Source organism: Rissa tridactyla, chromosome 9, assembly GCF_028500815.1.
Source record: "Rissa tridactyla isolate bRisTri1 chromosome 9, bRisTri1.patW.cur.20221130, whole genome shotgun sequence".
In the NCBI taxonomy this organism is placed as follows: Eukaryota; Metazoa; Chordata; class Aves; order Charadriiformes; family Laridae; genus Rissa; species Rissa tridactyla.
The window spans coordinates 9,862,052-9,932,056 of NC_071474.1; the positions used below are offsets into that span (position 1 = coordinate 9,862,052).

At 44.4% G+C, this 70,005-nt stretch overlaps 2 protein-coding genes across 7 annotated transcripts; both read left to right on the forward strand.

The window, feature by feature from the left end:
• Window positions 1-591: 591 nt before the first annotated feature.
• Window positions 592-38,908, forward strand: ZFAND6 (zinc finger AN1-type containing 6). 6 transcript variants are annotated; one of them, XM_054213414.1, is made up of 8 exons: window positions 592-726; window positions 3,709-3,801; window positions 10,958-11,053; window positions 26,403-26,572; window positions 27,801-27,912; window positions 30,054-30,154; window positions 37,242-37,355; window positions 37,962-38,908. In XM_054213414.1, the coding sequence occupies exons 4-8, from the start codon at window positions 26,422-26,424 to the stop codon at window positions 38,108-38,110; spliced, it is 627 nt and encodes a 208-aa protein (XP_054069389.1). In that variant the 5' UTR covers window positions 592-726; window positions 3,709-3,801; window positions 10,958-11,053; window positions 26,403-26,421; the 3' UTR covers window positions 38,111-38,908. The 6 variants fall into 6 exon arrangements, with proteins under 6 accessions (XP_054069389.1, XP_054069391.1, XP_054069388.1 ...); XM_054213416.1 differs by lacking the exon at window positions 10,958-11,053 and adding an exon at window positions 24,168-24,296; XM_054213413.1 differs by lacking the exon at window positions 10,958-11,053.
• A 3,476-nt stretch (window positions 38,909-42,384) lies between these two features.
• On the forward strand, window positions 42,385-59,910 carry FAH (fumarylacetoacetate hydrolase). Its single transcript, XM_054213412.1, has 14 exons — window positions 42,385-42,559; window positions 45,041-45,151; window positions 45,758-45,879; window positions 46,984-47,033; window positions 48,504-48,594; window positions 49,135-49,232; window positions 49,476-49,528; window positions 50,943-51,042; window positions 51,740-51,870; window positions 52,648-52,723; window positions 53,314-53,360; window positions 54,350-54,451; window positions 55,448-55,565; window positions 59,702-59,910. Exons 1-14 carry the CDS (start codon window positions 42,479-42,481, stop codon window positions 59,779-59,781), a joined length of 1,260 nt encoding a protein of 419 aa, XP_054069387.1. The 5' UTR covers window positions 42,385-42,478; the 3' UTR covers window positions 59,782-59,910.
• The last annotated feature ends 10,095 nt before the right edge of the window (window positions 59,911-70,005 follow it).

The window sequence follows — 70,005 nt, forward strand, 5'->3', positions numbered from 1 at the left end:
GGAAGTAAAGCAGGTGACCAGCAAGGGGGCGATGAGCAGACCTCCACTGAGCCCACCCAAGCGAAACCCACTCTGACAGAAAACCTTTCCCTTCACACATTTAAAACACGCCCCCCCCCCCCCCCCCCCCCGGGCAGATGGGAAGGCAGTGGGCAGCTACACTGTATTTTTACAGCAAAATTAATTTATGTGGGGAGGGAGATGTGTGGACGACGACGTGCCGAGAGACCGCGCGGGTGTGAAGGGGCCACCTCCTCACTGTCTGTCCCCCAACGGCCACGGCGGACCGCGGCCCCCAGCTTGAAGGGGGCAGCCCCCTCTCAGCGCCGCCCAGGCCTCCCGCCCCACCTCAGGGCTCGCCCCCTCAGCCTGCCTCGGTGCTGGCGGACGCTGCCCGCTCGCTTCCCGGCCGCTGCCTAGCTCCCGCCCCTCCGCTTGCCTCAGGTCACTCGTAAAGGGGAATAAACACGAGACGGGCCGCGGTCCCTTTAAATAGCATATTGTGGTTCACGTCGCCGCCGTCTCCTTGTAATAATTAGTCGTGGGCCATAGCACCGCCTCCTCTTGCTAGCGGCCGCCCTTCCCCGGCTCCGCCAATCAGCGCCCGCCCGCGTCATTCTGAGGGCAACGAAACACGGAGAAAGGGAAAAAAAAGTTTGGTGAGGAGCGAGCGGGGCCAGGCGGGGCCGGGCGGGCGGCGGCGGGACGCGGCGGGCCCAGAGGCAGGTGAGGGGAGCGCGGCCGGGCCGGGGGACGGCGGGCGGTTGAGTGGGGGCCGGCGGCCTCTCTCCGCCGCGGGGCAGGTGGGGCGGTGGCCGCCCGCTCGCCCCCGGGGAGCGGCGGGGGCGCTGAGGGGAGGGTTCCCCACCGCACCGCTCCCCCTGAGCCCCGCAGCCGGCGGGCCTGGGGCTGCGGGGTGGCGGCGGGGCCGGGCCGGGCCCAGGGCCGCGGGGCTCTTTTTCTGCCTTTTTTGGTCGTTCCTTCCTCCTTCCTCTCCGCCCCCCCCCCCCCCCCCCCCCCCCCGCGCCGGGCAGCTCCTGGCTGCGTGCGCAGGAGCCATCCCAGGGCAGAGGTGTTTGTACTCGTGTCCTTGGGTGGAAGGGGAGAGGCAGCCTCTGCCGGCCCGCGGCGCGCCGCCAGCCCGGCCCCCCCCCCCCCTCCCCCGCCGCCCTTCCCTTCCCCTTCCCCTCGCCCTCCCCGGCTCCAGAGTTATTTTAGTTTGGCTGGGAGAGGCGGGGGACAGGGCCGGCGAGGTCCCAGCCAGCTGCTGCGGGGGTCGGACTTGGAGGAGCGGCGGTGCCCGGGCAGGGGGAGGGAAGGAGGGAGGGCTTCCCCGCCGGCTCCGGGCCGGGGCCTTCGCCCGGGCCGGGGCCGGCGGTGGCGGCGGCAGTCGGTGTGTGTCTCTGCTCCTCGGGTAAGTGGAGGGCAGCGGTTTGGGCTGGTTTGGGAGACGGAGCGTTCAGGAAGCAACATGCAGTTTGTGCTGTGGCAGCCTTCCCATGAAACCAAGGGTTCCAGCCCGCATAGGCTGTCATCCCCTTGCGTTTTATTCTGCGAAAAGTTCTTTGTGGTGGTGTTCTTCTGTTCACCGAGGAACCCTGCGAAATTTAACCAAACGTACCTCCGTCTAGCCTCTGCAAACAGCCTGGAGTGATAGATAAGGGCTGCAAGCATCCCCTCGTGTTTCCACAGGATGTTAGGATGGGGCAATCTTAAAAAATAAAAAGCACTAAGTATCTTACTGCCAGTAACAATGGCAACAACGACGAAATACAGAAGCGTCCACCAAATGTGCTGATGTAATGTGGATGCATTCAGCAAAACCGATGGCAGTTACTTCTCCCCCTGCGTGGACTGACTTAAAGTGCACCGTTGTGTTCTGAAGTCCATTCCCTGGATGTTTGTCCAGACTTGTCCTGTAATGTCATTGCATAAGAGTTACGGGGAGTAAAGAGCGTGCCGAGTTTCTTTCATTCTTCTAAGGATCTGTGCTCACATCTTAACTCTGCCAAACTGTCTGTGTACACTGAAGAGAGAAGGCTGCAGCTTGGTAAGCTGCCCTATGAACTTTATGGGGGGAAAAAAAAATAAAGAAGAAACTGTTCTCTTCCTCCTCCTGCTTCCAAGTAAATGATTTTGTTTGTCTGATGTCATCTTAAATAATTTCTTGCACAGAGTGCTAATCCTCTTCTGAACTGGTGATGGTGGTAACACAACAATTGAGGAAGCAAATATGTCAATTCCTTCCTTAGTCTCTTTCCTGTCTCTCCTTTAACTTTTATGGCTTTGCTTTTTGAATTCTGCCTGATTTGTTTATCTAGTGCTGAAGTACCTACACTTGCTTTTTATATTAATTATCACCTAACCTAGGTCAAGGGGACAGGCTCTTTTCTGATCTGTCATATATTTGCTCAGGCCAAAAGACCAGTGTGTTATTTTTGTGGAGGATTTTTGTTCCTTTTGATACTGAATATCAAGGTCTATGACATATCACTGGCATAATTCCTTGGGTTTACTAGTTTCCAGTTAGAGGAGAAGAAATTTTTCACTACTGAAGAAACTGTCTTCTGTATGTATTTCATAGGATACCTCTTAAAATACTTTTTGTCTTGCAAAACTATGAATCATGTTAAAATAACAACAGTTTAAAATAAATTTTCTTCTTGACTAATCATGAATTTATGGCAAAAATGAACAACATTGTATGTTACATAATATACTTGTAAGAGTGTGATCTAAGAATGTAAGTTTGCATTTCAACTTCTTACTTTATGGTCTGGGATGGCACATTGGAAACCTTATACAAATAGCTTGAAAAGAGATAGTGGCAAGTTATCGGAAGGAGAGTAGCATTAACGCAAACTACTGAAAAGTTGCCATGGTAACTGATAAAGGTAATCCCTGTTTCTGTGAAAGTGTGTCCTTTTGTAACAGCTATATTAATGAGTCTGATTTCTGAGAGAATTGTAAGTATACAAACTTCTGGCTCCATTTTCTTGGCAGCTAATAGCCATGCAGCAATCATATTATTTTTATTTTTTTTTAATACTGACTGGGCTATGACTTGCATTCAAGATACTTGATTTAAGCTATAAAGAGTATTATAAATTACATATAAATGAACTTGGAGCATGCTGAATTCAGTGCAAGCTAGCGTACTTTTTTTCTTTCACTCGAGATATCGGATGTCAAGGAAAAGTCTTTTTAAATGTTTGGATCCTTTCTCAAGGACTCTGACTGAAGCGAGTGATGTGGCCATCTATCACTGGAGTCCTCAGTGGTACAGTTGTACAAGATATGATTCCATGTCCTGGTTTAAAAAACAACAACAACAAAATAAAACAACAAAAAACCCCTCAAAAACAACAAAAAAAGTCAAAGCCAAACAAACATGGCAACTGCTGAGGGTGACTGGGACCTGTTAAGGATGTGCAGCTTCATAGGCCAGGAGATAAGAGGGGAAGAGGGAGGGAAAAAAAAAAAAGACTGTTAATGGCTTGTTCTCTGTGTAGAAAGAAGCAGTTGGGATTTAACATGTGGATTAACTTAGTTCCCTGAGTACCCAAGCTTTGGGTGGTCTGAGGTAGCTGCTGAAACTTCCAGGGGAATGTGTTTGTCTGGTGCATCTGTACTGCTGTCCAGACAACTAACCAGTCTGCTCTGATGAAGACCCAGTATTTATCACATGCACCTTTTTGTTGTTTCCAGATTTGATCATTGCAGTGCAGCAGTACATCTTGGATTGAAAACAGCAAGAGAAATCACAAAGTTCTTCAAGATTACTGAAATCTCATCAGTCTGGTATGTTGCGCTCTCTAGACTCCTGGAATAGCAAGTTGAATTCTTTGTATGTGAGGGCCTTGTTAGTTATTCTTGAGGATACTGAAGTTTCTAGGACTTTGGCTTTTCATCAGCAGCTTCATTCTTGGGAAGTAATATGCTACTAAGAACTATGCAACTATGTATTGCTGGAGTTGTGTAGAAGATCGTTTTTCGTAGTGGAGTTTTTAGCAGGACAGTGAACCTGCACTCCAGAACCTTCAGTCAACATGTATTCTGAACTTGTTTTCATCTTGCCTGTCCTGCCTGGAAATTCCAGGTACTTTTACAGGCTTCTAAAACTAAAGTCAGGTTGGAAAGGAGCCATTGCTAATTGACTTTCTAGAGACTGCACATGGATGTATTGAAGAACATATAAGAATACAAAAAGGAATGTTTCTTCCATTGCACAGAGAATTTTTTATTTTTCTTACATAGACATGGATCTCATGAACTTTATGTTGTTTAGGTTTGATTAAAAAATTATTACTAATGTCTCAAAATAATTTCTGAAATGCCAGAGTTCTGAAATTCCTAAATTCTTAAATTGATATATTTGCAAAAATATCTTACACGGCAAGGTTACGAGAACTGTTGTTTAGAAACAGAATTGCAGCCTCTGAGGGTGAGAAAGGAATGGGAAGCTGAATATTGCTTTTAAAGCTGTCTTTAATAATAAAAAAAGCTAAAAGACAGAGCGACAATTGTTTAAAAATAATAAATAAGAAGTTCAGTACATGCTGTAGTGCTGACAAAATTGACAACCAGAGGGTAAAGTCCTTTTCCACAATGCAAGTTCAGAACGTGTACGTAGCAGTTCAGTTGCTTTGCTACTTATTAACGTGTACAGAATCCAAGAGGTATAATGTATTCAAGACTCTGAAAAACAGGTGCAAAATTGTGAAGAAAGCTCTTGTGATTCACACTGATCTTCTGGGAACTGGGCAGCAAGTAACCATCTCTTCATCTAATCCCCAAACAGCCATCACATGTAGCTTTTGATCGCTACTATTCTGGTCTCTGTTTGAACTGGTGACTTAAAGATGAAAGGCTCTGGTCTTGATCTCTTGAGCTGTCAAGTCCTCCGAACTTGCTGTCTTCTGTGTGTGTAAGATTACGGAACAAATGGCCTTTTAGCTGTTCCATGATTACAATAGTCAAATGAGAGTCAGGTGCTTTCTCTTGTTACTGTCCTCCGTGCGAAGTTCAGTGGCAGCAAACTGAATCTTTTTTATGCTGCTGTCAAAGCTTCCCCATTTAATGTACTTGCACTGCAGTCTGCTATTTTCGTTTTTCCTGCATTGCTACAGTTATTGTAAGAGTAGCAAAGATATAACTTGAGCCTAGACCTTAAAATAGTGCCTCTGCGTCTTCTCTACAATGTGTGTGTGTTTACAGGGAAAATAAGTGGCTTATGTGCAGAAACGGAGGTTATAAATTAGGCTTTTGAACATTTAGTTTCACTAGGTCTCCTTCAGCATGGGGTAATAACTTGAATTGCAGGGTTTTTTATGTCTGAATTACCAACATCTAGATACAGATGTGTGTACCCATGATGTCTAGTCCAGTGAGGTAGGGTCAAATGTGAACCTAGCTTCAATACCCTGCTTCACAGATACTTTTTTTTTTTATCTTCTGTGAGGATGGCAAATTATTCTTGGGGCATTCTTAGTAAGATAATTTTATGTTTTGTGGTCTTTTTTGGTGTGTGGTGGTTGGTTGTTTTTTTGGAACGGGATGAGGTAAGCAGATCTAGGAGGTCACAGTGCTGGATGGAGGAGAATCTGCTTTGCTGTTGCCCTTATGCTCTGGGTAGGCCGTGCTCTTGCTTATCAGAAGCTGGCCAAACTTCTGCCAGATCAGTGACTCAGGGGCAGATGGAAGGGTCTGATGAGCACCGGAGCTGGGCTCAGGGAGCAGGCCAGACTGTGTGACTGGGAGGGGAAAGGTGGGGAGAAAAAGGGATGAAACTTCTCCCTTGCAGAGATAAGGAGCTGCTGCTGCCTGTATAACCGAAGTGTAAGCTGAAGCGTGGGATGTTTGATGATAAACATTATTTTTCATCACTGTTGCAGTTGCGAGGTGGCTAGACTTCATGTCCTGTTCTAGCACTAGGCACTTCGGTTGATAAGAGTTGTGAGTTCTGCTGTTGTTTTTATGGGCCTAAAGTTAACGTGCTCTAAAGTGAAGCTTTCCAAGATTGGTTACTGAGATACTTAGAGGGCACTTTACTGGTATGTTTTATTTGCATGAACTATGTTCTCGGTTTTGATTGTTTAGATAACATTTGGTAAAAAAAAAAAAAAGTGTCATGTAAGTATGGCCTCACAGTTATCCTCGGGGGACTCGGTTGACTTCCAGCAGTACTGATGCTTGCAGGGCACTGAATTCGGGTGCAAGGGTTAAGGTCTGGTTCTTTCAGCTTGTATTTTAGGTTCTGTAGGGGAAGTTATGTAAATCTTGTTAATTCTGTTCCTTTAGTGTTTCATACTTACTAACTTAAAACTGTAAGAATTGCTGCTTTTCAGTCCTATTTGGATTTGTGGTGCGATAAATTGCTTTAAAATACAAGGTAACACAAAATGTGCTATTTGACTGTTTTAGGGGAATTAAATGTCCTTCCTGAAGGTGTTTGGTTTTTGTGCGTTTTTTGGTGTATGTATTGTAGCTCAAAGGAATACTTAGCTGTAAATACTTTCCTGATGTTGGGTGGTATTTGCAGTAAAGCAGTATGCTAAACTGTCTTTGACTTAATTAATCTGCATTAGGAAAGTAAAAACAGATACCTGTTTTGTGGCGTAGGGGAAGGCGGGCTGCTCCAGCGCTGGCCAGAGGAAAGGTGGTAAGGACCAGAAACAAGGAGTTTTTCCTCTTTTTTTCTTTTTTTTTCCCTGCACAGTAAAAAACCCAACCCAAATGTGCTTATGCTGACAAGTGCTATATCTTTCTCTAGATTAATATTTTTAATTATTTTACATTAAACACACGAAGGATGTTTTCTATAAGGCAGCCTTCCTAAACAGATGAGTCTTGCGTTGCTACGATGATACTTTGTGGGTGCAGGAGGGAACCCTGGCTGTGTCCCGGGGCTTTGCGTGTTCGGAATGGAGCAAGGTTTTTCTCAAATGAGGTGTCATATCTGCAGTTGTGAAATAGTTATTAAGCCTTGTTTTGTTTTTACTCCTCTTGCGTGCTCCAGGCTTGGATACCAGGCTTCTGTCACTCGATAGATGGGGTAGGGAACTGCATCAGCGTTTGCACAGAGGAAAAAGAAAGGCTTTTAATCTAAACAGCAGGTGAAGGGGAAGCTGGGCTTGTGGGAAATGCAGTCGATGGTCAGAAGGTGAAGTCTCTTGCAACTGTGTTCGGTCGGCCGAAGCCTGAATCAGCCCGAAAAGTTTCTGGCCGCAGCCATGGCACCCTGCGCGGCGGAGCGGGTGGCTTCCTGCCGAGCTGCTCTCCTGCTGACTCACGCTTTAGGCGGGCAGAAGAGTCTCTGGAACTGGCAACCCGGTGGGTTTTCAGCCGGGGCTACTGATTTCTACAGCGTGCCCGGCTCCCCAGGCTGGCCCCAGCCGCTCCTCGGGAGCACAACGAGCCGCCCCTCCGTAGCTGCGGCGGGGGAAGCGTTCCCAGCCCGCCGGCTGCTCTCCGCCCGGCTCCCCAGCGCTGCGCTGGGCAGGCTGGGTGCCTCTGCCCCCGGGACCGGTGATCCCGGGGCTGTCGCCGGAGCTCCCTCGGGGCGACGCGTCGCCGGGGGTGGGTAGTTTGTCACAGCCGGCAGCGGGGTCCTGTCCCTTTAAGAACCAGCTTGCCCAGGGTGTTCTAACCCGCCCAGCCTAACCTGCTAGCAAGGAAAAAGTTCTTTAAATAATGGATACGCCGCTCCGCCAATCGGAGAGCGGAGCCTGGCTGGCGGGGCGGGGCTCCCTCGCCTGGGCCAATAGGGGCGGGGAAGGCGGGGCTGAGCGTCCAGGCTAGGTTGCGCCGAAGTACAGCTCCAAGTGAAGTTAATCTGGGGTGAAGCAAACAGAAAATTGTGGAGATTTTTGTTGGTAGGAATTTTCCGGTTCTAATCGCGTGGTGTGGCGTTATTTCGCCCTCCGGGGCAGCGGAGTTCATGTGCGTGGGGCTTTTTTTTCTCATTGTTTCGCTTTCTAATGATGGCAGAATATTAACATTTATGCAGGGAAGCAGAACAAAAGGGCTCTTTAGACAGGAAATAAGGTGTTGAGAGGCTCAAACTTGACCGAGTTTCTTTTGTCATCTGTTGGCTTGCACCGGGTTATTCTATTTTATTTTTATTTTTTTATTTTTTATTGGCGTGGAAGGATTGAGTCGTTCCACCTTATCTTACAGAGAAATGTTAATTCTAAAATAGCGAGGATAATGCTGCTGGTTTGGAGTTACACAATGTTACAGGAAGAGAGCTCGTTTTTAACTCTAACTTCTCTGATTCTGATGAGATTTGGGCTAACGAATTATGACAGCTGCCGTGGGATTATTCAGTGATAGCATTTGCTCTAAGTCATTTGTCTTAAATTGCCTTTTGTTGTATCACTGAAGACTGCTGTGCTGTTGTCTGTATATTTGTTCTTGACGAGATGAATGTCTTGCAGGTCTTTAGCATTTAGAACAAAGATATGTAAAAATTATGGAAAGCATTACCATTTTTCTCTTCTTTTTTAATTAGTTTTGCAGAGTATCTGTGTCTGTCAGAGCTCTGATTACAAACACAGGCAGGAAAATTATGTGTTATTGCCCTGTGTTGCAGCTACTACCCTTCCAGCCCCCTCTTCCCCCCCCCCCCCCCCCCCCCCCCCCCCCCAAAAAAAATGGTGGTGGTGGTGATTTTTTTCTTTAGAATTGGTCAGAATCTCTTTTGAATCCAGTATTGCCTGAGGATAGCAGGTGTTTTCTTTGGGGGAAGATTATTTCCAGTTTCTGTGCCAGGTTTATCATATATGGTCTTTTTAGTGACACTTTCTGCATCTGAAAGGTCTTCAGGAACAGGAAAAGTATGATTTGCCATGGGTGGCATGGGATAGGGTGAGAGGGAGGAGAGCAGGAAGTGTTGAGTCAGGAAGCAGGGGGTTTCTAATGCGAATGAAGACTTTCTTTTAATGGTCATCCTTTCTGTATCTTTGACAAACGTGTTAGATGAGGCCATGTACAGAATAATGCTTTCAGGAATTTTTTTACTTCCCTAAATATTTCTTGGTTTTTTTAATAAAAGCACTTGTGTCTATATACAGCTGCTCCTGGGAACTGGAAAGAAATACTCATGGCCCTAATACTTGTTGAGTCTAAGGAGTTTGATAGGTTTTGTGTGATTAGTCAAGATGATAGAAGAATGGTTGTGTGAAAACTGAGAAACAGTCTTCCAAGTGGTGTTGGAAACCAATTGCTTAGATCTTTACTGAATGTAAACAAGTGTGATTATTAAAGTATACCCCGTTCTTTCAGTTTTGCGTTGAGCCATTTTGTTTTCTCCCAAAATGCTGGGTACAGATTACTTCTATGTATGTCAGAGTGTCTTGACATGCTGGCGTCTTGCCATGCTCCAGTGGCTTATAGGTCTGAATTACTAATTCACTCTTGCTATCTATTTTTATCTATTTATAGCATTTTTTTTAGTGTTCTAGATTATATTTAAACCCTGGAAATGCTACTGTAAAATGAGCAGTGACTATGTATGGCCTTTTAGCAGAGAGGTGGGCTGGATGTTATGTATCAGGGGAGATATTTAAGACTGGGATGTATAAGTGTTTAAATACCTGGATTTTGATTCATTTCCTAATTTACAAGTGATGCTAGGCCTAGACTGAGTGGCTAGGTCAGATGCCTTAGATTAGGGCAAGAAGAGTAGTACAGTCTACTGTAATTTCTATAAACTTGTATTATGAGTATGTGTATTAGACTTGCTTAAACAAAAGGAAGCAAACTTAACTATTTGCGTGCTGTTAAATACTATGTTTAGCCAGTAGCTGGTTTTGCTTAAAACAGGAAAAAAGCTGAATACATGAGACAACTTGGTTCATATTGCTTGATTGACTGAGTAGCCGTTCTTCTTGGGTCCCCTCTACCCCCCACAACTTAGTTGGGAAAGATGTATTATCTGGGACGAATTTTCCTGATTTATTCAACACAGAAGTGAAATGCTCAACTCTCTTACCACATGTATACAATTCTAATGCAGGCTGTTTGTAGAAAGCAAATCTGCCCTAAAGGATAAACATACCACTTTGCTGGCACAGCTGTACAACTTCTGTATTCAGGCTACAGCAAATGTTTCTTGCCTGCATTCAAAGCCGTCGCTGGCAGGACCCGTGTTGTCCCTGCATGACGATTGGTTGTTCCAGCACTTCTTGTTCATAAAACCTTCTCCTGCACATGCTCCATCTGCAGATCTTAAACACTGTGAATGTGTTGTGTGCTGTGGGATTTATGCATCTGCTTCTTGTGCCAGGATGTAATATACATCTCTGATGTGAATAAGATATTCTTAAGTGATTGTAAACCTGTGTACAAAATGCAGGACCAAATTTGATCTCCCCTGTTTATGAGGCGAAGGGGATCTGTGCTCTCTGGTCCACCGACTGCTGGTGGTAATTCCCAGTGTCGTGAAGTGGGTGGCCCACCATGCGCTGGGATAGCAACCCTGTGCTCTGGTTCTGTTTAGTACTACTTGGAGAAGGCTGCAGGCCTCCCATGGGATGATCTCTGTCAAACATGCCCAGAGCCTTAGGGAGGGCAGACATCTATCCTACAAACGGCTTTGTGGGCTTCAGATCCCTCCTTGTTGAGTGCCCTCTGCTCTGTGCCGGGACCTCTTGCTGCTCCTCCAGCAGAGTGGGTCATGTGAGCGCTGGATGCGAAATCAACTAGGCTGGCTTAAATTATTTTAAATTAGGGTCTCGAGCCAACCCAAGTGGCTCTTTCCCCTCCTCTTCCTCCCCCTATTTCCCAAGTGGTTTAGTGATCATTTCTGCTAATTGCTGTGTGCCCAAGGCAGAAGGGAGTTGGGGAGAGGAATAATGTCATCTTACAGAATTTCAGCTATATCCGAAAAGGGACATCTGCCTATAGTTTTAGATGTGGGGTTATGCCTGTTAACTAGTTTGTTTGTGGTTTCTAGGAAAGAGGCGGTGAAGGGGTGAGCTCTGGAGCCGTTGATCGTGTCAGCCCTGCTGCTGAGGGGAGGCTGGTACTGAGGGACATCCCTCTCCTGCAGGTACAAGGGCTCCTCACAGAGATAGTTGGCCTCCCATGGTGTGGAGCTCGGTCTGGGTGGGGCAGATGATCTGGCCAGTGATGTTTACGCTGTAATAAGGTTTTGTGAAAATAAGCAGTTAATTACACGACCTACAAAGGAATAAAAATAGCTTGGATCTGTTCTTGCTTCAAAATCCATTTAAGAGAGGCATGAAACGTTTGGGATTTTTAAATCTGCCTTCTTTTTTTTTTTACCTTTAGAAATATCAAGAACATTAAGTCCTTCTTCCCTGTTCTTGTTGGATGTCTCAGATGTGTCATAAGCTTCTCAGCCCTTAATTGAAGGGGTGGGGTGATATATTTTTAACAGATCCCTTCTTCCAACTGTGTTTATAGGGCTTTTGAGCTAAATAGAGATTAGCAAAAACAAAGCTTTGACAGTGTAAAAACCACTTCTCCTTGGTCAAGTTGTATTTTCTTGCTCATTCTCCAGTTGTTGACAGAGACGTGAGTTTTTTTTTTTCATTTGAAAAGTAACTTTTTGGTTATTAAATTATGCATTAAGAGATAAACCGAGTTAAATCCTAACTTGATCCATCTTCTGCTCCATTTAGATCAACTGAAGACAATCTTTTGAGTATTACTTAGACAAATGTACTATCGCATTTGAGTATTTCCTAAAAATAGCTCCTTCTTAAGCAGCAGTTTTACTAAACACACAGCTCTTCCTTTAACTGAATGGTTCAGCAGTCTTGCAGAAGCCGAAACTGTCTCCACGCTGAAGACCACCCCGGCTCAGCCATTCTGCCCTGTCAGGATGTATTTGTATCACAGGACTCTGACCTTCAGGATACGGTATTTGTCAGTCTGAAACATAATAATCCTGTATCTGGAGAACTAAACTATAAACAGTGTGGCTGACTTGGCAGGCCCTGGCAACCACCTGAACAGTTTAACTAGCCCAGGGTTTAAGACAACACTGCACTGGTGTGGCCTGTGATTCATGATGCTAATGCATTTTTATCTATGTGAAGGATTAGGGAAACAAATATAAACTTAATAATCAAATTGGAATGGGAACTTAATAGCAGTAATTCTTAGGACAGAAGTGAGGTGCTTTCAGCTTGTTTAAATGCTTTGCACTGGATGTGAGTTGCAGTTTTTGGTTTTGTTTTTTTTTTTATAAAAGGACTGAAGTTTTCACCATTAGCTTGAACAAGGCAGGAAGCTAAACAGTTTTTGTGTGTGTGCCTTTGAATAAAATTGGGCTGATGAAAGCAGAATATCGCATGGGGAAGGCAGATATTTTCCACTTAAGGTTTTAAATTATATTTGGAGCTGAGAGGCAAGAGAGAGAACCACTGATTCTGCAGGCAAAAATGTAGAATTTCTGTACCTAAATTGGACATATTCATGCCTTTTTATACAAAAGGCGCTCTTTGAGTTAGATTGTCAGAAGAAAGTATTTTAACGAGTTGTTGATCATACTGTTTTTGAGATGGGGTGGCAGGGGAGATATGAGACTGCAAAGAAGGATAAAATTGTTTCTCTACTACCCCCTGTATGAATTTAAGAAGTTTTTCTAAAATCATATGTAGAATCAAGGCCTTAATTGAATGTAAAGTTATGTAGCAGAATGTTTTGGGTTTTTTTGTGCAACAGAATGACCTTGCATTGGAATCTGCACCATTATAAGGTAGGGGCAAAAGAAGTGGTTGTGTTTTGAGTGTTAAACTGAAACATTTGGACATTGTTCTTCCTGCCTGGCTCCTTCAGAATCAGGTAGGAAGCTTACAAGGTAGCTTTTGTTGCTGATGCAGGAGAGTTTTCTAAGTGAACTTCACCAGAGTTCTGACGTTGGGATTATGCTATCGTGCTGCTCTGATGTACTGTTGGATATTGGTGTTAAGTCCTTGAATAAAGTGATTTTGTAGGTATTAATTAGTTATCAAACAAATTGTAACTTGAAAGTAGCTATTGTAGTGTTTTACGATATCAAAAACATTTGATTACTAACTTGAAAAAAGAAAAAAAAAAGTAGTCGGGGCAATATGTAAGGATTTACCTGGATCATTTTTTAGCGAAGAGACTTTAGAATTGCTCAATAGGATTGTTTTGAATATCAGCCTATTTTCATGGGGTTTGTTTAAAGTATCCTGGGAGAGGAGGAAGGCGGCATTAGTAACTCTAGGTCAGGGTAAGTGTATTATTAGTTACCTAACAAACAAATTGTCAGCTGAGTGTGACAAACCATGCAGGGGCTGAGACTAGTGCCGAGATCAAGGAGGATTTGTTGTGGACTGGCTGTCAGCTGTGTATGAATTTTTTGCCTTCCTAATAAGTCTAGTCAAACTTGACTTAGTGCTTTGATTGTGATTTAAAACTGTACGCATAGTGGTGGAGTAACTGACTGGCTTTCAAAAAATTTTTGGAAAACAACAACAAAAAAACCTAATTTCACACTCTGGCCACTTAGTTGATTGTGTTGCCCTCCTGCTTTTCGCTAACTTGGTGTCTGTGAAACTTTTGACTGTTAACTGTGGTCTCTCCTGTTGCAAGAATTAGCTTGTTATTCTGCAAAGTCATAATGTGACTGTGACCTGTGGTCTTAAGTTTATACCTAGTCATTCTGTATATAAATAAATCCCTGATTAGTTGCTACCTACTTATCCTTCTATCTTCTACCTCAGATCCCCCCTGCACAATCAGAATGCTTTAAATATCAGTCTGTTGTGTTGAGGAATACCTCTGTCCTTGACGCGGCTCTGACACCTTAATTTCTCAGACTGTCAAGGCCTGAGATGAAGAATTTATTGAAACTTCTTTGTATGGCCTCTTAGCTCTATCTGGTGAACTTGCACAGGGTGGCGTATACAGTGTAGAATGTGTGTTGCTGGGTTTACTTAAGCAGCATCTAGTTAGTTGTTAAAATGGGAAAGTCTCCTTGTGAAACCCAGGGTTATGGGTTAAAATTAATGATTTTTTAATGTAAGGGACACAAATATTATTCAACAGTACTGTAGGGTTTTTTTGTCTTCACAAAAGGGGTGCGAGACAAGAGATTTCTGGGAGGGAGGGTTAGGGCACTGGGCTTTTGTTTTTCAAGCTGTAGCAAGGACGTGGTACTTGTGGAATTAGCCTAGCATAATGCAGCAGCTGAAGCTGCGGTGCCTGTGAATCCATCTTTAGGCCAAGCTGAAGGGCATTGGTCTTGCTGATCTCCCTCTTGTTTCTGACCTTATACCATATTAAAATGGAATATATTGTGCTCTTTTTCCATTGTTTCCTGATAGAAGCCCTGTTGGCCAGTGTTTGTGAACGGAAGAGAAGACCATTGTGATAGAAAGCCACACCTTGCTGACAATTGAGGCTCAATATCTTGTGAGCAGATTTTGTTCCCTCTTCATCCATTCTAAAGTGTGATACAGGCTTTAATATGCCAAGCAAAATAACTGAAGAGAGATCTGGCTTGGGTTTTCTATGTTAGTTTGCTTCTCCTTTATATCATGAATTTTCTTTTCTCTAGAAAGTGCTGTTACTCTGTCATGTGTCGATTTGTACTATGGCAAGAGGATAAAAAGAGGAGTCAGATGTACTTAAAGAGTTATTGTTAAAAATGCAATTTTCTGTTTGTGTGGCTTGAGGAAAAAGGGGGAATCCCATGGCACTAAACAGCTTGGCCCTTTTGGATACAAGTCCCTCCCTTAAAGCCATTTATGGCTGTATTTTTCTATGTAGAATTGTAGAAAGAACTCTGTACAAAGGTACCATCGTAATAAATGGGGAGACGGTGGCATCCAGCCATGCTATTTTTAGGCTATTGTGCTCTTAACTTGCTGATCTAAGTGTTCTGGACAGTAAGTGGGGGAGACATTGTACTAGAAATGCGTGCTGGCATGGCTGGATCTTGTCTGAAAACAGAATGAATAGCCAACTTAGTTATCAGAAAGGCAGTTTACAGGGTTGTACCTGGGGTATTAGGTAAAAAGGATGTCCTGGTGATTAAAGCACAATGTTTGCAATGCAGCCTTATACTCGAAAACTGTCAGCCCTGGCTTTCTCGTCTGCTGAGACACTGAAATACGTGCAGTCTGTTCTGTATGGGCTTAGGAAAGAAATATAAAAAACCCTACTTTCTGTTCCATGATGGCAGTGGGAAAAATGCCAGTTGTCCTCAATCAAGTTTCTTCGAGTAGTTTTTAAGCTTTTCCTAAACAGTGTAATGACCTCTCCATCTGAGCAAGTGGTGTAGTTTTGGAAACCTTCAGAAAGGAAGGTGCCTTACACTGTCTGAATTTCTGATCATTCCTTAGCCCCTTATCTATTAATCTGACAGTATCTCGGGTAGTTAAGGCTGACACAAGGCAACTCATACTTAATTTGCACTCTGACCTCTTGGTGATGTGTGCAGCTTGCATTTTTCCTGTGACTGAGGCTTAGAGTTCAGTTCTGATACTGACTGGGTAGTTCCACTTTGTTGTTGCAGAGCACTGTTGACCTTGACTGTTTTGGCATAGAGCTGCACCATAAACCAGATACAGGAACCAATTCAGGCTTCTGAAGAATGAAGTCTTCAAAGTAGATCAGTTCCTCGCCCAGCAACACTATGGCAGAAGTGTCTACAGCCCCAAATTATATGTATCATGAAAAGGTTGCACTGGTTGCATATAAATATATATGGGGTACATGTCTATTTGTTTCACGTGGACGTTTACACTGCCTGAGACATTGCAAAGTGTTAGGTGACAGTTAAGAGGAAACTAAGGAAAGATGCAAAACTTCATATTGTGACTGGTGAGTTGGTATATTCATATCTTCAGTGAAAGTTGACAGTATACTAAGTGATGGATAAATATCAGTTGCTCATGCTGGCTGCTGATCAGCTGTATAATATTTTCCTATGCTTTATACTGGGTGATAGATTTTAATATTTAGACATCCAGTAACTTGTTTGAGAACATGTAAGCTGTCTTCCTCAGTGACTGAAATAATAATTAAGGAAAAAAAAAAAAGCCAACAAAAAACCCTAGGGTTAAAACAAAGTAGCACCTTTGAGTCCCTTGGCTAAATTTAAGTGCATTGCAAAAGATGAGGAATGCAGCTTTGCCACAGGGAACATCATACTTATACCTCTTCTCCCCAAAACGTGTCCCCAAATACCCTCTTTGTTTGGTCAGGCTTTAGCTTTAGGTTGAGTTCCCCATCAAACCACAGTAAGGGTATTGTATAATTTTGAACACTTAAATTAGACATAGTGCATAATTCTAAATAGAGCAACACATCATACATGATAATCACAATGTTCTTGGAAGTTAAGTTGAATTCAAGATGCCCTAGCCAGAAATGATGACGATGGTTTTATTTATTAACAGCTAGGAACCCTGATATTAGAGCAGGACCTCCCTTAGCATTAGGCCTATGTAGAACTGTAGCATTATAAGCCAATTAAAATTCTACATAGTGCTGTTTACAAAAACAAATTATAATGTGTTTTGTGCTTACTGTCAGTTCTCAGCAACAGGTGTTTTGTTAACAAGAAGCTGTCTATTTTGGGAACTCGTGTTAAAGCAGCTTTTATCTCTTCTGGATTTGATATGCTTAAAATAAGTGAAACTTATGCTGTATTGAGAGAAGATTACTTATTCACTGAAGCTCAAAAGAAGCGATTACTGAATCTATATCTATTCTTTCGGTAATTATATGGGTAATCTTGTAAGTGTTTGAATCCTTACAGATTATTTTTATCGGTTTGTAAAGCCAAACCTTTTTTTAAAATATAGCATCAAAGATAGTTTCTGGAGTTGCCATCCTCCTGCATCCCTTAAATGTTGGTCTGGGAATGTAGAGAATTTTAGAATAGCCTGATTCTAATTTTACACAACCTCTGACTTCTGAAATGGCCAACCAATATATGATGCCAAAGAAAGCAGTATGTAGCCTCGTCTTGTCTGTTTCAGAGTAGCTTTCTTGTATTTTTATAGAGCATTTTAAAAGAAGACATTTCTAATATGACAGTTTTCAAGTAAGCCCTAAATTTATAGGTCTGTGTAGAAATCTGGAGAGCAACTTGAGGATTCCTGCAGTCGTTGGCTTAGGCACCTTAATGCCAAAGTACAGCTATGGGATAGCACAAACTCTTGAGGAAAGAAAAGGGCTCCTCAAGTAGTATTTGCAACGAATGCGCCTCTACACTGGTTCAGCTACACATGATGGAAACTGTGGTTTGTGTTAGTTGACGTAGCAGACTGCTGACAAGTAATTACTGAGATGGTTTGATTTTTTTTCTAATGGGTGTAACGCCTGAATCTTTATTCCTCTTGAGCAGAGACGCCAGAGCAAGCACGACCTAAAAGTGTACTCTTTTATTAGTAGTTGCATGTTCTATCACAAGTGTAACTTCGTGTAAGGTTTCTGTGGCAGCTTTGTTATAGAGACAGCCACCTTCCAAAAATGGACCTGCTGAGCCTGCCTGCCTCTTAAATCTTGGTTGATCTGGGTAGGCTAAACCAAGTAAGTACAACCTCACATTTTGGGAGCAAAATGCTTTGGCCTCTCCTCTGGCTTGTGTATGGACATGCAGTGCTCTGGGTAGGATGGTATGCCCAGTGGGGCGGCTGGCCAGTGTCCTCTCTGGGTTCCTCAGTTACGCCTCTTGGACTTCTCTCACCACGACTCTCACAGAGACACCAGGACAAAAACAGCTTCCAGAAACACTTGATGTGCTCTTTTCTCATGTTCACTTATCTTGGTCTATAATTCACTCAGAAATTGTCTTTGCTTTGTACAGGCACAACTGTAGTCACTATGTTGCCCTCTCTGCTTTTAATGTTTAACTAGTTATCTTTGTTGAAGGTCCGTGTTGTGTCTTGCTGTAAATAAGTGTGTCCAGCTCCAAGGGTTATTTGCTGTTTTTTCTCTTGAACCCAAGAAGTGACTTTTGTGGTGTGTGTGGGTTGTTCTTTTTTTTTCATTGCATTCAGGTTGACCTCTCCAAAAGTGCAACTTTGTCAGCTTAGATTTCCTGATGCTCATCACTGAAGAGACAGAAACTTAGAACACGCTAGTAGTGCTGCTTCTGAAAGTATCTACGTACTTCTTTGGGCTGGAGTTTCCTGGATTAACTGGGTTTGCCTACAAATGTATTGTGCTACTGGGCAATAAGAAATAAATAAGAGGTTATTAAATTTTAAGTCAGAGGAAAAAATGGTGTTCCTTTGAATTTCACAAAACTTGGATATGGTCATATACAAGGGCCTAATTCTAGTGGTGCTGCAGTGTTGGTCTTGAACAACTAAGAAGTCCTTAAGCACATACTAAGAAGTATGTGCTTAAATGTACTAAAGATTATAATCCTCGGTATCTTGAGTTGTATTTTGCTGCTTTAGACTCAAATTGAAATACAGGATAAATAGGAGGAAGATTCTTGGAGACTTTATACAGAGAGCTGCATTTAGTAGCGCTATGGGAGCATTTTGGGTGCTGCAGCAGTTACCAGGTGCTCCAGCATAAAGTAGTGGTCATTCCCCCCCAAAACCCCACGATCAGGTAGTGAAAGCCAGTAGCTCTCTGTGGCAGCTTTCTGGAATTCCAACACTTTCATGAAACTCCTTTTCTATATACTCTGCCTCTTTGAAATCCCAGGTAAACAAAATATGATTGCTCCTCCTAGTTAATAAATTGTACCTGTAACATTACTTACTTTTTTTTTTTAGGATTAATCTTCAGTAGAGTAGTGAACTTCATGGAATTGCTCCTTTATTTGGTATAGTGACTATACTTAAAGTTTGGAAATTAAATAAGAAAAACTTGCTTATACTTCCGGTTTTTGTTTGTAGACTTTAAGTGGTCGCTGCAAGTGATTTGATGCATTGATGAGGTGAATGAGAGTTTCTGAGGTACCGTGTTTTACAGCAGTTAATCTTTGATTCTAGTAATCCGGACTTGGCAAAGGTTGAGCGTGGCCACAAGTAGCAATTACAGTTTCAAAGTAACATCTATTAATAGCGTATGCAGACAAGCATAGAAAGATGAATCCTTATTATCAGTGATCTTCTTGATACCAGTATAGAATCTGTGTGTCTTTGTTCTTGCCTAGTAAGAGTGAAGAGGTTGTAGTGAAATGTTCCCTTGTTCCTCGTGTAACCTTGAGTACGAGAGCAGACAGCTGTAGTTAGCGGTGTACACTGGGGGCTTTGTCAATACCAAGTGTTTCTGGGCTGTATAATGATGTAACATTGCTAGTATCATATTCTGGCTCAGATTAGTTGGGAAAGTTGCTGATGTCCCTTCCTAAGACCTGAGCTCTCTCTTTTTTGTCCATCTGCCACTTCTGAGATTGCGCTTTCTCTCATACTTGTGGCTCTCTTTTCCCCTCAGTGGGATTCTTTCACGGTCTTTGTCCCATCTTAAATCAGGGATTTACACTGTACAGGGCATGTAGCTTTCTTGAGGGTCCAAACTTTATTTGTATTTTAATTCTTGTACTGAAGGACTTAAACTTGCTGACTACTTAGAATTAGAAGTGAAGAAAAGAATTCTGTAACTCTTTCCATCTTTTTGTAAAGTTTCTGCCGGGAGTGTCTAATACAAGTTCTTGATTTTTAACCTAAAATAAGTCTACCCATGAAACAAAAATAAAAAGCTGTTTAACAGGAATAGGCTGGAACATAAGTAGATATTGGACGACTTGTCAAGTGAGTTGAGAGAACATCTTATGTAAGTCTTTGGTCACTAGTTTGCATATTTTGTTTTCGATATTAAGTCATCATATAAATTCTGCTTCAGTAGTTCAAATTGCAACTTAAAACTGTATTTAGGTGTGAGCAGGAAGAAAACTGGAGGCCTACTGGAAGGAATGGAAAGCTTTTAGAATGCATGGATTCTCTTGGTGCTGGGGAACTTGGGTAACTCCTGTGTTTTGAAAAATGCAGCAGCTGTGTGTTCTGCTGCTACAGGAACAAAGAGGTCACTGCCCTTACAGATCTGCTTGCAGTTGGTCCTTAACCATATTCACTCTTTTTAACTCAAAGCATTCTGATGAAACTGGGTCAGAGTGTAACTACACATGTAGCTCTGTTGGCAAATCTGAACCAGCTGCAGTGCGTTAGCCGGGGTGAGCTGCAGATGAAATGACATGTCTGACTGCAACCAGCAAGCCGGGCTGAACTGTAATGGCTGAGGCCCCTATTCAGGTCTGCCAGTTCTTCTTGGCTCCGCAGCAAGTTGCTGGGACATGGTAATGCCTTAAAGCAGCTACAAATGACTGCTCAGTGAATGTAAATTGGGGCCTTTTGGGAGAGAGCAACAAAGTAAAAAGGAAACAGGACCGTTTTGTAACTTGCTGTTAATTTATGAGTCTAGTGCTTTATACCCCGAGTAGTGTCCCGCTTCCAGCAGGACACCTGGGCAGCTGTGCCTCTGCAAATTTCTGCTATGAAGTGCTATCCTCGAAGACAGCCAGTGCTTTGGTAACTTCTGCAGCAAGATTCAGCAGAGCTCTGCTTTTAGGCCTTTATTTGCCATTCATTTTGATAAGGCTGCAGAGGAATGTATTTCCTATTGTTTTTTGTACCAACACGCCTTTTCATACATCTGATACAAGCAGTATCAGATATCCATAGCAGTACATGCTCTGAAATGAAGTGTATTTTTGTCTCCACAACTCGTATCTTGCTTTTATTTGTGCCTGGCATGAAGCATTATATTTTTAAGGAGCACAAATTATCATTTTTCGCAGTTGCTTCCTTGCTTCATTAGCACAAAGGAAAAATGACCATCAGTACTGGTGCAACTTAAATCAGTGCTGAACTGCTTCATTATAAAGGTGATTATGATGGAGGAGGGAATGTTTTAATCACTTGTTAAAAATTGGATTCATCCTTTGAGGTGTCAGCTGAAATCTGACAGTGGGCTGATCTTTGACAGCGAAGAGGGTGCCTTACACTAAATGCGCTGCTTTCTCTTTGAGAAGCATTTTCAAAGCTGGCATCAGTGTGGCTCAAACTGTCTCTGGTGTGGTACTGCAACTGAAGCAGAATGCTGTTTGGGTGGTCTCTTCTGTTTCAACGTTAGCATTTGGGAGGGAGACTTCTCGTACCAGTCATGAATTTTAGGAGTGTTTGCGGAAGACAGGGCCGTACTTCAGCTGGGGGAGCAGATGTGAGGATCTGCTCGTTTTCCCTACCGCAACTTGAAGTATGAGGACAACTGGAATTCAAGAGACCTTTTTCTTTGGGGAAGACAGATGAAGAGAAGGCTGACTTCTGTGCAGGATTTTTTTTTTTTTTTTTTTTTTACTTTTTGAGGGGGGGAGAAGAGATTATTCCTAAACCTTGTGTGTTTAATCCTGCTAAATGCTGCTCTCCCTGATCTTACTGATTAACATTTGAAGCCTATAAAGCTAGGGTATCAGTTATTTGAAACTAGTAGCATATAAACATTTTAATTAAAAGGAAAAGGGGGGGGGGCGGGGAGACCAGTATTGTGGTGCCCGCTCTGCGGGGAAAGGATATAAACAAGTATTTTGTGACTTGCTTTGCAGAGTATTGCAAGAGGGGGCTCTTTTTCCAGAGAACCTGATGTCCAAAAGACTTACCCTGCTTTAGTGTTTCCACAGCTTCAGCTCTACATACGTTTTGCGATCAGGAATGTCCTTTATATGATTTCTTGTGGTTGTTGCTTGGTACAGAGAGTAACTTACTCCCTGATGATGTGCGTTGGTGAGGGGGGAATGGTAGGACCTGTAGCTTCAGCAGAAAGCAGGCCCTACAGATGCATACAGTACATCAAGGTGCCGAGAATAGCAGGAATAGCAGGAATCTAGCCCTAGATTTATGGCAAAAGAAGGACTTAGCCTGCAGAGCTGTGTGCCACCATGCTTCTAGTGACAGTAAGTATTTTTAAATTGAGAAGAAAATTATCAGAGGTCATTTCAGCTTAAGCTCAGCAATTTTTATCTAACAAAAAAGAGGCCATTTATTCCATAATCTTTAACAAAGATGTTCTGGGGTTGCATTGAGGGGGGGTTGTTTAAGGCCCTTGCCCTTCCCTCTGGTACACTTCCTTCTCATTAGTGCTTGTACAACTGGTTATACAACTACACTGTAAAGCAAAGCAGGGAGCATGCTTAAAATATTGTAAAGAGTTTGGTTGTTTTCTTTCTTTAAGATGAACCAATTCTGCATTCAGAGTAACAGCATGACCCTATGGCTGTTGTGCAAGCAAAGGTCGGGGGGAACGGGCAGAGCCCAGAGGTATTTCCAGCAGCTTTACAAGCTCCACGTTTGTTTTGTGACGCCTCAAACCGAGTGGAACATATGTGTAGTGATGTTGATCCCAAGACCTTGCTGTCATTTTGGCTATGAAGTTGCTTCAAGTTTTGTACTGAGACCAAGCTAGGAGACCAGTTTTGAAACTATGGATTGGGTCTGCAGTTGGGATGTGTTTTACTGTAGGCTGGATGCTCAGCACGGGCTGGCTGCTCCTAAAAAGGGTCATCCTATTTTTACCCTTGTCGCTTCCTTTGCACTGTATGTCAGTTCTCTAGAGATGATCTTTTGTCAGATCATCAAGTTCTCTAGTCCACCAGAATAAATACTCCTGCTTTTTCCATCAGATGGATGAGCTGCTATGACTCGAGGGAAGTGGTGGGGGTGTGCAGCAGGGGCCGGGGCTGCGGGAGCCGGCTCACCCCTTTCACAGCACTTCTAGGGGTGCAGTTCCAGTGACAGCCCACCATTACGGCCTTATGTGACAGTTGGGCTTGGCGATACTATGGATCTTCCTGCATGAGGAATTATGGACAGTTTTGAAACAAAAATCATCTGAAACTGAGCCAAGAACCAGGGTGAAGGGAGGTCTTCCCTCCCCCCAAAACATCTGTTCAATGATCTCTTGCTGTTCATGTTTGCGGAGATGGGGACGGAGTCGGGCTGCTCTGCTTGCGGCTGTTCGGCTCCTGCTGTGCCCGGGTGGTGAGGAAAAGTCCCCAAGGCACAATACTGTGTCATCTTGGCCTTTGCCCTCCTGCAGTAGTGGATGTGAACGGGGGAGGCATGTCTGAAGTACGGTGGCAGGAACCTCCAGTGTTTGGATCTCTATTCCCTTGTATTTTCAATGCCTGTTTTTGGCTAGTGGTTCTCCTAATGCTTTAAGCCTGCTCTGCTGCTGAAACAAGTGGTTCCACACGTGTCTTCAGATAGACCCTCTCGTGCCCAAACAGCACATGTGACAAACACAAGCTCAGAAACCAATCTGTGTAACAATTAGTTAAAACTAATTGGCAAAAGATGGGGTGCTTGGTTTTCTAAGTTTGATCGCTTCCTTGATTCACCTCGGTGCGCATGAGCACTGAGGGAGAGGGAGTGAGAAGCTGGGGAGCAAGAGCTTATTATACTGGTTTGACATTCTGTGGCTTTAGGGTTCAGATAGATCAGTTCAACCATCTCAGCACCTTACAGGCTGCTAAAGTGTGTTGTCCCTCCTGGTCACATGTCATCCCTCGCATCAGTTCCAGAGTTTTCCCCACCCCTTCTGCGTGGTGCTTTCTTCTTTTTAGTTTTTGTGTATGAACTGATTGAGCTCACCAAACTGTCAGAACACTTTCTATGGTGGTGATGGACCTCTCTTCCTTTTTTTTTTTTTTCTTTTTAATTTTCTTCCCTTCCTCCCCGCCCCAGCTCAGGAGCTCCTTGGGTCGATGAGGGTCCAGCTGAGCACGAGCTGGTGTGGGGGAGTGTATGCAATTGCCCCCTTCTGAATGCAGCAAGCTCTTGTATTGGTTCGACTTCTTTCTCGTTTGACTTCATAACATTGCATCAGTTTGATCCTATCTCTTCTATTTTATTTCCCAAATATTAGCAACCAATGAAGGATCTTCCGCTTCCTGTGGCTTTTATTAAAACTCTTCAGAAGAATCCCTGGCACTTCCCCTTAGAGATTTAAGTGTTCTGGAACCTCATGCCAGTGGCTTGTGCTTTGGCTGGTGGCAGGATCCACTGGTTAATGAACTCGGGAACTGGCTTAGCTGGAAGTCAGTCCAGCTTTTCTTGTTTTTCTTCTGGCCATCTTTGTGCACCTTTCACAATTTGTTTATTGAATTGGAGCTGACTTATTTTTTTTCATGTCTGTGTTAGAAATTGTTATGCTGTGATTGCGTTAGCACCTGATCCCTTCAGCAACGGTTGTGTTGGGGAAGAAGAAAGTAGCAGTAGCTGGTTATTGAGTCCCTGTGTGCTGCTTGAAGCTAACCGTTGAACAGAAAGGTAATCATGGTAGATTTTGAAAGTTAGTGTGGCAGGGTTCTTCTAATGCGCTGCTGTCTAAAATTAAAAGGATTAATACTTGTATTGTGACATTGAATCTTTATTAGACCTTGAAATATTCTCTCCAAAGTGTTTTTTTTAATTAGTCTTTCAATCTTAAACATTCTGTGCCAAAAGTGACTTGCGTAAAGTTTCATCTTTAAATTGGTTTGAGTTACCAAAGCACAGAAAACTCGTGTTCATTTACATTCTCCTGAAATGGCTTCACTGAGCGTTGGGCCCAGCAGAAGAATTGAATTCCCACATGCGCTCCTTGCAGTTTCATTCTAAAGGGTGTCTGGAGAAAGGCAGGAATGAAAGTGCTCTTTCAGCTATAAGTACAGTACTTCAGCAAAATCAAATTTAGCTGTCGTTTGAGGTCAATGGGGGCTTTGTATGTCGAAAGCAAATGCTTCTTTATTGGGGTGGGGGAGAGCAGTCAAACAGCTGAAATAAGCTTAGTTGCAGGTTGAAGCTGAATAAGATACTATCAAAGATTTTTACTTCTTTTTTTTTTTGTCTTCCTGCCTGTCCATCTTCCTGGTCTTATATCTTGAATACTTTCTCATCCTTGAGTAGAGTACCTTATTGCTCTGAACAGACGACTTGGCTGCTGTTTGTGTGTTGCTGTTAGTTTTGCAACCCAGGGGTTTGCTTTTGAAGTATCAATTTCATATGCTTTGGGGAAATAAAAACAAAATGCGATGGATGTGGGTGTGAGAGGAGATGAGGATATTTGTCTAAAAACAAAATAATGGGAAACTTGTTTGTATTTGGCTTCAACTACATCTTATGTAAAGGCAAATCTTTTACCCTGGTGTCCTTCTTACTGTGGTTTAATCTAGTTTTATAACTTGGCAATTGGTGAAGTATTCAAATACCTTGAAACCCCTTCCCCTCTGAGTTTTGTTTTCTTTCCTTTTGAAATATGTACTGATGTTACTTGAAAGATTGATTTATTTTTTTTCAGTAATATTCCTTATCACTGATTTGACTTAAAATTATCCATGCTTCAGCCTCATCTTTAATGAGGAAGTGTAAAATGGTAGACCTAAGTTGATCTTGAATAAAATAATTGATCATAGAATCATAGAATTGTTAGGGTTGGGATACCTTGAGATACTTAGTTTCTTAATGAGAAGTTGTTTTTTTTTCTTTCAAAACTGATACAGAAAAGGAGAACAATATACTTATGGAGGGGGGCAAAAAATGGAAAATTAACTTAACCTTGCCGAGTGACAGATCTCAATAACTGATTTACAAGAGGGACCATTTGAGAATAGTTAGGAGGTTCGGAACACTGTTGAAAATGATCATTTGTTGTAATTTTCTTGTATTAAGAAGGCTTCAGATCTTTACAAGGCAGGGACAAAAATTACAAATTGTACAGAGTTTATGAAAACAAAACCTAAGTTGCCTTGAAATTTATGTCCTATTTCTCACTTTTAGTATGTTTTCACACAAAATTGATATATAGGAGGTATGTGTACCTAGTCTAATATTTTTTGACTGAAAAGGGTGATTTTCTTTTTGCATGTGAAAAATCATAATACGGGTTTTGTGGTAAGTAGTTGTGTTGTCCGTCACTAATGACGTCGTGACTAAACAGTAACCTGCGAATTCATGTGACTATTGTTAATAATAATTATTATGCAGTAAGTAAGCATGTGTTACCGTGCTTGCCTTTCATTTTATAGTTCTCATTCACAGTGTCAGGTGTTCAAATTTCAAGAAGAGCATAGGTGTCCTCCCCTTAGCTTCCTGCTAGGAGCAGTAATACTTCCAATATTTTCTAAAATGACTTTTCTTTGTGGGCTGTATATTGACCATAAAACGGTGGGACTGGAAGGGTCTGTATGTATGAGTTGCACAAAGCATACATATGACTGTTTGTATTATTGGTCAGACTACAGACATTTTAGGAAAGGGCATTGAATTACCCGCGAGGCGTCTTTTGTAGAAGATCTTTTTTGCTGAGCTGTAGGAAACTGCAGATTTTCAAATGTCAACTGTAAAAGCAGGGTTTTCTCAGGCTTGTAAAAACTGGGTTGTATGTATCAATTTCAGGTTTATAGAAGAAGGGAAAATGGCTCAAGAAACTAACCGTAGCCAAGTGCCTATGCTTTGTTCCACTGGTTGCGGATTTTATGGGAATCCACGTACAAATGGCATGTGTTCGGTGTGCTACAAAGAACATCTTCAAAGGCAGAACAGTAATGGTAGAATTAGCCCTCCTGGTAAGTAATGCTAACATATGTCTGTTTGAACAACTCAAAATGACACAGTAGACAGCAACTTGCTTCCTGATCATGCCCAAATACTAAAAGTATAGGAGCATTAGTGCAAACCACTTTAAGTATCTTACCTTATGGAATGAACTTGGATGAAATGCTCATAATATAATCATGCTGTGATTAATCTGCTCAAAAGTAGACTTTTACTAATACCTTTTGAATTAATTGAGTGTTTCCAATTTGAAGATATAAAAATGCAGAAAAAATACTACACCAACATATTTTTCCTGAAATTACTGGCAGTAGAGATAACGCTTAGCTTTGGGCAATGTTTGTGAAAATCATTTAAAATACATGTACTTAATTTCTACAGCCTGGTGTTGAAGGATTAACCTGTAGATGCTTTTTAAGAATAGTTTCTCCTAACTCCAGATAGATATACTTTATTCTTTTTGGCCCAATGCCCCATGTACTATGGTCTTTCCTACAAAGCAGATATCCCATTGAAGCGCTGCCTTCCTACATTCACTCTCTAGGAAAAGCTAGAGGGCTCTTCCCCCTTTAAATTAATGGTAATGCCCTCAGAGAGAGGAACCCTTTCTCTGCTCTGTTCACCCCAATGTTTTCAACTTGCTCTGCTGGGGCAAGGAGGGTTAGGGAGTGCTTCCCTGGAGCTTCTAAAATGTCTCTTCTGGCTTGGCTGGATGCTGACAGCAAAGAATCTCATGGCACACTCCTGAAGACTTCCCTCCTTGACTTCAGTGTCAAACTTGACTTTTAAAACTGAAGCAATAAATGCCGTGGAAATCTTGGGATCTAGGTTCTGCTACTTCAGAATGGATCCTGAGTTGGCATTAGGATGCAACAGTACTGGTTCTCACAGATCCATCCTATTTTTTTAAACAAAACCCAAGATTATCATGTCAGGATACTGTAGTTTATGCTGTGAAAGCTGTTTATGGATGCTTTAATTAGAAGAAATAGTAACTATTTTAAAGATCCATCTTCAGAGTTTTGTGCTCTGTAACTTCTGGGGGCCTGGGGCTGGAACATGATCAAAATATGACCAAACATAATCACTTCTTGCAAAATTACGTTTCTTTATGATATAGGCTGAGATTCAGTTACTTTCCTAGTTGATGTCATGGGGGTTGAAGAATAATCGCATTGTGTAATTTCTGTAATCCCAGGAAGTAGTGTGATGCCTTTTACATTAGTGTCTTCCTTCCAGCAACTTCTGTCAGTAGTATAACTGAGTCCTTACCGGTTCAGTGCACAGAAGGCAGCGCCCAGGAAACTCAATCAACTTTAGATTCTACATTGACTCCATCTATGCAGCCAAGGTAAGCTGTTTGTGTCTGTTATTCTGTGGTTTTGCATAAAAATCTGTATCAAGAATGATTAAATCTAGTGTACTGATGCTGCCTAATTAAATGTCAGGACCTGGATTAGGAAAACGTTTTAATATTTAACTGCTAACTTTAAAGCATGGGATCTCACAGTAAATAGTAGCTGATCTGTTAGCAGCGTCTTGCATTCAAATGCAAATTTGTCTTTAGAATTTAGGCTCAAATAGGAGCATTGCCAACTTCATGCTGTTCTACAGAGATTTCTCTGGCTAGTCTTCTGACTCCACAACTTGCAGTTGGTTGTGCGTTTACCAAAGGAGAGCTCTTTTCATCTTAGAAAATTGAGGATTTTGTAAAATGGCAGAAAGCTGTTGACTAGAGCTCTCATAAATAAGTGCATGATAATGTGTTAACGAAGTAGTTGCCTCACAAAAAGTGGAGCGTACTAGAACAGGGGGAAGATAGCTGAATCTTAGTACAAGTTGTGCTACTGAACTGATTTTGTATTAAGCAAGCAATTTCCAACTGGATTATTCAAGGAGACATAATGTCCTCTTGTAAATCACTCAGACTAAGTGCTCTACATTTGTAAAAGCTAAACATTTGTTTACGTTTCGTGGCTGCATTTCGGTTTAGAATGACACAACCAACAGCAACTTAAGTGCTTTGGAAATTTTTTGAGTGAAAAATGTTAGTGTGTTATACTGTGGAAGCTAACTTGCTGTAGTATTCATTCCAACTTTCCTTTAAAAATCAAAATGTAGTAAAACACAGGCTGAGAGTGATTTTTATCAGTTACTGATGGCTGATTCTCTTCGGGCTGTGTTTTCCGCTCTTTAGCTTTTTATAGGAGGTGTTAGCTTGGATCCTGCATGTGAACTGAAAGCTAGCTGCCGTGCTTGATGCTGTATTTGGTCTTTCCATTCTGGGATTTCTAATTGGGGTAGAAAATAGGTATCTTACCCTGATACAACTCTTCTGGTATGTGTTAAAAAAAAAAAAAATGAAAAAAAATCATGCAGGTCAGTGCAGAGAGGTGAACCAATTACAATTACAGTGCCTTGGGTGTGTTTTCTCACATAATCTTTATAATACCATGAAAGAGGAAAAAAAAGTATCTCTGATCACTATCTTGATTACAGGAGAAATGCATGGATGGTTGCTCTTAGACGTGCACTTCAAAAAATCAGTGTCATGTGTTCTTTTTTTTCTAAAATAAAAGCAGGGATTCAACTTCAGCCTCTGGTAATGCCTCATTTATGATACTCTGAGGAAATATCTACTAAATTGACAGTGCCCTCTTGTAGGCAAACCTGTCCTTCAAGACCTAAATGAAATTCTTGGCGATTAAAATTGCAGCTCCAATGCCCTGGGTTTGTCATGGACTACTGGTAGGGCTTTGCTGGTTCATGAGCTGCGGGATAATCCAATTTCTTGGATTTGGAGTGAATGCCTAAGTGGAAAGGCAGAAGAAAATTGTGCAAATGGGGTAGTGCTACCTCTCGCTTGGGACATCAGCTTTGTCTCGTTCCATAGCAGAGTTGCTGGGTGAGCAGTTTGGCTGCAAGTGACTAGTAGTGTCAAATCTCCTTCCCATAACTGTCCAGGGTGTTCCTCTGGGAGTTTTCAGCCATGCTGTGACTTTAGCAGTGTGGCTGACAGGGTTGAGAAGTTTGGCCACCACCACTTCACACTGTGACAATCTAAGGGGTTCTGTGTACAGCTGCAGATGCTTTATTACTGGAAACGTTGACATGCCACAATTTTCTTGTTCGTATCACTAGAACACCAAAAGTAGCTCCTCTACAATTATCCTCCTGACTTAAGCTATAAAATCCTTGCATATTGAATGTTGCATTGTTGTTTCTGTGTGGCAGGATGGTATGCCAAATTACCCCAAAATATTTTTTTCCCTTTTGATAGTTGAACTGGTTTATTGCATTCAGTATGAATGCAAAAATGCTTAATGTCCTTAGACACTATGGCATTTTTATATGGTCACAGAAACAACTTCAGAGTGAAATATTTCTGGCATGGTTTTTCATCAAGATGTACTCTAATGTATTTTTTTCAGGAATGCTCTGTAGAACGTTGACGTGCCTCATAAAAATCATAACTTTTTCTTTGCCCCCCAGCCCTGTGTCAAGTCCGTCACTTTTAACAGAATCTGTAGCATCATCCCAACCGGATAGTACGGCTGTGGACAAAACAGTACCCGAGACAGAAGATTTGCAAGGTTGGTGCCTAGTTTTCAGAGACAGAACTTAGGAATAATGTTTTTAAAACTTTGACTATTCTTCATATACTCCTGTTCAAGCGATGGCTTATTCTCAAACCCAAATATTCTGTGAAATCAGAAGGCAAAATAAGGCTAAACTTTATTTTTTTAAAAGGCAAGTCTTAAACTGAAAACTCTTTTGTTTAACTGGTGATTTCAGTATCTGATGTAACAAGGGTGTTAATTGAGGTTGGAAATGCACATCATAAATCAATCTACTGTTCTGTCTTTATGCCACAGCTGTTACATGTAAGTAGAGTTTTGAGTATCTGTTACTTCTCAGAGTAGTCATTTGCAGCAAATATCGCTGAGGTTTGTGAGCAGATTTCTGATAGAAGGTGTTATGACATAGCTATTATAGGAACAGTGTTAGTATCTTCTATAAACACGAAACACCTATAAAAGAACCTTTCACCAATGGACTGCAGTGGTGTAATATTTTGACCCACTGAAATTCACTGTATCAAATATAAAATTACCAAACCACAAACTCTGGTTTCTTGAAGGAAAATGGCTGAGTGTGTGATTTTAACTATATTGGCATGAAATCTTTATTGCTGGTACGATGTAAAGGGTTTTTTTTTTTCTCTTTGAATCTTTTTCTTCTTATGTGCAGGCTTGCAGAGCTTAAAACTAAAGAGTTTTTGATAGTATTTCTTAGGAAAGTGCAAAAATGCCAGATAGAAGTCTGAGCAAGTTTTGTATACTAATCCGTAGACATTAAAGGTATTTAAAGGTAAGTCAGTAAGTAGTCTGCCTTTACTTCTGCTGACACAGCTAAGGCTTTAGTGGGTAGAGTTACGTTTCTGTAGACGAGTCTAAACATACGAGTTTGGGTTTTCCACAGATACAACATGTAATTCCGCTTAAAGATGCTAAACAGAAGTTCTTTCATTGTACCTCTGGTACCAAAGTTCTGCTTTTCAGATACTTTTCTAAGCCGGAGACCTCCCTTTTTGTAGGGTGGAATGGAAGAGTCATTATTCAGCTACTGCACTGAGTAAGGCCGCCTCCTCATCACACAAACAGTAGCTGTAGAACTCAAAGAAAAGGTTTTAATGCTAATGCCACTTTGTACTAGCCTTTGAGATGTCAATTATTAGAAACATGTTTACTTTTAAAAAGGTATATTCTAGATGCATGTTCTGATACCTGCTTCTTTGTTTTCTGGAGCTGAGATCTCTTGTTGCCTCAGTTTTGACAATGCGCGTAAGGTGTGCTCTTAGTACTGCTCAGTGATTGTCCGGCCTTACCCAGCTTGAGAGAAGAGCAAGTGCTGAAAAGCTTTATGCTTCTTAATTTCTATATATTTGCACGACAGAGGTGGGTTTGCATACTAGGTTTTTAGTTGATATACCTCTGAGTAATGCGGATACAGCCTGTTCTGCAGTATGGGGAACCTGGGATGTGCTGCATGTCAGCTGTAACCCAGCTCCCACGCAGGTACATCCCTTTCTGGGAACCTCAGAAGTAGAACACCTCAGTCGAGCACGTGAATATTGCACTGCAGGTTTACGCTGATACGGATGTGGCATATATCAGAGAATATAAAGGCAACTTCTGTAAGATGATCTTCTTACTGCCCTGTCTTCTCCCACCCCCCCCTTCTTGTCAGTCTCATGATTCTTCATTTTCCATCCAGTGCCTGAATTAGTCTCTCTGTTTACATGTGTCTCTTACTTGCTTGGCTTAGCTGTAAGTTGAAACTCTAGGTTTGCAGTGTCTACTATCTTTTCACTGGGAGGTGGCGAGAGCGCTTTATTTTAAAATGATCTTTGATGCTTCTACTGTGAGGTTACTTGAGCCTGTGAAAAGACTTTTCCCAGCAAATTTTCAGAGGAATGCCTCTCTTCTTACCCGTTTGGATAAATTTATGCTCCTTCCAATTCTTTACCTCTAAAGCTAATTCTCCCTATGAGAAGGTAAGATTTCAAGGGGGTGTATTCGCATTTGACAGTAAGTATTTCAAGGTTCAACCTATATCAGGTGTTTAGAGTACTCAGCTGTGTCCTTTTCTTTGTACCATAGTGATTTCTAAACTAAGAACACCACTGCCATGTAATTGCAGTTCTAAATTACAATCCCTATTTATAACTCGCTGTGGCAGGGTCAGCCTCATTTTCTGAAGAGTTGTTTCTGTGCTATCCCTTAACTGAAAATCACAGGAAATATAGTGTTTCCAGTTTTAAAGTATTTTGCTTTGAAAGTGTAAGTTTGTAAAGAAAGCAGCTTACAGTGGATGCTAAGTGGATTTCATTGAGTTGTTGTCACAATTGTGCGCCCTAAAGTTTTTTGGTTTGCCTCTTTTTCCCTGCATCATTCAGAATTTGAATTTTTGGCTGCTGACAAGAATGTAATAGAAATGTGTGAATCAGAGTTATTTAGTATTGTCTGGCTTTGTAGCATTTATAAAAGAAAAAAGTCTCAGAACTGTGGGAGCTGGTCCCAGACTGAAGAGCTTATAATGCTACTTCTGTTGATGTAGGGGAAGAAAAAAGAAATTATGTCTGCTTTGATCATTTGTTCAGTATTTATTCTGATAAAAATCTTGCTGCTTTGGAACGTCTGTTCTGGAGCAGATTGTTTTATGATACTTGTATAAGTTAGTCTATTGTAGTTTTATGTAGCTGAGGGCCCCTTAACTCACCATTTAACATAATTTACTAGGCTACAATAACAATGAATGAAAGAGTGGGTGAATAGTTAGGCTTTCTTGGATTACTGTTAGGGTTTTTTTTTAAAGCAGACAGCTAGATGGGACTTGAGCTGTGTGCACACAGTCCTTGCTGTTTGCAGACAAGCTAAAACTACAAAGGGATAAAAATCCCAAAGAGCAGTTCAGATTTGTTTGTCTTCATTGGGTTCATGCATTGCAGAATAAAGAGAGGAAAACTATAGAGTATGTTAATAAATCTAGATTTTACATTTAGTGATTGTGTGATAATGCTTGTAGGTATGGAACACTGCAAAAAGTCAAGATGCTAGATGGGGGCCAGTAGAACTTTTTTTAATGTTCTTAAGTATCTTGAACATATGTTAAAGATGACCTAAAGTGAAACTCATTAAGGTACAATCCAGCTTTTCTAGTAGCTTTCTTCTCTTCTGAGCATCTCTCCAACTCATTTCAGATTGCCTCATGGACTGTTGTACCTTCGCTCAACACTACAGCCCTGTTAGGATTAGCTAGTCAGGATTCTGTATTTGTTAGCCAGGGGACTAACGGGGCTGCCTCACAGCAAGCCTGCAAGTGGGTAAAGAGGCACTTCGCATCTCTAGGATCAATGAGTTTGAAACCATCCAGGTTAGGATTCATGCTTTATATTGCAGGGAGATTTTTAAAGGTAAATGAAACTTGTCATGGAAGGCAGGAGCACTCCACCACACATGTATGGAGCTCTGACAACTCGAGAACGTAGGGCTAAAAGTATAAATCATATTAACAGGTCAGTTTTAGCCTCTCAGAGGCTGAAAACTTTGGAGAACCAAAACAGCTGCTCTGATTTTCGAACTCATTGCTAAATTGGAGAGATCCATATATTAGCATTGCAAAACGCAATCGGTCCTGTAATATGGCGTGGCTAGTGTTTTGGAAACTCAAGATTTCCAAACTGGATTTAGCTGTATTAACTAACTGAAAGGTATGTGGCTGTTCTTTTTGAGGAAGTCACCTGGTTTTGCACTCATCTAGGATTTCTGTGTGAGGTAAAACAGTTTAAAAATTTAGTCATTGCTGATTACGTTAAAAAAAAAAAAATTGGTATTAAAACAATTAAGTCGCTACAGAATTTTACATGGAGATAAGGTGGATCTACACTGAATGCTGTTGAACTAATGGCATCAACTTCAGTGGAGCTTATCAAGGCTACCTCAGTGGGCAGAACTGGAAAGGAATTAATGGATCCTTCAGGCTTTTGTGACAGTACCAGAGGCTCAGAGGTGGAGTATGATTATGACACAAGTGTAGAAAATAACGTAGGATATCCTGATTTACTGGATGAATGCTCCAGGGAGAGAGGAAACATTCACAAGAAAGATTTAAAACTAAATTCTGTAGGTAAGCGTGCTTTTATTTAACCTGCCTCTTCCTAACACTGAAATGGTATATTTTAGGCTGATTGCTTCAGTTTAGGGTTAAAATGTTAGGAAGTGTGGATCCTCTGCTTAGGATGAACCTCTGGAGAGGTGGGTATTCTTCCTCGATCTGGTCAGATGCGCTTAAGAGGTAAAGGTGGCTGTTAATATTCTTCCTGTGGGAATGAGGAACCTTTTTCTTTGAGAAGCCCTGCCTGGTAATCGAGGGGCAATACATGTAAAATGTCCACAGGAGGGAACAGAGGAGGTGCCAGGGATCTTGCAGCAAATACATGGAGTTCCGTGTTGTGCCTCTGGGGATGCAAGGACTGGAGTGTACTTTATCTCACGGGTGCTGTTTTCATGGGAAGTCGGAGTACACAAGTTCAAGCAGGGTTGGCACAAGCAAAGCGGTCGCAAAAGCTGCTGCCTTTAGGAGGAAATCCAGGCTCCGCTTGTGTTGATCAGCAAAGAACATGCTCTGTAAAACAGGGAACTTCTAGCGGCCAGCCCAACTTGTCAGCTCCAGAAAAATGAGAGTGTGTTCATGCTTTATTCTTTTTTGGTTAGCTGTCAGTTTGAACTGGTGCTGCCAGTGCTTCTGTTCTCCAGCTAAAGGCAGGGCTGGGGGCTGGGGGAAGGGAGGGAATGGCTTCAACCAGAGGAGGCAGCAGCATCCTGGAATCCAGACAGAAGTACCGGAGCTGGGAGTGACTGCGACATGTGTCCTGTGTGCTCCAACCTGGGTGGTATTGCATTTTACCTGGCTTTTTTCTCTTGTGTTGGTCACAGCTAGCTCATAGACTGAGCACTAAACGCTGGCATTTTGTCATCTAAAGGTGGCTCAGTGGTTGGGGTATTCATGATTATCATAGAGGATTTTGAGTCAAATCTCTGGCTTCTATGCAAAAGCAAATTGAGATCTAGAATTTATGGTTACTACAGTGGATACAAAGTGACTCGTGGCAGCGGTAGAAAAATCTTCCCACTCGGCTCTACAGTGAGCAGCAGCCCTTTAAGTATTTTTAAACCTTTTTAATGTGAGAGCCATACACACAAAGAAAATGTAAGTATGTGCATCTTAGCTCTGTTTTGCAGGGAACAGTGCCAGTTTTTCCTAAATTGGGCTAATAGTTAAAGAGGCTGTTAGTCAAACTTCTGTTGAGGTATCTGGATTTTGCTACAAATAGGAAATGCAAACTTGAGAACTTAGCTGCTAAACACTAACGCATGGCACGAAGCTTTCTTAATTAATAAACACTGCAATGTCTGTTTTGTGTAGCACTGCAAGAGTTCATTTAAGTCGTACTGCTTCTGATCCTCATCTCGCATCTCTTAATCGTTACTGCTTTTGATTCTTGTCTTGCAAAGCTTTGAATATTATCTGCCCACTCAGAAATGTGCCCTTTAACAGCCATTTAAAGCTATTGAATCTTTTTTCTGCAAACTATCAATTATTATAAACTTCAGGACAAAGAAAAGCTCTGCTTCTAACATAGATGGTGATTTTAAACTGATTTAATAAACCATGTATAACAGTCTATCTTTGCTAGATTAACCTTTGGAATATATTGTCCACTCAAGCAAAGTCTTTGCTGGTGGTCAGGCATTTTGCTACCTGTTGATGTTGCTTGGTGCAGACTACAGTGTTTTGATACACTTGCGAAAGTGGAAAGTGCCCTTTCCTTTGAAAAAAAAACCCTCATCAGAATAGCAGCAGAGGAAAAAAAAAACCCACCAGAATTGTCATGCAGCATAGCAGTCGGCTGGTGTAGAACTAGCACGGAACTCCATCTGACATTTTCCGCCTAACAAAAGTCCAGCTGCACAGAGATGCCTGCAGCTCTTTCCCTGACAAACGTCTGAGCTTGCTGTTGTATTCCCTTCTTTACAGGGTTGGTTCTAGCTCTGCTTCCATTGACACTCCTCCCAGCTGGAGCTTGCTTTCATTCTTTGCCTTTTTGCTGCAAATACTCCTAGCTTCTGTATACCTGACTCACTGGAGACTTGTCCTGCTGTGATCTAGCAATGGCTGGGAGGCAGAGATTGGCCTTTAGCCCTTCTTGAAATGAAGTTGGGTTTTTTGGTTTCTATTTCTGTTTTGTAATGTAAGGAATGTGCAAATACTTGAGGAAAACCAGCCAATTTCTATTTTTACCTGGGTCAGGCAAATACTACCATTACTTGTTTATGTTCTCCCACACAACCTGTAACCTGTCTTTCAAATGTGAGAGAGTATTAGAGTAGGCTGAAAGCTGTCCTAGCAAAAGTGTCTTTAAAATTAGATGTTTACCTGCTTCCTTCTGGATTTCAGGATAGTGTACCCTCCTCCCTGTAAGTCTGTGTGTCTTGAGCTGACGGTGTCTCACCCCAGGGAGTGAGTAGCCCCTGTGTAGGCTTTCTCCAGGTATGCAAGAGCAGCACCGTCACAGTGGTAGAGATTGTTCTGAAATGCTGCATTTTGTGTGGCCTCCGTACTGCAGCCTTCAGCAAAAATAATGTTGATTCAGTATTTGTAATGTTGATTCAGTATTTGAAAGGGAGTGTTTTACTCAACTGATCCTAATAAATGCAGTGCTTCTTGGAAGCAGACTTTAGGAACTGGACTAGTAACACTGGTGGGGAAACTCTTGGTGTTGGATTCTCTTCCCAGACCTGACAGCACTGAATCTTACTCTTAAACCGAACTTTTAATTAGTCTGTTTCTTTATGGTGTTTTTGTACTGTGAACTTTGTATGAGCATTTGGTGAATTATCTAATTAGATTGAAGGTCCAGAAGGAGGGAGTTCCAGTACCGCTACTGAGAGTCCATCGCACCTCGGACACAGAAGCTGCAGCAAAATGGCTAACCCCAAACGAAACCCCAAACCAAAAATTTACAACATGGGCTTTCAATTATTGTAAGACTTAGAGGAAGAGGGGAGAGAGACTGACATTTTTTTCCATTGTTCTTATTAACTTTCTTAATGTTAGCTTCAGTGTCAGAGAACGCAGAGCCTACACCTGAAGAACCAGACAAGTCGCTTGATAAACCAAAACAGAAAAAGAATCGTTGTTTCATGTGCAGGAAGAAGGTTGGACTTACTGGTAAGAAATTCTGATTTCACTTTTCTTAGAGAGACTTGTTTAGCCTCTGCACCTTTGAAAGTTTATTCTTTTAAGGGGGAATGGGGCATGGTCATCTTGATGTTGATTTGAAGGAACACTTGGCCACAGGTGCTTTCTGCTTGGCTCTTACTAGATTTAGTCATTCATGTATTATTTTGTTTTTCAGCTTCCTGTCTTTAAGTGAAATTCATAACTCCAGATACTTCCCTTTGGAAGTCTGCTTAGCTGAGGAATTGGATGATAGTTTGCTGCTGTCACTAACCAGCTTTGCAGTGGTTCAGTGAAAGGGCCTAAGAAAACTAGAGTCCTGCGGGGTGAAGATTCATAAACAAAGGAAAAGAGCAGGAGGTCTCTAGGAATGTGTCTTGTGATAGTGTGGTAGGAAGGAATGGTCAAGTCAAATCTTACTGTAATCACTTAAAAATATATTATTTGTGATTCTTATGCTTTCTGCAGCAGAGGCTCTTTGGCTGATTGACACTGGTGACTGAGATTTAATGCTAGTGAGTGAACACATTCAGGATTTAAACCAAACCAGTATAAATAAGAATATTGAAATTCCTAAGCTAATATTTCTGTCCACAGGGTTTGAGTGTCGGTGTGGAAACGTCTACTGTGGTATGCACCGTTATTCAGATGTACACAGTTGCTCTTACAATTACAAAGCTGATGCTGCTGAGAAAATCAGAAAAGAGAATCCTGTAGTTGTTGGGGAAAAGATCCAGAAGATCTGAACTGCTGCTTCTGCTGGAATACAAAATCCTCTGACCATCTGCAGATTAAATTGACTTGAGCTTTTTTCCTTAGTCATCAGGAATGTAGAGCAGTGTATCTTGCCTAGACCTTTTAATCATGCATGTCATCAGATGAATAGATTTTTTGTTTTTGTTTTTTTTTGTTTTGAAAATGACTCTGAACATTTATTTTCATTGCAGTTTTCTGTGGCTGAAGACTTAAGTAAACTTTACAAGTATTATCCTTTAAGATCATTCTAATTTTAGTTGAGTGCAGAGGGCTTTTATAACAAACGTGGAGAAAATATTGGAGGGCTGTGCTTTTCCAGGATAAAACATGCATGCGTTAACTTTGCAGTTTATTTTCTTGTTGTATATAGCTTTTCTCTGCAGCACAATTTCCTTTTTTTTTGATAATGCCTTGTATGGCACAACTAGTTATCAGTAACTGAATGTATTTTAATCATTATGGCTGCTTCTGGTTTTTTTTTTCCCATTAACGAGAGGTTATACATGTTCGCATATTAGCTTGTTTGCACCCTCTACCTATTTATGTATGAATCATTTGTAATGAGAGTGTGTGCTGAGATTGTCTGCGTGGTTTTTTTTTTTTAAATTGGTTTTTGTTTTTGTGTGTGTGGGGGGAAGGCTGTATGCACTTCATTGACTGCAGGTTTCATTGGGATTACATCCATCAGTCTGTCTGTACACAAATATGAAGAATGATCTGAAGTATCTGTGCTGTATTTATGTTTATCCACGTCTTAACTTTGATTAAATAAAATTTAAAAAATCGGAGCCCCCGTGGCTGTCACTGGCATCTGTAATTTGGATTTCTCTTGTTTTATTTTCATGGGCACCTTCCATTGGTGGTTCCGTTACTTACAGTGTATTGATCCACACGAGACCGTCCATATCCCGGTGCCATAAGTTCTGATTTATTTTTTTTTAACCTTTTTGCCTATAACTGTCAGAAAGAAAATACAGTTTCCAAAAGCTCCCTACCTTGTGCATTGATACATTCTGCCTAGGGAGTTCTGTGTTTCTGGTGCAGCGTGTCACTCGTGCAGGAGTTGGGGTCATTTGTGACAGCATACTTAAGTTGGGGGCAGAGCTACAGGTAAAACGAATGTGGCCAGTGACTAGACTGAGGATCTGTGCATGTGATTCCGGCTCTGGGAGATACAGCTGTGGTGTTTGTGATCCAGTGTCTGACAGGCAGCACTGCACAGACTGCCTTGAAGTTAGGTGAAGGAATGGTTCTGGAGACAGTTTCTCCAGTGACATGTCCTTTACTCTGAGGCTTGAAATCCATAGACTTCAACGTTGAACGCTGCCACAACCACCCTCCACGTGCTCCTTCGCAGATCTGCAGGCTTGTAAGTGATCCCCATTTGGGGGTAGGAGGAATTGTTCTTTTATTGTCCTGTGAGGGGTGCTCAGTTACTTTTTTAATTAAGACCGCTTGTCTTGTCAGATCGTAGTCTGTTCTTCAACCATTCAACCACTCGGGTCATCTGTATAACTGCAAGGTTGAGCGGTTTATGTAGTACCATGGTAACTTCAGCCACTGCTGCTTATCGCCAAACTTAACAGTACACTAAAGCAGAACTAATTCCTCTCCAGATGGTTCTGATCTGCAGCTGAAATTTCACTTGGTGACTTGCTGCTGCTTTCAAGCATTTGTGAAATAAATGAGATTGCGTGGCTTTGTTTAAAACATTAAATTTTTAATCAAAGCTAGCCACATCCTTTAAAATTCTGAATGCTCTTTAAAAGCTATGGCTGGCAATTAGTAGATAAAGCACTGCATTTAGCATATAAACACCAGGCAGCAGAAGGAGCTTTCTCTATCAGATATAGCTATAGAAAGTAATCTGCAAGACCCAATAATAAATGAAGTATCTCGTGCTTGCAAAAATGGTTTAACCACAATCTATGAAACACATGGGTTTTGTAGTAAAAGAGGGAATAAATAACTCTTTCTGGAAAGTTTTGGTAATGGTCTGCCTTTTTTATTGGTCAAAGATCCTCTATTTCCTCAGAGCATTTGCTAAACTTCCTCTTACGCGGCACCGAGCGTGGAAGAGCAGCAGCGTCTTCTCTCCGGTGGGTGTTTCTCCGTTTGCTTTCCTCATTGCTGCCACTTCCCTATTCTCTAATCCTTCTCTTCTCGGTTTGACTCCTCCCTCTTCCCTATTTCTGGTCTCTCCCTTCCTTTTCGCTTCCCTACACGCCCTCCCCTCCAGTCCACCCTTCATCTGCCACTGATGCTTCTGGGCCAAGCAGAGAGGAGACACTCTAGATCTCGCAATGTGGGGGGGGAAGCCACTCCTCTTGGTGTCTTCTGGTATCTGAGAGACTGAAAGAAGAGAAAGTACAAGAATAGCGACTGACTTTGGAATTCATATACTACGTTTGCTGCTGCCTGTTGTGAAGCAACAACTCTTCTGGCCCTTGATTATATCGTAGGAAATGTCACTAGGCCAAGAGGAAACCTTCCTTGCAGATCAGCATCAGGCCCTTCTTCCATGCCTACTGTTCTCAAAGCAATCTAATACACCTCCTTTGGCCTGGCTTGTGGAAGTTCTCGGAATATTAAGTATTATTAAGAATATTGAAAGTGCCCTGATACATAAACCTGCATCCGCCTTTCCCTGCCGCTGGAGAATTGCGTGTCATCATTTATTTGCTTTGGCATCGGCTCTGTGTTACCATGGTGGTTGAGCCGCTGCTCAGCCTGGGTAACTAGCGGCGCTTTGTATTTTGTGGCATCAGCTTGAGGTTAGCGGCTGAACATCTTAATTAATACCAGCACACGTGCAGCGCTACGCAACACTTGAGTAAATCTGTCTTCTCGAGATGCGCAGTGTGTATCTGAAACGTGCTTTCAGGATGGTTTGGGTTTGATTTTGGAATAAGCAGGTTCTACCCGAGTCCTATATAACCTTGGCATGAAACATCTTTGCTGTGTTAAAAACTGTTCCGCCAGTCAGTGGAATGGAGTTGTACCTTAGGTACAGGGATTTTACAGAAGTTTGTGCTAGGTATTGTATTATTTAAATAAGACCCCCTTTCAAACAGCACCATGGGAGCTTACGTCTTCACGAGTGAGGAGCTGTCACAGATGGGCTGTCATCAATGGTGGTGTGTCATCTTCCACTGAATATCCGTACAGTTTGCTGCATTTCTTCTAATGAGGCTTCTCTGCCAAAAAAAAAAAAAAAAACAAAAAAACAGAGCAGGAAACCAGTTCTTTGGCTTGGCAGTCACAAGCATCTAATGGGTTCTATCGAGAAGGGGTGGTCTTTGCTATTTAGTTCTAATTTTAAGGATATTCCCTCACTGGTTGCTGCTTTTCCTGAACATGGGTGAATTTTCTCTTGCAGGTGGGAGAAAGCTGGGGCTGGGAGCAGAAAGACCAGCCCCCCCCCCGTGCTCTTTAGGGCTGGTTGTACTTACATATCGCTCTCTAAAACTCCCTGAAAGGAGGTTGTAGCCAGGCGGGGGCCGGTCTCTTCTCACAAGTAACAAGTCATAGGACAAGAGGAAATGGCCTCACCTCAAGTTGCGCCAGGGGAGGTTTAGATTCGATATTAGGCAAAAGGGTTGGCAAACATTGGAACAGGCTGCCCAGGGAAGTGGTGGAGTCACCATCCCTGGAGCTATTTAGAAGATGTGTAGATGTAGTGCTAAGGGACATGGTTTAGTGGTGGACTTGTCAGTGCTAAGTTAACGGTTGGACTTGATCTTAAAGGTCTCTTCCTACCAAAACCATTCTATGATTCTGTCGCTCGATTTTTAAGCTGCTGAAACTATTTGGAGAAAGTGGAAGGACGCAGCGTTTACAAAACTAAAAAGCCCACAGAGGGGCAGTTTCAGGTGTGAGTTGTGCAGCTTCCCCAGGGCTGCTGAGCTCCTGGCGGAGGAACGGCTCAGCGTGGGCATCGTCGTTTCACCAGGATGGTGAAACCAGGGCACGGGCGCGTAAGCGACCCCTCAAGAAGGCAGAAGTGCCTGCTCGGATCCCCCCCCCCGCAGCCATGTACCTGGTAAAAGACGAGCGATGTACCAGTTTTGCGTGAGGGTTTATGGGGCAGGAAGAGGCTGTTTCTCCACCGGTCCCCACCTCGCTGGGAACAGTTACCAGCCGCTGACTCACGCAGACCTCTGGCACTAATTAACCGCTGCGGAGGGGTGGGATGGAGACAGGTCTGCGATTGGTTTGGGGTGAGGACGGAGGGTGGGATTTGGTGCTTCTGTGCTCTGGGTTACAACATCTGGAGAGGATCTTCCTCCTTGGAAGGCGCGCAGCAGCCCGGGAGGTGGGGGTTCTCGTCCGTGAGCAGGGACTGCTCGGAGTTCAGCATGTCTTTCATCCAGGTAGACAAGGACTCAGATTTTCCTCTCCAAAATCTCCCCTACGGGGTTTTCTCCACTAAGGAGGAGGTGAGTAACGGCAACCTTTGTCCTTGGGGTGTCGTCATTGTTCTGAGGCTATGAATAAGAGCAGAAATTCCCGGCAACCTGGGATAAAGGACAACTTCCCAGCCTGAGACACTTGCACGGGCTTCCTGACTTGACAGCAGAACTGGAGCTGCCGCATTGTCTTTTTTCTTAATGCGGTTGTTTTGATGACAGCTCCCTCAAAATTGCGCAAAAGAAATGAAAAGTGCTAACGCTTATGAGAAGTACTTTGGTGAATACATGCAGTAGGTTTTTTGTGTTTTTGACTGGTTTTGTGAAATCATTAAATCTGCATTTGATCCTTTCACACACTAAGTAGAGGCACAGCATAGTTCGCACTGATTTTTTTTTTGAAGCTCGATCCCTTATTTTCTTCATGACTGAGTGTAATCATGCCGTCACCCTTAAGAAGCCACATTAAATATTTATTTTAACCTACTGCTAATTCTGTAGCGCCCAGTCCCTCTTGCATAACGTGAAGTGACATAAGGGAAAAGTGAAGTCTGAACTGAAAACACCGTATCTGAAACGAGTGTTGTCTTCTGGTCTGTTCCGTGTCTGCTCTCGGTGTGTGTTTTTGGTGGCTGAAAAGCATTAAACCGGGGCACAAAATGTGTTTTATTTCTGTCCTTTTGTGTTTTAGGGGGCATATATTTATGCAGCGATGCATTAAATGTGTAGAAGAGTGTTAATGTTTAAAGCTGTGCCCAAAGGGTACAGATTGAGCCAGCTTCGGGCCTTATCTTTTATAATCACGTAAGAAAACACGTTTCAGCCTTTCTTCCAAGGAGGTAGCTCCCAATTCCCATTTTCGTGAGAACTGAGCCCGGCTGGGGTGAACCTCACGCCTCCGAGTGCCTGGTGGGACGGAGCCCCGGAGATGCATCCTCCTGTGGAAAGGGAAACAAGCCAAGAGCCGCGTCTCAGAAGGAAAAAGTGAAGGATTTATTTATCATTGCTCAAGGAAACTTCATGATTATCTCCTGGGTTTTGCTGCCTTGGCTTATCCATGCAGGTTTTAAAAAAATAGAATTTAAAGCGGAAGATTGTGTTTTCTGATGTGGTATTTTCCAAAGATAAAACCGAGATGGTTCATTTAATCTCTTCCTAAATGTACGTGTTGTTATCTAGCAAGTTTGGATTATTTTTCTGCCTTCTCCAGTAACTGCTCTCGGAAGAAAACATCTTCACTCAAACCCTGTGAAAAGACAGGCAAGGACTTATGGAAATTATTTAGGAAAATACTGTTCTAAAAGTAGCCCAATGTTTTAATGATTTCAGGCTAAAGCAGTTGATGTCATTCCTGACTATCCCAGTTACAAATTAACCTGACATGACCTTTAGGTTTTTTTCTGCAGGAATGTTTGCTGAATAAATACTTATTATCGCATTTGGAATCTTTCTTAGAAATTAAAGGTTAAAAAATAGGCCCAGTAGCATGGATTTTCATAGATGGTCATTCCCTTTTGGTAAGCTGGTTTTCATAACAACTGTAACTAGTTTGTCTTTATTTGCCTAAAGACGCAAATAATTGGAATTTGTCTTTGAACGCTGCGGCATATTTATAACCCCCCGGCCAGCTGCGGCAGAGCTGCAGTGGGATGGTCCGTGCTTCTCCCCCGCCGTCGCCGCCGGCTCCGCACGCGCTTGACGCCGGCCCTGCCAGAGCCACGGTGGATGAACGGGGTCTTTGTGCCCGAGGTTGCATCTGTCCAGCGAACACAGCCACGATGTCCCTTACGTGCGGGAAGCTGTCCCTGCAGCGAGGATCTAGACTAGGGTTGGCACGCAAGTTGTGGGCTCCTTGTATGGCGTGAGGATGTGTTGTGTAGGGCAGCTTCATTCGACGTGGTACAGAAATAAAGTGGCTTGAGGAAGATGTGCTGCCTTCCCGATATGTCAGTGGAGTCCAGAGCACCCTTCGTCTTCTAGAGAGGAACCGTGGTGCAGAAATGCCTATTTCCAATTACATGGTTATAGGGATGAGATAGAATCGTAAAATCAATCCTCCCATAGCATGTCTATGCTTTAGTTCCCTGCCTGTAGAAGGAGGAATAGCGGTTGCCTACTTCACAGCGCATTTCAGGTTATTCAGGGCTTATTCTGCACTGCTCGTCATTAATGAGGGATGGGCAAACACCTCTGGGGGAAACGGAGCCGGGAAAGGAACTTCTGCTTGTTGTCCTGTCCTTCTCCCAAAAGATAGGGATGAGGAGAAGGCTCTCTCCCAGCCCTCGAGTCTGCAGGGAGTCTGCAATGACGCTCTGCCTCTAGGTCTTAAAGTTTTTTAGCAGCCGGTCTCATCGACTGGCTTTTAATGGTCAATTGCTGTGCTATCAGACGCTTGTCCCTGATGGACTCAACTCTCTGTGGTCACTGTCTTCCCCCGTGCCCTCTTCTGAGGATTTTTGTGTACACGTATAACCTCTTCTCTCTTCTCCCCTTCCTCTCGCTGCTTTGCAGCCCAGGCACAGGCTCGGGGTAGCGATTGGAGACCAGATTTTGGATCTCAGCGTCATTAAACATCTGTTCAATGGACCAGCTCTTGCCAAACATCAGTATGTCTTTGACCAGGTATTTAACAGAATCTGTTGTTCTAAGTTCCACACACATTTTAGAAATGTTCCGTAAGAGATTTTAGAAATTTGTGGTGAGATAATGAACATGAACTGGAAGCGTGTTGTCAGGTGGGCTCTGCTTGCAGGGAAAACTCATCACACCTGCCATAGCAAGGAGAGCAGAGGCATCAGGGGTCCAAAGGACATTTTCACCCAAAGTTTCATCAGACTTTGGCAATGCAGGGGTCTGACACAAAGCCTAAACATTACTTCAGCCCCGTTTGTGCCTTCAGCATTTTATGGAAAGGAATCAGATGGGATTTTAATGACAGACAGCTTGTGTTAAGGGTGAGAGTAAATACAAAGGACCTCTGGTTGAGATACCAAAGCTGCTCAGGTCTGAAGTGGTGTGTTAGGATGGGCGCAATGCAAGCACACGGCAGGTCCTGCTTCAGCGGACTTGTGGTGGGACGATGGGCAACCTGGGCAGCCACCACCGCGTAACCCTGGCCCGCAGGCATTCAACCCCTCTGTGAAAGAGCAGGACATCTTCCACGCACGCAGAGGTTAGGCGAAACATGGTCTTTTACCTGCCACCCCACCTCTATGTGTCACCTGTCAGCCTACCCTGAACGCCTTCATGGGGCTGGGCCGGGCGGCGTGGACGGAGGCGAGGGCTTTTCTCCAGAAGCTGCTGTCAGCCGGCGAGCCGGCCCTGCGGGACAACACGGAGCTGCGGAGGAGGTGAGGAGGGAGCGGGGAGTCGCTGCGGGGCGCGGGGGCCTTCCAGCGCTGCCCTGTACGACCCCATGATCCCAGGCACCAAAATGGAGGTGGCCACCTGCCGCCTACGTGGGGTTTGAGCACCCTGAGAGCTTCCCTCTCTTAATTATGTCTCTGATTAATCCTTCAGCTACCCAGAGATCTGGGGTGTCACCCTCGGCCTGGGAACACCCAGGGCTGTGCCTGGCCCTGCTGCCTCTCTGGGGCCTGGTATCTCTCCGGCCATGTCCTCCCAACCCCAGCCTTCGACAGAGACGTGGCGGCAAGGGCCTCCCCTCCGCCTCTGCCACCTCCCCACCATGGCCCTGCCTGTCCCACCCGGGGCTTCTTCTGGCATGGGGAGACCCCTCCGATTGCTCCTCAGAAACAGCCTGACTTTGCCAGGTTTTAACCAAATTTGTTGTGGCAAATTGGCCTCAGACCCAGGGCAGCGCCCCAGTGTAGGAGTGGGAGGGGAGGGCTGTTCTCTGCTCCGTGCTGTGCCGATGGAAAACGCGTGTGTTCGTTCATCACACACCTTCTTCTTTGTCTGGAGCAATGCCTTAAACACTAACCGCCTGCCCTGGCAGCAAGCGGGAGCCATTCCTCGCTGTCCTGCCAGGGTGGTTTAGGCACAGGCGTGCAGGAGAGGGTTTGAACCACTGCTGGACACCTTCCCTGAGCAGCCCCAGCAGTTCCAACTGGGCATCCCAAGAGCCACATCCCATAAAATCATCCTTCCCGTGCCGCAAAGGCAGCAGTGACCTGCTCGGCTGTGTGCATGGGCAGGGGGTGTTCCTCTGTGCCCCTCGGGAAAGAGCCGGCTCACCTCAAGCGTGCCTCCCTTCCCGCTTGCTCCCTGGTGGATGCTCCTTTCAGTCATAACCATCCCGGTAACAGCAGCTTGTCCAGTCATCTTAGTTTTTCTGCAAGGTTTTTGGGTTTTTTTTGCTGCAAGCCTTTGCAAAATAAATTAAGGAAGGAGCTCAGAGAGAGAGGGAGTCAGCCTCTTATGCCCTTATAAACCACTTAGGGGCGAGAGCTGCAAGTTTTCCGAGAGCTGAAGTTGTCGTTTCTCATTTTCAGAGCGTTTGTACCTCAGGCCTCTGCGACGATGCACCTGCCAGCCCGCATCGGTGAGTCTCCCGCGGCGGAGGGCTGCTCAGCGCTGCCCTTTGCTCCCGCCCGCAGAAGCTGCTTTATTTCCAGCTCGCTCAGACAGACAGATCACAGCTGTGACGGGGAATGGGTTTTGCAGGAGCCAGAAGTAGATTATTGTAGGTAATGAAAGGTAGGTGCTGTCTGTGGCACAAGAATAAAAGCCCGGGGAAGCTCAACAGCAGCCAGAAATTTCCTGGATGCATTTTGCACTAAATCAGGGTTGTCTGGTGCCATATAATTCTTGTCATCAGGTTGGCATCACCAAAGGTCTTTGTGACTAGAGCCAGGGGAGAAACACTTGTTCAGTTTCCAACACTTTCCCTATTTGCTACCAGAAAATAATTCAGCTCTTCAAAGTTTTGCAAGGCAGATACTCCAGCATAGCCTCATAACATGCATGAGTCTCCGCTCCCAGCCTGTTACTCTGTGTCCCAAATCTTACCTCCGCTCCCATGAGGCCATGGACTGCTTTGGAGTAAGTGTATCCGTATTGATAGATAAACATTTTCCTGGTTTTTACAGAAATTTATATTTGGACCCAAACCAGCTTGATCAAAATCACTCGAGGGATGTGACCTTCACAGGAGCAGGGGTGTGAAGTTGCCCATTTCCCGGCCAAGCCCTGTTCCCGCTGGGCTTCTGGCTCCCGTAGGGCACAGCCCTGGTTTGGGACAAAGTCTAACCTGACTCAGAGGAACCGTGATGAATTTCCATAGATGTGACACCTTCATGCAAATAGCTTCAGGTTGAATATGTCTTGTCAAAAAATTGCTGGCTCCTAGCACTCGTGAGTGCTGTGAGAGCTCTCAGCTACAAGTTATTTAGGTCCCTACTACGCTTATGTTCAGCTCTATCCTGGGCATGATTCATGCTTGTCCTGAGGGCAAGCACTGGCTGTATCCTCTGCTGGGGCTGCAAGGTAAAACTTACCCAGCTTGCAAAACAACTTAACGCAATGTAAATGCCCCCTCCCGAGTTGCGTTTTTTTCCCCCCAAACCCTCCGATTTCCCATTCCGCTGAAAGGTGGGGAGCTGTTTGCCAGGGATGGCAGCAGAGGGCAGCAGATGTCCTGAGTATGAGCCGATTCCCTCCACCTGGGTACCACCGGCAAGACAAAAAGAGCAGTGGGACGTGGCTTGCCTTTGGAAAGCTGGCTGCTGCTTCGTGTCAGCATGTTCCCCCCTCTTCTTTACCGGAGGCTTCAAAAAAAAAAAGAAAAAAAGGCCAGCATAATTTATAAGTGAACCGTTAATCACCACCTTTATGCCATTAAATACAACCCAGTGCTAATAATATTAAATGTTGCTACATGCCTCGGCTTAGCGCTCTCGCTGTCTCCTTTTCTGCTCTTTTCATTGCCAGCAGCGTATGATGTGCTTTAGCCCCAGCAGATGAGGGACTTTCCTACCGTTCTTCCCTATTTTATGGGCTTCTTTCCATGCAGGAGATTACACTGACTTCTATTCTTCACGCCAACATGCCACAAACGTTGGGATCATGTTCAGGGGGAAGGAGAACGCTTTGATGCCTAACTGGTGGGTAGTTCAGTTTTTTCCCTGGTGCAGCATTATTTTGCATGCTTATCTGTACGTATATATAAATTCGAAAGATCTGAGTAGTGTTTCAGCAAGATAATGATTTGAGTTCATAGCAGATGAGAACCTGTACTTGTCAGGAGTTCGATAACAGAACTGAAAACGACATTTCCCCCGCCTTAGCCGAGTCTGCACTTGTAGCATTTTGTAGCAGCAGCCGCACCAATTACAATGCAGCCCTCTGGTTCAAAGACAAATTTTGCTAAAAAATTGGTATTTGCTGAGTGACAAGAAAGTAGGGTTTAAACTCCAAGGAATTAAGCAGAGCAGTGGCACAGAAGTGCGTTAACACAGCCACATGGCATTGGATTATAGTTTGTTCACGTCTTTATCTCAGAGCAAGTAAAGTCCCACCTATGCAGAGCTCTCGCCTCATATCTCGCCCCCCCCATGGTGCTTCCACCCCAAAAAGCTGCTCTGGCTGGCGACGGTTACACAGCCAGACCGTCACAGCTAACCTCTGTGATGCTTTCTCGCCAGGCTGCACTTACCTGTCGGTTATCACGGCCGCGCATCATCCGTTGTGGTGTCTGGGACGCCCATCCGGAGACCTGTGGGGCAAATGAGACCTGACAATGGTGAGTCCATGGTGGGCTTTTAATGTGGCTTCTTTTTTTTTTCTTTTATTTTTTATTTTTCCTACAAGAGGATGGGGTGCCTTGTCTAAAGCCCAGCCTGGGGTCAGGGCAAGAGAAAGCCCTGAGTGAAGTCCATCTTGTGTTTGCAACCCAGGCAGCACCTGCCGCTCTGTTTCTTCTGGATGTTACTTTTATTTCCCTACCTGCCTCCCTGTCATAAAATACTCTTTCTTCTACCCACAGACAAACCTCCAGTGTTTGGTGCTTGTAAGCGTCTGGATATAGAGTTAGAAATGGTAAGATGGGGCTTTTTTTCCCTACCACTTGAAAAACGTTAAAATAGAAACAGGGAAGAAAAGGTAGGTTTAGCTGCTTCTAAAATGAATGGCTCATGAGGTCCATTCCTGTGTTTCCCTCTGAGCAGTCCGTGCAGCAGGCAATAAAGATCTCTCTGGGGGAAACCTTCCCTTCTGACAAGCTGCAAGGTGCACGAGCTCGCTCATTCAGTGGTTTGCTACTACAGCTTTCAGGCTGGAAACAGTTCGTCTGGCCAAATCTGAGCACCAGTGCAGCAGTCTGGAAGCACGCAGGCATAATTCCTTTTATCAGGTACCACAGCCCGTTACCTGGTTAGCCCTTACCTCTGCACTGCAGCCTGGACCTTCTAATGGATGTTGGGGATTTTGGAAGTACAGACTGTCTGAGCCTTGAGTCTAGAGCAGAGGAAGCCGTGAGTTCTTGGAAGTGCAATTCAAACTCCTCAGGCTGGAACGATGAAACCTGTGCTGTGGGTGTTGTAACAAAACACGCTTGGAAGGTGCATCTTCTTGTAGCTTAGCATGGTCCAGAAGAGAAAGTTTTATAGGATTTTTCACTTTCATTTATGTGATTTATTCCCCATCTCTCCCCTTTAAAAAAAAAAACCAAAAAAAACCAGTGGAAGAAGTCTCATATTAAGTGAAATGGTACTAAAAATGAACGGAAAGCCTTTAATGCTGTATGCTTTGCAGATCAATGCAGTATACAAGGTGGGAGGCAGTCCCATAAAGTGGGGTACACAAAGTGCTGCCACACTGTGCTTTGCAGCCGGAATTTTACCACTGGCTGTTCTGAGAGCAGATTTAGACTGACGAAGGCTTTGGCAGAAAACACTTCCATATTGTTCGTGGAAAGAGACAACTGAGATTCCCTGTAGGTTTCTCTGCCACGTGCTCAGGCTGTACTTTTCTAGGGGAGCAAGTGCAGGCACCCAGTTCATGACCTGTTTCACTTAGTGGGCGCGTTTCTCCACCTGCCTCCTCTTCCCCACTGCCGTGACAGGCTCCAGCCGTGTTCAGCATCCACTCGGATGACTTTAAACTCTTTCCTGTTCACTGCCTGCAGCAAACAGAGTCACTTCAGTGGGCAAATCTGTTCTGGATCTGGATTATAATTAGGAGTAACCATTTTTGCTCCTGCATTTTGACAACATCATCCCCTTGTTTAATGACTGTCTCTTAGCAACACAGTGCTCTTAAGTATTTCAAGCCTGACACCTTCATGGAGGGGAAGAAAAAGGGAGCAGGCTATGGGTTTTGTCTAGTTGTGTATGGAAAATGATGCAAACCCCTTCCTGTCCAGCCTCTCTTGCTCATGCGTGCAAACCTCTGTGCAATAAGGATTTGTAGCTTCAAAAAATTCCTTAATCAACATTTCGCTTTTCAATTTCAGGCATTCTTTATAGGCCCTGGAAACAAGTACGGGGAGCCGATTCCTATCAGCAGAGCCCAGGAGCACATCTTTGGGATGGTCCTTATGAATGACTGGAGCGGTAATTGGTGCTGCGGGAGTCTGCCTGGAGAGGGGGTTACAGCGTCACGGGAAACTTTAGATAGGGATAAATTATATATTTTAATAGTAGAATAGTGATCATTGAAACCACTGGGTAGGACTGAAAGGGATGGAAATGAAACGCTGTCTGCATTTCTCAGGCTCTATCTCAATCCGTCTTCGATCAATCAGTAGAACCAGAAATTGCTGCCTAATGAAGATTTATTTACTTACGAAAGAGCTAATATCAGTCTAGTTTCTTCTGGGCAGGGATGGAGCAGACCTAAGGATGGTGATTCCAACAGAGGATCGATTTCAGTGTCAGGAGTAGGAAAAGGATTTGGCAATCGCAAATCCCTCAGTCTCTGCATAAATTTAACTAGGTGAAATTGGCCCTACAACTAGCACGGACCATTAGCTGGGTACAAAAGCATTAACTAAACTAGGGATAAAAATACTGGTTATATGGGGATGGTCTGCCTTGTTTTAGTTATGCTGACTTTTCTTCCTAATATAGCTGGTCTAAGAAAATTGGTTTGAGGGTCTGAAAGGGTTGGATTTAAATCAGGATTTGGGGCACAACGGTTGGAAAAGGGTGGTGATAACATTTCCAATCCGTGTTACTCTGTCACAGGTGCGATGGCTGCGCAACTCCTAGGATAAGTTTAACAGCATTGCTTTCAATTTTCTCTTCCTAGCCCGCGACATCCAGAAATGGGAATACGTTCCTCTGGGTCCCTTCCTGAGCAAGAGCTTTGGCACAACCATCTCTCCTTGGGTTGTTACCATGGAAGCTCTCATGCCATTCGTGTTGCCAAACCCTGTCCAGGTTAGCAAGAGAAAAGGGTGAAATTAAGGAAAAGCAGTGCTAGACAAGCCTCAGCAGAACTGGCAGGTCCCATCAGTAGAAATCACTGAGCTGTATCAATGCCAAGCGCTTTCTTCATAGAGTTTACAAGTGTGATCCTGCTTCCAAACATACGAAAGCACCCTGGGCCCTCTGAGTTCAAATGCTCATTGATGTCACCGGCGCTTGCACATTGTGCCCTGAGGTGTCATCCTGCCTGCTTGAGCAGGGCAGAAAAATCGTCCCCTTCAAAACACCTGGAAAATAAACTCACCCGAGAGCTTCTCGCTAGCATTTGGTAGCCCTTGGCATCCAGCAAGCAGCGGAGAGAGAGTGGACTCTAGCCAAAACACTTTGTTCAAGCATTTCCAGTTGTCTGCATTATGCAGACGTTTAGTTAAAATTGAAAAGGGTAATAAAAAGTCTTGCAGAGAACTCACCATCCTCTCTGTGCAGGCACAGAGCAAAGGTGTGCTAGCACTGTATTTGTTTTGGATTACATCCATGCCGTAAGGATGGAGAAGGCTTTGGAGCCCACATGCAGATAAAGGAATCGGGTTATATGGATATCACATCTATTCTGAAAGATCTTTAAAAGTACGTGCACGAGAGCAAGCAAAGCAATAATCTGAGCAGTAACAACGGCCAAGTAAATGGGGTGTGCAGCACAGGCTGGTTAAACAAAAAAGTCACTAGGATGGCTCGCGGAATTTTTCCTTTTTGTTTGTTTAGACTGTGGTGCCTTTTATATGCTTTTAGGATCCCAAGCCGCTGCCCTACCTTCAGGATAAAGAACCCTACACTTTTGACATCAAGCTCTTTGTTGCTATTAAAGGTACGGCAATGCCGAGCGGGTTATAAAGATGAAATTGCCAACTAAGGGTTGCAGAACCACCACATGTTTCAGACAATTTGCTCTTGGCTCTGTGGTTCTACTTTTCCATCCTTGCCCAGATTGCCTTTGCCGGAGAAAGAGGCAAAGCTCTTCATGCTCCCCGTTGGCTGTGCAGCGATGTGTCAAGGAGGGAATGCCTCCTACATGATCAGCTTACGATGAGGAGCTCTGCCTGCATGGGCAGGGGTAAGCAGGGCATGGAAAGAGCAGATGTCCGTGATACTCAGATGTTAACTCAGCTCAGACCCCCAGCTCACGGCCCTGCTGGCTGGTAGGTCCGGGTATTACTCCGTTAGTAGAGCAGAGAGTAGGAAATGGGCACCTTGATACTACCTCAGTGCCATCCATACGCTTGTTTTCTGTGAAATGCTGGCCTTCTTATTGGAATAGAAAATGTTATTACTTGTTTCCTGCTAGGGATTACAATGATAAAAGGAGTCTCCATCCATCTGTAAAATCAAAAGACTCCGACATCATTCATCCAACACAAACAAATTGCTTCCCTGCTTCTTATTTTTTATTTTCTGCAGCAGAAGGAATGAGCATGCCAACTACTATATGCAGATCCAATTTCAAGGTAAGACTCCCATATCTTCTATTTGTTTGAAATCTTGCTGATGCTATCACCTCCAGCCTTAGGCAATTTCAAACACTGACTTTTGCATTAGCTGAAGATCTGGCCTGGTACTGTGTGTGCGTAGGGGATGGGGGGAGAAGAGCAAGAGCGGAGGGTGGTGATAGTTCACTCCTATTGAGATGGAAACACCTGAATGCTCGGGTGGTGAAGCTCTTTCTGCTGCTCGGTTTAGGGCGTTTAGGGTGCTCGGAGCATCGTAAGTAGTGTGCTCATTTGGCAGGGAGCGGTGAGAGCGGAGGACTCGCAGGCAGAGGGAGTTGCCTCTCGCTGTGCCGAGGTGCAATACAGCTTCGCAGTCGCAGCTGGTCATTTAGCTGCAGACTCGCTGCTGTAACACCGCTCCAAGCCCGGATCTGCCCCAGCCCCTCTGCAGGCGGCATGGTGGCTCTGCCTCTACAGGCTGATTGAAGCCAGGAGATATATGTACCAGCTGCAGGATTTCTCAATCAATTTTATATTCACATTTAGTGCTTTGCATAGTAATTACCTAAACCAGTAAATCAGTAGTCAGCAAATCAGTAATAAGGAGATTTTTCTGTAAACTCATTAAAATACTGGGCTTAATCATGGATCCTGGGTCAGCAGTGCTGGCCTTAAAGAGGAAGAAGATGAGAAATTACATCCAGCTGAAAGAAGAGAAATTTTAAAAGACTAAATTGGATGTTAAAGTATGTGTTTTGTATGCACATAGCAGCTCCTGGTCATGGCTTAGAAAGCAATCAGCCAGGCCATGGTAACTACTGAGAATGCAGCACTAAGTAATAGTGGAGTTGCTTGTAGGCTGCTGAAGGTTCCTGATTAAATAAGGAAACTTTAGGGACAGTCTTACCAGCATCATCCCGAGAATGCAATACGTTCCGCATAGGCTAGTGGCATGCCAGAGAGGTTTGTCCTTCATTCCTTTAGCCTCCTCTTCCTCCTTCCTCCAGCACATGTACTGGACCATGAAACAGCAGCTGGCTCATCATACGATCAATGGGTGCAACCTCAGACCTGGAGATCTCCTGGCCTCCGGCACAATCAGTGGACCCGTAAGTGTTTAAATAATGACAGTCACTGAGAACTGGTCAGCAATCCCAATCGGAATGAGCAGGGCTTTGGGTCTAAGCCCTGTTTGATTGGAGCAGAAAATACCTGCAGTTCTTTCCTGGGGACTTTGGGCTAATGCTTTGGTAGCCTCAAAATTGCACTGAGAAGTGGTGGTGGGTTTTTGTTATTGTTTTGGTTTTTTTTTTAATTTCTCCTATGTTCCTTTCCCTAAGAACCATTTTAGTACAGATGCAAACTAATTTCTGTGCACAAGCATCCACATGGCCCGTTTATACTGTATGAAATACAGCTTTTTTATTTCTGCGTCGAATGTTAAAGGTGCGCGGGTATAACTTTTAGTTTCTCTAATCCTACATATTCATATTTGGAGCTAACTTCACAAGCTATTACTCTGCTTGTACTGCCACATGCACAGTTGTTGCAATACGTGGGTAAGCTACTGGCATTTTCTGAACCATCAGAGACAAATCCTGTTCTGAAAGACAGCTTCGGGGTACGTTGTTTCCAAGCTGGGATACCTGTACTTCCATTTTGAGCATTTCTGAAGTGCTTTTTGCTTCCTCTAAACTATTGTACTGCAGACTGACATTAAAGACTTGCAAACATTTGCCAGCTTTGCGCTTCTGAAGAACAAAATGTAAATAAAACTCTGAAACGTGACTACATAAAAGCGCTGGTTTTGTAGAAGTGCCCTCAGTTTGTTTCCATTCTTTCTGTGGCAGACCCAAACTGCTTTCACAGGGTTTAGCACTATGTTAAACACGCCAGCTGACGGCTGGAAGCATGGCTGCTTACAGCGAACAAGCAATTAAAATGCAAAGGCGGGAAAATAAGCCAATGTATCAATTAATTCAATCAACAGCAAAACTCTGTTCTATAGAGTTAACAGACTTGCGCATGTACTTCCAGCAGCAAGTAGCCTAACAGCGGGACAGACACTAAAAAGTTGTTTATTTGTTTATGAACTCTTGCTGCAGGAGCCGGAGAGCTTCGGCTCCATGCTGGAGCTGTCCTGGAACGGAACAAAAGAAATCCCTCTTGGCAGCGGACAGTCTCGTAAATTCCTGCAGGACGGAGATGAAATAATTTTGACAGGTAATAGCCGAACAACGGCTCTTACACCGCACCGAGGACGTTTCCATAGGTTGATCCCAGTCGTGTGAGCGCCTGGGGGGGAGATGGACTATTCTGCACATACCTGCCACGCAAGCACAGCTGTTTCCATCCTACCTGTCAGGAGGCAAAAGCAGGTGGACAGAAACAGCAGGCTGAGAGAGTTGGGGTTGTTCAGCCTGGAGAAGAGAAGGCTCCGGGGAGACCTTATAGTGGCCTTCCAGTACCTAAAGGGGGACACAGGAAAGATGGGGAGGGACTCTGTCAGGGAGCGTAATGGTAGGACACAAGGTAATGGTTTCAAACTGAAAGAGGGTAGATTTAGACTGAATATTAGGAAGAAATTCTTTACTGTGAGGATGGTGAGACACTGGAACAGGTTGCCCAAGGAAGCTGTGGCTGCCCCATCCCTGGAGGTGTTCAAGGCCAGGCTGGATGGGGCTTGGAGCAGCCTGGTCTAGTGGGAGGTGTCCCTGCCCAGGGCAGGGGGTTGGAACTGGATGATCTTTAAGGTCCCTTCCAACCTGAACCATCCTATGATTCTAAATTTCCCTGCAAAAAATGCTTTCTGGATTAGATTATTTGCTTTGCTAAGTAGTTAACGATCTTGCTCTGCCCGTGTGTGAGTGCTAAGGGGATGATGGGGGCAGGTTTGCCTTTATGGGCGAAAACATCCTGGCGCTAGAAGCAGTTGATGTGTTGCTGCCACCGCAGTCCAAGTTTGCGTGTGGAGCAGAGCTTGGCAAATGGTGAAAAAAAGTTATTTTGCAAATAATCTTTTATTTGTAACATAGGCATATTCAATGAAGTGTGTTGCAAATTAAGATGTGGCAAACAGCGTGAAGCCTGCCAGAACAGCTGACCAGCTCCCCCCTGGAAAGGGCTGTGCTTGAGAGCTGTTTCATGCTGGGCCATGGATTTAATTTTCGTCTTGAGAAACTAAGGATTTTATGAATTAAAATCTACCAGGGTGTTTTGTGATCTAAATCCCACTCCTACATGTTTTTTAATCCAAAGACTAGTGCACAACAAATCTATTTTTTCCTTTCCTCTCATCTTGTCAACCCCTTTCTGGCTTTGAGGTGGCAAGTGTTTGGCAAGAACAGCCATGAGAAACTTTTGATTCAAGCCTGCGTATGTCTTTGCTACGTTGCCTACTGAATTTTTAAGGAATATCTTGTGGGATGTTGCGCATCATCAGATGAGACCCAGCCAGTGCCACACCTGGCTCTGAGCAACTCCATCATGCTGATGGCACCAGAGATAGTCTGCACAGAGATAAAAACAGCTCAGGCGATGAGATGCGACTTAGAGCAGAGAAAATGCGAGTGACTAATGCCTATGCAGCAACCTGAAGGACATGATGGTGTGACGCTAGTATGCGTTTGTGTACCTCTGCCTGCTTAATCCATCCAGGACTTTTAGGATTTTTGCCAAAATAGTCTAAAATTTCGAATTTTTTCAGAAAGCTTTTTAACAAAACCTGAGAACTTTTCTGTGTTATGGGGGGGAAAAAAAAAAAAGGGATGTATTCTAGTCTCCCAGTGATGGCTCTATAAGCGGTTTTGGTAGTATTGCAGCCAGAGCCCCAGAGCCTCCTGTCTGGCAGTCGATGCAATAGCTTTGAAAATCATATTTCTGTGACGTGGTGCCAGTTTTGCAGAGGAAGATGCTGAGACAACTGGAGATTGAGATGTACTGGAGAGCTATAAGTTATGAAACCGCGGAGTCCCCAGTACCTCTGACATCCTCCAGCCTCCCAACAATGCAGCAACTACTCATGCTGCAAGGTGTAGGCATCTGGCACTGCTCTCCATAGTCTCCCTATACATTCAGTGCAGAGAGACACTCCTCCAGCAATCCAGAGTACCACGTTGCCCTCCAGAGTTGCACATCTCCCTCCAGTAACTATGCCAGGAGCTCTAAATCAGGGTACAGTTAGGAATTATGAATGTCCCTTTGGAGTTAGATGCTGACATCCTTATTGGCAAGGAGCACCTTGCAGTTTGGGAGCTGCTGGCACAAGGTGGCCAGCTGAGGGACAAATGGGACTAGACCATGACTCATATTGTTCTTCATGCCCAGAACAAGCTGCCCTTAAATGAATGTTTTAAATCCTGAATGTCTTTTATCTTTAAAGGTGTCACGGTGGCATTGTTGTTAACCTGGATGAAGGCACCATTGCCCCAGTGGGACTGTCTCATGTTAATCGGTCTCCTGTGCTATTTTACACTAGCAACAGTTTGTGGTTGTAGTGATTAGGGCACCGTGCCATTCATGAGACCCAGGCGCTGCTGGGGCTGTCTGCTGGGACAGTTTGGGATCTGCTCCTGTTTAGTGATGTACGGCAGATCCAGAGCCTTAGGGCACCCTTGGGGCAGGGCTAGTGCTATTGCATCCTCTCCCGAGGCGGTGCTGTTAGCTCTTGCCAGGTGCCCAGCCCATAATTTCTCGTCTCCCATTTCAACTTTGTGTTCTCGTTCCCCTTGTGGGAGCTATTTCAGAGCCCTACCACATAAAAGGAGAGAAATATATTTCTCCCAAGAAGTGGGTCTCGGGGAGGGAGCGTTGCGAGGGAGTGTTTGCGCATGGCGTGCTGCAGCCGGCTGCAAAAACCTCTCTGTAGCTCCTTGGCACTCTGCTCAGGCCAACGCTGCTGGCAGCGCAGAGCTTGCTTTGTCGAATGTGCCGCTCCTTGGTACTGCTCTAAATCGTAGTTGACAGCGGGGATACCTAAACTGGACTGAAATAATAAGCCAGCACTCACGGGAAAGCTGGCAATGAAGCCTAATGAGAAAAATGGAAACTGAGCTGAGCCTTAAAGCAAGTGTCCTACTCAAGTATTGCTTACGAAAGAGGATTACCCGGCAGGTACTGGGATGGTGTCTGTGGGCAGGCTGTTACACAAGCACTTAGAGACACTGCTCACCTTGGAAAAACTTCACTTCGGCCTGGCTGTGGGAGCTGCACTGTGGGTGAGAGCTGGCAGAGTCCGTCCCCGTGCTGCAATAACTTTGGCTGCTCTGCGGCCTGAGCCCACCCGTCCTCCTCTTCCTCAGAGGAGGTCTCCGCTGGTCTGTGCTAAGGGTGGGAATTAGGATTAAGGTCTATTCTGTTCAGCTCCCTCTTGGCTTCCCGAAGGCAGCTGGTTTTTATCCCATGCAGGGAAGATGACATATTCCTTTATTTTAAGAAAACCCGTCTCCAACTATGAAAGCAGTCCTTAAAATACAGCATATGCCACGTGTTTCCTTACTTTGATCAGCTGTTGTAGCAGACAGCTACAGTAGGTCTCCTCAGATGTTTCTTCCCAGAATAGTCTTCCCAGATAGGCCAGAAGCCCCTGGCTGCATCCCCTTCCCTCCTTCATCTGCATCTTTGCTAACGGATGCTGTTTCTGGAGCAGCTCGGCTGGCTGTGGCAGCAAGAGGCGCTGCGGCATCTCCATTCTAATGTCATCTCTCCCATCACGGCGGAGTAGAGAGAGATTGAATTGTCCTGTAGCTAGAGATGTTGTCACAGGCCAGTACCTTCAGCGGCAGTCAGCAGACCTTCAGTGCCTGTTTATATGAAAAAGGATAAATGGGTATTTTGGGTCAGATGCTCAGCTTCTCATGCAACTAAACTCCTTTATTTTCGCGAACGAAACATATCCTATAAGGGTAGGTCCTGCTGTTTGGGGGGGTGTTGGTGATCATCTTTCTGGCTATGAACACTTCAGTGTCCCACGAGCAGCCCTAATGCTGCAGAAAGAGAATCCAGATTTCCTTTATTAACAGCAAGGCTGGGCCAGGCAGTGAATCAGCTTGCCAGCTAGATTGATGATGCTGCACGTTAGGTTTGAAAATAGAAATATTGCACCTCTTGTTTGCTCCTTGATCATATTCACTGAACTTGCATATTGCTGTGTTTAACGTTTTGTGCTTCTTTCTTGTTGTTTTTTTTTTTATATTCCTGGGCTACTTGAACACTTCCAGGTGTTCCCTTTTTTTACCCCTCGTTGCATTTCTGAAATGTTTCCACTCGTTTTTGGTCTCTTTATGCCTTTATTCACTTTTATTGCTGTTAAAATCCTGCTGTCCTTACAGAACAAGCTGTCTGTTGTTTTCTGGCCCTAGGTTACTGCCAGGGCAACGGCTTCCGTGTGGGATTTGGCCAGTGCTCGGGAAAAATCCTTCCAGCCCTGTCGGATCCATGATGACTGGAGTAAGGGGACATCCGAAGAGGAGGCTTTCTCCCCCCACCTCTAACAGTCATACTGCTTTATTCACATTTATTATTTTTATATGAATGATCAGAATCTTATTATTTTTAATCATGAATAAATATCTTAAAGATTAATATGGCTCTCTGGTGTGATAAGCAAAGGATTTCGATGCTAACTTAAAATTCTCAGAATAAGATGACTGAAACGGAAAGCGAGATTCTTAACTCTTCTACTATATTAATAGTTTTGTTGTAATTATAAAAAGGGGCTTTTAAGTAAACATAAATATTCAGAGTACTAGGTTGATGATAACAGCTGAGGTTGCACGCTGACTTTTTTTTCGTAGGGTTAATATGGTGGAGGTAAAATCCTGAAGGCGAGTTGCATATGGATGCTAAAAACTTTTAGACCATCCTGAGTAAAAAGAGTTACATGACTATGCCCTAAACTAATTTGTTACAAAGCAATTTGCAAATGTGATAATCAATACAAAGCCAAACAAAAAAAAATACTAGACAAACTGACAACCTTTCAAAATAGTGAAAACAGAAATCGTACTGTACAGCAAAAAATAAATCCCAACACACAACTAACAGCTCTGCGCAAGGCTCAGAACTCAATTCCTGCATCATAGAAAGCAAATCTGGGCAGGGTTTGGAGCTCAACCCTTACACTGCAGCACTGATGAGTTTCTGGAAATGAACCCCATCAGGTCACAGCCTCAGCTGCCGCCCTCCCCTTGCCCCGGGAGCAGGCGGGATGTCCCCACTCCTCCTGCCCTCACACAGGCAGAGGCAACTCTCCATCTCCCAGAACAGACTGGTGCCAGCCCTGAGCTGGGAGCCTGTGTTGGGGTACCCCAACAAGGAGCGCATGGAGATACCTCGTGCATCCTGCCGTGGTTTTAGAGAAGGGAATTGCCCATTTCTCCCCCACTGTGCACCAGCTTCCCTGGCGTCAAGGAAGGAGGGCGAACTTCACGGCTGGAGTGATCCCCAAGTGCTCACCGGTGGCAGTCACACCTTGTCACCTAACAGGGGCTGCGGTAAGAGGACACCGAGGAGGCAGATCCCCTTCCTGCGCTCCTGAAAGGCATCTCTTGCTGTGGCATCCCCTTGCAGCAGGCAGTAAACAAAGCCACATGCCACTTTTCTCAAGTGTAAAGGGCATCTGCTGTCTCCCGCTGGTCTACAAATCAATTTAACTCTATGGCCAAGTGCCAAATCACATCAATTAGAGGATATTACTGACTGAAGGAGCTCAGGAGACCGGATAATGAACTGTGGTACAGTGCAAGGGGAACTTGTTAAATATTTGCTTGGTCCTCAAAGTGAAGAGCCTGATGAAGCTGCCGGCTTCGTGCAGCGACAGCAGGATGAGCGTGGGCTGCTGCTTTCCCATGGCTGCCCCCTTGCTCCTCCCGAGCTCTGCCGGGTGGTTTTGGTGGTGTGGGCCACGCTGGTACTTGATGTCACCCTGGAGACCACCTGGTGTTTATCAGGAATGTGAACCTCTTAGCCACACAAGAGAGAAAAATGAATTTGAAATGAAGATTAATGAAAAAATGTGGCAGTGCAGATAAATCACTACTAACGGGGCATGTTCACCAAAATGGGCTCTCTTCCAGTGAGCAGTATTAATAGTTCCTTTAAAGAATGATACTTGGAGGATCATCCCCAAATCAATTCAAATTTTTAGCCTGAGACATTCCACTATCACCAGGAGCGATGACCTGGCCGGGAAAGCAGTGGCTCATTGTTATCAAGGAAAAGCTGTTTCCCCTTCAGGCTCGTGTGGAAACTCACAGTTGAACTAATAGGCAGGTATTTATTTAACGTACTTTGACTCAGTTGTCAATTTATAGGATGCTTTGTGCTCTCTTTTGACCTCAAAGGACAACCACGACTTGACACCTCCACTCCTGGATTCAGAAATAACTTATGTGGTTCCTCTGAGCACAGCCTGACTACTTCTGGCAGCAGCAAGAGGACACAGAAAGTGTTTATCCATTGGAGAAATTTCTCAGAAGCAACACCCATGTCGCACCTTGCTGTATTTTATGTATTGGAAATGCAGCGTCTGAGGAGGTGGGGGGTGCACCCACATATAGACAAGAGCTGATGGAGATGTCAGGGCAGCATGTCATTACTCACAGGCTTTGATGTTGATACAAGACATTTGCAGCCAGGGAGGACCACGGTGTCAATGCTTTCGGGGTGCAGGAATACTTATTAGAAACTGGTAACTCCATAGTGCTCTTTGCTAGCTTTGTGCGGAGCAAAGGAGAGTCCTGTACACAGGAAGGAGTTCCTCTCCCAAAGAGCCGACCTGACTCTGCAGTTGCTGCTGACAAGTGAAAATTTGGCTCCTTGCTTGGACAGGCTGGAAGGTCAGTGGTGCCGGCAGCCCTGCTGCAAACCAAACCCTGGCAGGACGGAGGCCCCCAGCCGCAAATCCGCCCGGGCTGCGTCCCGACCCAGAGGCAGGCTGCCACCCGCAGCCCCAGCCCCGAGGGAGAAGGGTGGCTTTGCATCTGCTGTGGCCACACTTTCCATCCCACTACCAGAGCCCCCAGTGTCTGGCCAAGCACCCCTGCACCGTGCTGGGCATGGGTGTGAGGTGGTTAAGTCCCTTCTACGACCCTGCGGGTGACAGAGCTGACTTCTCTAGCCTGGGGACATCTGGAGAAGTCCCAGGTTCCCAGAAGGTGGAGATTTTCTGGAAAGGAGCTCAGGTACAGCTCTGAGAGCAGGTTTCAGAGGTGAGCTGGAGAAAGTCCAAAACCTCGCTCAGGACGGAGCTCAGAGACATCTGCCGCCTGCTGCATGGACGGGGGCCAGAAAGCCATGAAATGCTAAAAAAGGAGAGAAACTTTTCTGGTTTATGCCCAAGGCCACTTTCTTTTCACCTTCAGCAGAAGGTAGTGGGCTTCATTCGGGTGGGCGCTGGGGAGAAGGGGAGCCCGTAGCTGGGCGCAGCAAGTCCGGAGCCACCAGCACTGTCAATCCTCACCCCTGCCAGGGTACCCGGCGTGGAGGGGCACATGAAGGGTAGATCTATACTGCAACGTACAGCGCTGTCCTAAAATAGCATCACTTGTCCCTGGGACAAGCAGCGCTATAGCCACAGCAGCACCCACTGCCTGGGGAGGCAGCAGCCTCCAACACAAGTTTTGGGAAACACCCAGGTGCTCTGGGCACCTCCCATGTGCTCCACCTCCACTGGGGCAGCTGAGACCACTTTGCAGCCTTGGCCCTTAAATTGAAGCTCATGGGGCTCTCCCCTGGTTTTGGGGGAAGGTGTCTGCAGGGTAGGGGTGAAAAGATGAGGTTCTTGGAGCAGGAGGTGCTTCGTGTTGGGTGCTCTCAGTTCAGCATGCGGACCTGGTGCTTAGAAATGTTTATTTTTGAAGTGCCATTCCGATTTGTTTGGCTGTCTCTATGCAGAGCTTCCCCTCCACTTCTGGAAGCTTTTGCTGTAATTAAGTTTGAGCATGGCTCTCTCTGCTTCTAGAGGTTATTAATTTTAATTTGATTTAAATCTGTTTTCCTTAGTTTGCTTATATCCTGACTTTCAGCAAAAATGGAAAGAAAAAAAAAAAAAGGCATCAAACCCAGAGCTCCTTTTCCTCTGCCCTGTCATAGCAGCACGTTTGTGACCTGGGTGCAGGAGAAGAATTTTCTTCTTGGATCTTCAGAAGCCTGGAGGAAAAACAAAACCTTTCCGCTGTGCCAGCCACCTGGAAGGCCTCGTTCAGAATCACAGACCGTTGTATGGGAAGAGCGATCCTGCTTTCCTGACCCGAGGAAAGGGAAATGTGCATCAAATTGGAAACTATGGCTTTTATGCTTGCCTGGAGCATCTTTCTTGCCGGAGGGGTCTTTTACACTCAACGGAGGTCGACGGTTCCCAGTAGTGACCCGTGCTGGAGCGCAGCGATCCTGGGCGTGAGTAATGCTGGGATGTTGGATGGAAGGTCTTGGAGGGATGCGGGGGGTGCTTCTGCGTCATACTGACTTATCGCAGGGTGGTCATACGTGCAGTGAGTCGGGCTGTCTGACAACATCGCATCCGGCGCTGTTATTTTGCTGGTGAGAAAACTAAGGGCAGCCTCTGCTTGATCCTGTTTGAGATGCCTTTTCTTACAGATCAAAGCATCATCTGGTTGGTATGCTGCGTATAATTTATAATAGCACTGTTGGTATAATTAAGTGTCTAAAGAAAAGCATGGAATAAAAACCCTAAAGCATATTTCAGCATTTAGAGGAAACAATAGATTTTTTTTTTCTGCGTGCAATGGTGGTATTCTTCACCAAAAATAGTTTTCTGCAGAGATTCTAATTAGAAATGGATGTGATATCATGGAAAAAAACCCCTAGTTTTGATGAAAATGTTCGGGTCAGCAATATTCATAACTCCCTCATTAACCAGGCAGTAATAACTCAAAGTAAAACGCTCTTTCAGTGGTTATTCAGGGTCGAGGTAGTGACTTTGTTAAGAGGGACAGAGCTGGTCGGTGATATTCACACTGGCTTTGGCTTGAAGCAGTAAGGCAGGAGGCCATTTCTCAGGCTTGATTGCTGCTTCTCTTCAGGATGCCCACACATTTGCTGCTTAGTGAGAAAGAGAGAGATCATTTCTGGAATTTTAAAATTGATTGAAGGCTTTGGAAGTACGTGAGGGACATGCTGAAGCGCTGGCACCATGCTGCCCCGTATAAATCTGCAGTGAGCTGTTCCTCCTTCCCATGCCCCCTCATTCCCAAGAACATCTTCACCTCAGTGCTTTCTCTGTTGCACACCTGTTTGGTTTTCCATGAAGTTTTAATTATAAACCTGTGCTTTCTAGTTTTTGCTCCATATTGTCTAACTGGCAGCTGCAACAGAGCTGGGGTGGGCACGGTTGATGTACGAGGGAAATGCTGCGGGAGCTGGTGGCAGCTGAGCACCCTTTGGGTCAGCCTGTGGGATTGACTGGTTGGGAGCTGCGAGCGTCAGAAGGGTTTCTTGTCCCCCTTCTTGCTGTGCGCTGGATCTGTGGAAGCCCTGGAGCTGCCGTGTCCCAGGACCCTGCTCCAGGGGTGGCTCTGGCCTTTGGCTCGGGGGCCGGTGGGCTGCCCAGCTCTGTGGCTCGCTTGCCCCTACCAGGCATGTCATTTGTTCTGCAGAGGCAATACAGCTGCTGCTTGAGAAATCCAATTAGTCTTAAATAGAAAATATGTTTTGAAAAACTCTGCTTTCCTTACAGCTTCAGCGCGCTTAATGCAATTTTAATACATTTTTGATTGATTCCTGATTTCCCTTCGGGAGCTGCCTGGCCAAGCCCCAGTATGAAACATGGAGCTTTATAACTAAGAATTGTGTCATTCAACACTTCCTAATGCCATTGTGGATTGAATCGAACCCTGAAAATAAATGCAACCAGGGATCTTAAACTGTGTATTGCTTTAAAAAAGTACATTGCGCAGTGTTTTCCCCCTGGTTAGCAAGAAGGAGGGGTGGCCAAAGGATATCAACCGTTTTTAATGAAAACAGTTTTTAAAAAAAAAAAAAAAGTGCAAATGCAAAAGAATGTTGACTGAAATAAAGAATTCCCATCGTTGCATTAAGCCATGGTTAAAACTGGGGATCTAATATGCTTTATTTAAATCAAGACACCTGAGATGTAAAACCATGAGGCAGCTAAAACAAGCGGTTTGAAGCCTGGCAAATCTGGGCTGACAAGGTCAGAGATGGAGAGGGTGAGGGAGGAGGGGAGACGGATTTAAATTTTCCAGGCTGTGTTTAGCGGGGTTTTCACACTGGGGCAGCTCAGCCGAAACCATTGCAAGGGTGCTGCTGTGCAGACGGCTGGCGCAGATCCGGCACCACCATGGACTGAGCTGGGTGCGAAGCCGGGGAGCTGGTGCGTGGGTGTCACTCTGTGCATTGCCATGTTGACCTCAAAGATGTGAAACTGCAGGGGTGGGGGCTCCTTTGGCCGGCTCCTTGCCCCAGCAGCAGTGGGGCAGGAGCTCCTTGCCCAGTCCACGTGCAGGTCATGGTGTCACCGCTGTCCTCGGGTCTCTCCAGGTGGAGAAGCTCGAGGTTGTGTAGGCTCAGTTATCACTAAGCACTAATGGGGAACTGTGTGAAAACTGCAGGTAGCACAGGGGACCAGCACCAGTCTGGCTCCATAGAAGTTTAATTTGGGGCTGTCTTGAAAAGTCACTGCCTTCATCTCTTATATGCTGGAGCACCGTCTTCTAAAGTGAACCAGTTGAACACCTGATGCCTGCCGTCCTCACCACGCTCCCTCTGTGTGCCATGGAGATTGCTGGAGTCCAATCACAGCATTTTCCACATCCAAATCTTGAGCTGACTTGACTTCTGAGGTCTAGTAACATGGGTTGAAGTTGCCCACTGAGACCTGTAACGACCTCGCAAGCTGGGGACACCTCTGGAGGGCACAGGCTGCAGCAGCATCGCTCGTGCAGATGCCTGGCTAACACCAGTCCCTGGTTCTTTCAGAAAAACCTTTATGCTCCCAGTTCTCCAGGGTGTCTGGCCAAATTCAGCCACTGCTGGCTTCAGTTCGGGTCTGCTTTTATATTAGCCACAGTGGCTGCTCTGAAAATGGCATAAAGACTCCAGTCTCTGCTTCTGACTAGGACACAGTTAATTGGTAGGGTTTTGTCTTTGCAGCAAACTGGGTTCATGGTATAAAGGTCCTTCTGCCAGAGGACTCGCTGCGGGGACGAGGAGCTATAAAGTGCCCAGCTTTCAGGCAACAGAGTCCTCTTACGAGACGAAAGAATTGGCAATTTGTCTCCTCATCTTTTTTTCAAGAGGAGCTCCCTGGCTGCTTTTTACTCAGCATATCCTGTACACTGTGGACTCTTCAAAGAGATCCCACAGATGCTCCACACTCTTCAGTTTCAGTTGCTAGCGGGAAGGATTCCAGTCTCGGTGGCCCTATTTCTTTTGGCATGCAATTTGTTACTGATAACGAATTGCCGAAATACAGCGTGCTGCAGTCCTCCACTGAACTGCAGCTCTGCTCAGCTCCATGCTCTTCCTGACCGAGGGAATAAACCTGAAATAGCCACTTTGGAGGGGCTGACCTCCCAGCAGAGCCACAGGAATGCTTGGAGCTCCATCAGCTCCGTCCTGGGAGTCACAGAATCTATAACTCGCAGGACAGAGGTGCACAGGGACCAGTTTTCCGCTCCCACCCTCCAAGGAAGGCTCTCAGCAATCTACCTCTTTCTTGAAAATCATGTTGTTGTGTTGCGGGCGGTTTTTAAGAGGTCCTGGCAACTAGCAGTGAACAACAACGGAGACGACAAGGAGAGTTTCTATGTTGAAGCTGTTTTATTGCATTAGATAAATACATTTGCAACGAGTTTGAATTATTTCCTCTGAGTGCAATTGCTAGTAGTGTGGTGTAATGATTTAAAAAAAAAAAAAAAAAAAAAGAACCAAATCTAGCAGAGGCACTTGTTGCATGCAGCTGACATGAGTACCGAGCCCGGCCATGCAGCTCCTGCCCAAACAGACCTTCCGCTGGCCGTGAGCGCGGCTCTGTCGGCACCGGGCAGGAGCCGCCGTCACCCACCCCGGGCGGGCAAGTCCCGGCTCTGAACGCAAGGAGGGCAGCGTTTCTGCTTTCGGCACGATGTTTCGTATTGCTTTTGGTCAGAGTGGTGAGGTGGCGTGTGTGTAACGAGCGGGGGAAGGCAGGAATTAGAACGCGTTTACGTTATCTATATAAAAACAATCACATTGACTGTTACACAGTTATGTGAGAGGGCTGGATGTGACTATGTACATGCTAATGGAGATCTTCTTTTGACAAGAGAAGGATGGACTTGGCAGGCTATGCTAGGAAGATAAGTACCTTCTTATTAGAAATCAGAGCTACCCAGAGGGACCTTTCCTTTAGGATCTTCAGGAAAATCCATAAAATGGTTTGTACAGCTGGACAAACAGAGGGGAAAAAAAGAAGTGGCAAACACTCTTGCAAAGCCAACTTGTTAATTGGCTTCCCTGGCAGTTGTAACCCTTTGCTGTCACGCCGGCTTTGCTCCTGCAAGGGCTGTGCGCTGCCGTCCCTGCCCTGCCCAGGACGCAGCCCAGGGCTCGCACTTAAGCACGTGCGTAAGCCCTCAGCTGAACAGGGGCTTATCGGTGACGCGCGACAAAGCCCAAGAGCTCTGCATGCAGACGAACACTGAGGGGAGCGTTGGCACGGGGCGGGGGGGAGTGATGACAAGCTCTGGTCTTGCTCTGCCTCAGCTGTGAGCACGGCCAGGTGACTGGTGAACTGAAAGCCTCTCTAGCCTGGAAATAGCTTTATTTTGGGGTGTCTTTTTTTTGTCTATTCTGTAAGTAACCCCGCTAGTATGAAGGTAGGATATGAAATTTGGTGGCAAAAATGCGTTCTAAACTTTACCTTTGGGAACAGAAGCAATCCCCTTCGAGCTAGGGCATCCATTCCTATAGTGCAGATAGCCACATTCATGAAAAAAGAGACCGATGCACTCGCTCAAAGTATGGTGAGCATTAACAGTCACGCTTGATAAAGTCCTGTTACTGGTGATTAACTGGCTAGCAGAAACTGAGGCTAAATAACAGCCTGATGAGCAATCTGCGGTGGGTAATTGAAGCAGTGGCTGTCTCTGAGTAGAGAATAGCAGGATTAAAGCCAATCCTCAAATCTCCTGCCTCCTGAATGGGATCTCCTACAACAGAGATTAGCAAAAATTGTGCAGTGCAAAAGATCCATGCAAAAATCTCCACGTGCCTCATAGCCTGCTATTTTGGGAACTCTGTAATCAGTGCTGAGCACCTTACGTCCAGACTGTGCTCAGAAATCAGGGGAATATGTAACCCAGCCAGGTGCCGCTTGGCATGCCTCAAAATACTGCAATACTTATGAGAGATCAAACGGAGGTCTGGACAAGTCCTCTGCCTGGGGAGAACTTCCCTCGCTGTATACCGACATTCAGCTCTTCCCCGTTAGTTTCACAAGGAAGAATTGTAAATCAATACCTCATCTCGGTATCACTGTCTGAGGCTCTCCAAGTGCTTTCTGGTATTATGAGACAGACAAAACAATGTGAGAGGAGTTCATATTGTTGTACCCATTTCGCAGATGAGTAGACCGAGGCACATAAAGCAGTGACTTGTGTGTTCGTCAAACAAGCCTGACAGAGCTGAGAATAGTAACCTACAAAGTCTACATCCTGATTCCTTGTCCCACCTTTGGCTCCACCTTTTTCACCCACTGTGCATCACCTTATGGCAAGAATCTAGAGGTCAGGTAGGATGGTAAGGAAGAGGAGAAATAGCGAAATGCCCTTCTTGCAGATTTGTGCTTTCAAGTCTTGTTTGCTCATGATGCTTGTGGTGGTTGCAGTACCAACTCCATATTGCTTCAGCAGCTCCTTACAGTGCCTTAAGCCAAACAGGTCACTATAAAAGGCTGCTGTGAGCAAAGCTCAGAATTTGGGGGATAGAGGACATCAGAGTCCCTCAATCCCCACTCTTCAAAATGTAAATAATAAATTTCTAAAGCTTCCCTGTTCACTTTCGCCTTCTTCCATAATGGCTGTCTTAATGAATTGAGAGAGGGAAATGTACAGCTATTCACCTTACAAATTTGAGACGAAAAATTCGTCTTCTAAAGGTGCTGAATTTCTCCGAGGTAGAATGCATATTATTGTATGTTACTGGAACTGTTATGCTGGGGAGTCTGCCTCAGTGACAAAGCTCAGAGCAATGTCTCCTTCCTTATTGCCTGTGTCATCCCATCTATATGTCATCCCACTGAGGCGCACCTGAAACAAAAGATGGATGAAGCTACATGTGGAATCAGTCTTTGAAAATCACAGCAAGTTCTATGTAGTCGAAACCAGCAGTGTCCAAGCTCTGCTTTATGGACTTCTGGTGGCTACCAAGCTCATCTGGCTAAACCATAGACCTGTGGCAGATGATAAAATGCTAAGTGTTTGCTTGAGTAGGACAAAGCAAAATGGTGCTACAGGGTCAACAGCAGTCCATGACCCCCTTGGGACTTGTAGTCTGGGTGCTTCCGTATCCTGCCCACTGGAAATATGACTGCAAAACCAAGTGAGTCAAGAATAAATCTCCTCATATTACCCTACGTAACCATTGGCGCTTTAGCGCTTCTACTTAGTGATGCTCTGGATACAAAACTATAAAATCCGAGCTT

What these genes read in the sequence shown, in the direction of transcription:
- ZFAND6 (XM_054213414.1), top strand. Translation starts at nt 26,422, where the DNA reads ATGGCTCAAGAAACTAACCGTAGCCAAGTGCCTATGCTTTGTTCCACT. An exon ending in TGGTAGAATTAGCCCTCCTG is followed by an intron (nt 26,573 to 27,800) that starts GTAAGTAATGCT and finishes TCTTCCTTCCAG; the next exon opens with CAACTTCTGTCAGTAGTATA. An exon ending in ACTCCATCTATGCAGCCAAG is followed by an intron (nt 27,913 to 30,053) that starts GTAAGCTGTTTG and finishes TTTGCCCCCCAG; the next exon opens with CCCTGTGTCAAGTCCGTCAC.
- FAH (XM_054213412.1), top strand. Translation starts at nt 42,479, where the DNA reads ATGTCTTTCATCCAGGTAGACAAGGACTCAGATTTTCCTCTCCAAAAT. An exon ending in GCAAATGAGACCTGACAATG is followed by an intron (nt 49,233 to 49,475) that starts GTGAGTCCATGG and finishes TTCTACCCACAG; the next exon opens with ACAAACCTCCAGTGTTTGGT. An exon ending in TGTTGCCAAACCCTGTCCAG is followed by an intron (nt 51,871 to 52,647) that starts GTTAGCAAGAGA and finishes ATATGCTTTTAG; the next exon opens with GATCCCAAGCCGCTGCCCTA.